The 72089-nt window shown below is 45.7% G+C and overlaps 1 protein-coding gene across 1 annotated transcript; it reads left to right on the forward strand.

Annotated features, from left to right (window-relative positions):
• The first annotated feature begins 380 nt into the window (after nt 1-380).
• LOC124587768 (serine/threonine-protein phosphatase 6 regulatory ankyrin repeat subunit A-like) lies at nt 381-43774 on the forward strand. The gene is made up of 3 exons (XM_047131450.1): nt 381-417; nt 34113-34647; nt 43200-43774. Exons 2-3 carry the CDS (start codon nt 34142-34144, stop codon nt 43678-43680), a joined length of 987 nt encoding a protein of 328 aa, XP_046987406.1. The 5' UTR covers nt 381-417; nt 34113-34141; the 3' UTR covers nt 43681-43774.
• The last annotated feature ends 28315 nt before the right edge of the window (nt 43775-72089 follow it).

A 72089-nucleotide genomic window follows, 5' to 3' on the forward strand; every position in this document is an offset into this window, starting at 1 on the left:
GTGTGCGCTATATGAAACTTGCTAGCAGGTTAAAACTGTGTGCCAGACCGAGACTCGAACTCGGGACCTTTGCCTTTCGCGGCAAGTGCTCTTCCGACTGAGCTACCCAAGCACGCCTGAGTCGCTAGAGCACTTGCCCGCGTAAGGCAAAGGTCCCGAGTTCGAGTCTCGGGCACACAGTTTTAATCTGCCAGGAAGTTTCAACGACGGCACTGTTTCGCAGAAGGAAGAGTCGAGTCGGCTGGTTTCTCGGAAGGGCGTTATACAACGCCAAGGCCGCACCTCGCCATTTCCACCAGCGTCCCGAGAGCGTGGGTCACGTGACGACAGAGCTGCGGCGCTCTCGCGCTGTGCTGGGCAGCCAGGCAGTCGCTGGCGAGGCGTGGCGGGGAGCGCTGTGCTGTGAGTACAGAGCAGGTAATTCACTGTCTGGAGCACGAAACTGTTTCACATATAACTATCATCTCTGGATGTTTTAAGACTCGATAGAGTAAAAACACTTCTCATGTCTGAATACTAGTAAACGGTTTCACGGTGTGTTTTCTTACATTGCATTGCAAATGTTACTATCGATTGTGTGTAACCGGTACATTCCAAGCCAAAGTTGAGTGATTCCTTTGTGGGATTCCTTTGAAATTACGAAGTGTGTAATCGCCGTGTCGCGGACTTGTTTAATGTTATTTGGAAAAGATGCAGATCCCGTTTTATGGATACGGGGTGTTCAAAAAGTCTCTCCGCAGTGCCGTATGATGGCCACGCGTGCCGTATGCCGCGGTGAATATACAGGGTGTTACAAAAAGGTACGGCCAAACTTTCAGAAAACATTCCTCACACACAAATAAAGAAAAGATGTTATGTGGACATGTGTCCGCAAACGCTTAATTTCCATGTTAGAGCTCATTTTAGTTTCGTCAGTTTGTACTGTACTTCCTCGATTCACCGCCATGATTTCATACGGGATACTCTACCTGTGCTGCTAGAACATGTGCCTTTACAAGTACGACACAACATGTGGTTCATGCACGATGGAGCTCCTGCACATTTCAGTCGAAGTGTTCGTACACTTCTCAACAACAGATTCGGTGACCGATGGACTGGTAAGAGGCGGACCAATTCCATGGCCTCCACGCTCCCCTGACCTCAACCATCTTGACTTTCATTTATGGGGGCATTTGAAAGCTGTAGAGACTCTTCGTACTCGTATTGTGGACGGCTGTAATACAATACGCCATTCTCCAGGGCTGCATCAGCGCATAAGGGATTCCGTGCGACGGAGGGTGGATGCATGTAACCTCGCTAACGGAGGACATTTTGAACATTTCCTGTAACAAAGTGTTTGAAGTCACGCTGGTACGTTCTGTTGCTGTGTGTTTCCATTCCATGATTAATGTGATTTGAAGAGAAGTAATAAAATGAGCTCTAACATGGAAAGTAAGCGATTCCGGACACATGTCCACATAACACATTTTCTTTCTTTGTGTGTGAGGAATGTTTCCTGAAAGTTTGGCCGTACCTTTTTGTAACACCCTGTATACTGAAATGAAACTGAGTGAAATACAAGTTATTGATTTATTGAATATTCATTTTTACTCAAAAATGTTCAAATTAAATGTTGAAAGTGTCCCCCCTGCTGTTGAATACACTATTCCATTCGTCTAATCATGTTTCCAAACACACGCTGTAACATCTCTTCTGTAACAGGAGCAGTGAAAGTGGATATTGCAGTTTTCAATTCGTCGATGGATTTTGGACAGTTTTTATAGACAGTTGCTTTCGCTGCACCCCAGAAGAAAAAGTTAGATGGTGTTAGGTCAGGCGCCGGCTGGGGTGGCCGAGCGGTTCTAGGCGCTTCAGTCCGGAACCGCGCGGCCGCTACGGTCGCAGGTTCGAATACTGCCTCGGGCATGGATGTGTGTGATGTCCTTAGGTTAGTTAGGTTTAAGTAGTTCTACGTTCTAGGGGACTGATGATCTTAGAAGTTAAGTCCCATAGTGCTCAGAGCTATTTGAACCATTTTTTTTGTTAGGTCAGGCGATCGTGGAGGCCAAAGTCCGTGTGAAATTATGCGATCACCGAAAACATCAGCAAGCAGTGACATTGAAACGCGAGCTGCATGCGCGGTTGCACCATCTTGTTGAAAATAACCGTTCACTATTTCACTTAACACAAGTTCTCCTATGAATGGGTACAAATGGCTCTAAGCACTATCGGACTTAACTTCTGAGGTATTTAGTCCCCTAGGCGTAGAAACTACTTAAACCTAATTAACCTCATGACATCCCACACATCCATGCCTGTGGCAGAATTCGCACCTGCGACCGTAGCAGGCGCGCGGTTCCGGACTGAAGCGCCTAGAACCGCTCGGCCACAACGACCGGCTATGAATGGTTACAGAATATCACTGCAGTATCGTTGTGCGTTTATTGTTTCGTTGAAAAATATGGGACCCACAATCTGACGTCTATAAATTGCAATCCAAACTCCTATTTTCACAGAATGATGTGATTCCTCATGAATACACAATGGATTGGCACTATTCCACAGACCAGAATTTTCCGAGTTCATGTACCACGCCTCATAACTGAAAAACGTTTCATTAAGAATACCCCTTCCATTTTGTTGAACGAAATTTTGGAACCATTGACAATAATGCAGTCTGTTGCCATGATCAGTATTTTTCAGTTCTCGCACGACTGTCACTTTGTATGGGAAAAGTTCTAACTTTTTCCTTACAGCTGTGTGGGCCGTTCCGACACTTACATCGATTTCCTAGGCGAGTTTTCTTAATGACTTGTGCGGACTCATCGACATTTTATCGGAAATATCGAGTAGTTTATCCTCAGACAAAACACTATGACGACCACTTCTCGGTGCATCTGTCACTGAACCCGTAGTTTGAAATTTGTTAGTCAGATCTGGCACAGTACCGCGATGTGCGAGTGTTGTCTCCGGGAAAACCGAATTAAGTGTTTGACGAACTGAAACTGTGTATTTACCGCCAGCTTTGAACACTTGTTCGACTAAAAACACACGTTCTTCAGTGGTTAGCATTTTTAACAGTAACAAAAACGAAACAAACGAACAAAGGAACTAAACTTGAACGTTCACGTCAACACGTAACGACACACACCAAAGGCACTACTGACGCTGGCTCAGATAAACAAAACAGTGGAATGTTGGGAGAGTCCACTTGAAGGGAAGTAACCCAGGCAGGCGAACAATCACACGGCACTGCGGAGAGACTTTTTGAACACCCCGTACATTCGATTAACTAATTATCGGTAAAGCCGACCAAATTTTTTTCCCACTACAGCTCCAGTTTTTACATTGCTGTAGGCCACTTTGAGTAACTATTTGAAAATACAGGATGTATCAAAAAGAATCATCAGATATATGAAAAAAATGTTTGACATATGTGCGTGAGCAACGTACAGTTATCAAGAGTAAACTCTCGAGTTTTACACGGTCCCCGCTAGGTAGCAGCAGTGTGTGACCACTTCAGTTCTGGTAAAAACGATGTCGGGACAATAGAAACCGGCCAGCCGCAGTGGACAAGCGGTTCTAGGCGCTTCAGTCTGGAACCGAGTGACTGCTATGGTCGCAGGTTGGAATCCTGCCTCGGTCATGGATGTGTGTGATGTCCTTAGGTTAGTTAGGTTTAAGTAGTTCTAAGTTCAAGCGACTGATGACCTAAGATGTTAAGTCCCATAGTGCTGAGAGCCATTTAAACCATTTTTGAACAATAGAAACTTTTGTATTCTACGTTTTGCGCAGTGTGGATCAGTGATAACTGTTAAGCGTGACTTTCGCACTAGGTATGGTGTGGATCCTACAACAGCACAGAGCATTAGACGATGGCGTGAACAATTCCGAGAAACAGGTTGTTTGTGTAAAGGCAAATAGCCGGGCCGTCCCCGAGTGTCTGACACAGACTTCGAACGCATCTACCATATTTCTCAAGGAGCCCGCAGAAATCCGTTTGCCGTGCAGCTCGACAGCACATGCCCCCCGATGTTCTTCTGGCAGTGTTGCGTCGACGTTTACACATGAAACCCTACAAAATTCAAGCTTTTGGTGAAGGTGACAAACATTAGAGTTATGTAATTTCGTTCTTGCCAAGAAAACAGGATGACTGCTTTCTTGCACAGTGTTTGGTGATGAGGAGACATTCCGTTTAAATGGGAAGCTGAACCACTTCAAAGGGCTGATACTGGCACACGGCAGCGCCAGCTGTTCGAAATATTCCATCAATAGATTTGCAACAGCTGGACTCAGGGCGCTTTGTTCGTAAAACTCATTATCATACTGGAGATTGGTCGCAGCTACTGGACTCAGCCAGTGAAAGCCCTCTGAAGTGGTATCGGTATGTGGATGACACTTTTGTGGTATGGAATCATGGGGAAGGGGAATTGTATGGTTTCTGGTTGCACCTAAATAGTACTAATCCAAAGATACAATTTACTATGCAGAAAGAGCGTAATGGAGGGCTTAATTTTTTGGATATAGCAGTAATTAAATGGGCAGATTGGAGTGTATGGTATACACTACATAGAAAAGATACACACACACCGACCGTTACCCCCATAGGGATTCGAACGATCGTCCTAGGCAGAAGACAGGTGTCATTAAAACAATAGTGCCCAGAGGTAATAGTGCACTACTGGCCATTAAAATTACTACAACAAGAAGAAATGCAAATAATAAACCGGTATTCATTGGACAAATATATTATACTAGAACTGACATGTGATTACATTGTCACGCAATTTGGGTGCATAGATCCTGAGAAATCAGTACCCAGAACAACCACCTCTGGCCGTAATAACGGCCTTGACACGCCTGGGCATTACCATTGACCAGACGTTTTCAGTTGGTGAGAGATCTGGAGAATGTGCTGGCCGGGGCACCAGCCGAACATTTTCTGTATCCAGAAAGGCCCGTACAGGACCTGCAACATGCGGTCGGGCATTATCCTGCTGAAATGTAGGGTTTCGCAGGGATCGAATGAAGGGTAGAGCCACGGGTCGTAACACATCTGAAATGCAACGTCCACTGTTCAAAGTGCCGTCAATGCGAACAAGAGGTGACCGAGACGTGTAACCAGTGGCACCCCATACAATCACGCCGGGTGATACGCCAGTATGGGGATGACGAATACACGCTTCCAATGTGCGTTGACCTCGATGTCGCCGAACACGGATGCGAACATCACGATGCTGTAAACAGAACCTGGATTCATCCGAAAAAATGACGTTTTGCCATTCGTGTGCCCAGGTTCGTCGTCGAGTACACCATAGCTGGCGCTCTTGTCTCTGATGGAGCGTCAAGGGTAACCGCAGCCACGGTCTCCGACCTGATAGTCCGTGCTGCTGCGACCGTCGTCGAACTGTTGGTGCAGATGGTTGTTGTCTTGCAAACATCCCCATCAGGGATCGAGACGTGGCTGCTCGATCCGTTACAGCCATGCGCACTAGATGCCTGTCATCTCTACTGCTAGTGATACGAGGCCGTTGGGATTCCATATTCTGCCAAGTCATTGGATCTCGACCAACGCGAGCAGCAATGTCGCGATACGATAAACCGCAATCGCGATAGGCTACAATCCGACCTTTATCAAAGTCGGAGACGTGATGGTACAAATTCCTCCTCCTTACACGAGGCATCACAACAACGTTTCACCAGGCAACGCCGGTCAGCTGCTGTTTGTGTATGAGAAATCGGTTGGAAACTTGTGTCAGCACGTTGTAGGTGTCGCCACCGGCTCCTACCTTTTGTGAATGCTCTGAGAAGGTAATGATTTGCATATCACAGCATCTTCTTCCTGTCGGTTAAATTTCGCGTCTGTAGCACGTCATCTTCGTGGTGTAGCGATTTTAATGGCCAGTAATGTATCTGCGAGCCAGTTTATTTGCAAGTTGAGTTAAATCATTTGCGAATGGCTTTTAAGAAAAATGGATACGCTGACAACGAGTTAGATCGCACACTGCATCCCAGAAGAAAAGAGTCTGACAACAATCAGCAATAACAACTGTCAAACGGAAAAGTTTTTTCTTCCACTTATCCGCAATATTACAGACCGTAATGGCAAAGTTCTGGTCAAGTTTCAGGCTGAAACCATCTTTAGACCCACCAAGAAGATTAGTGAGTGTTTAAGATCGGCGGAAGTCGCTCGACACCGCTTAGCAACTCCTTGGGTGTATGAAATTCCGTGCAGCTGTGGGAAGGTTTATATTGGAACGACGAAAAGAAGTGTCAATACCCATTTAACCGAACACAAAAGGAACTGTCGACTGTGACATACCGACAAATCAGCCGTAGCGGAACATGTTTTTAAAGACGGTGATCACGAAAATAAAATTTAGTGAGACGAGTGTGCTAGCACAGACATCGAATTATTATGCACGTATGTATAGAGACGCTATAAGGATTCAGAAACACCACAATAATTTTAACAGAAAAGTGGAACGCTTAAAGTTAGACATGATATGCGGTCGAATTTGCACCAACGATGTGTCAATCGATAATCTTCGATCGAGAATAATGACGTTAGAGAGAGATTTACAGCCGGCTCGACGTGACGAATGGTGGTGCCCTCTATGCGCTCTATGTAAACGGGACCTCCACGGCCTATCAGCTAATTCATCACCGTATCATCTCATCAATACTCTGGGAAGGAACACACGTCCTGGACTCAGAAAGCCGGCCGGAGTGGCCGAGCGGTTCTAGGCGCCACAGTCTGGAACCGCGAGACCGCTGCGGTCGCTGGTTCGAATCCTGCCTCGAGCATGGATGTGTGTGATGTACTAGGTTAGTTAGGTTTAAGTAGTTCTAAGTTCTAGGGGACTGATGACGACAGAAGTTAAGTCCCATAGTGCTCAGATCCATTTGAACCATTTTTTTTTTTAACTCAGAGCTCCAATCAATACACTTCATCGCCACTTTAGGCGGTAAACTTCATCTCATTATCATAAAACAAAATACTCATTTCCATCAGTATAAACATCACCCTCATCATTAACATCATCCACCTGGGGTCATACTCCCCAAGCCAGTACCACACACAAGCCATATTCGTACACATAGGACCATTTCGTGAGACAGAGCGTTGACAGAACGCTGGCTCTTCAAAACACACATGGGTTTCTGGCAGCCAGTCTTTGACTCCCCTCGGAAGATGCCTGCAGTTGGCAACGAAACGTCGGGAAGTAGTTCTAGCTCTACAGACCGACCGCGGCCTCTCAGCCCAGTAGTTTTAACTAATGAAGACGCCGACTGTGAAAGCCTACACGTTATGATTAGTTCGTATTTAGTTTTCCCATGTGTTTCAGCAGGTTCTAAACTGAATCATGGTAGTACCACGTTTAAGGTATTTCTCACTTATTCTTTGCTCCCAGTTACACATTTTTAATTACATTGAATGTTTGGATCGCTGATTGGGGGAGGCTGACTGGGAAGCCTCACTCCACTTTCCCTTCCCCCATCTCTCCCTTCTTCCAACACATACGTATTAAAATAAAAAGACCGCAATTAAGAAACCCATTACTCTGACATGTGGCACTGAGTAAATACAACTACTTCGGTAAATTTTACATTTATCAACAGTTCTTTCCTTTTCAACTTATTGCAAAATTTTAGATGTTACTTATATCGTATTACGTTGTTTTAGATCTGAAGATGGTCCGGAGAGCGATGGAAACATTTAATGTAATTACAAATGTATAAGTGGGAGCGAACAATAAATGAGAATTATCCTATATAAGTACAGTTGCTCGCTCTCTCTAGACGATTATATCGGCTATAGTGATAATATATAGTTGTCTTGAAACAAACGTGGAATCGTTTCCTATGTAGGTGAAGCTGCCCTGTGAACGTAACGCTTTTACTACGGGTGTGTTTCTAAATTTGCCACGTGCATACCAACTTCTTTAACGGAAAAAGTTTCCACATAAACTCCAAATGCTTTAATTTCGCTTTACTGCGTGTGCCGCGATGCCCGAATATCTTCCACACAAATGAGTCCTTGCATGTTCATTGTCATCTAAAAGAAATCGTGAGCTCTTCAGAGCACCGTTCGTCGTTGTAAAACTTGACGCCATTTAAATTTAACACTGTCCGTCTAGATGTGTTTCAAGCTGCGTCGTAAGGCGTGGGCGGGTAGCTCATCCGGTAAGAAGCGTGGGTGAAGGTTGAAACGTCGTTCAGGGCACAGACGTCCAATCCGTCAGATGCCTTCAGCTGTGGTCAGCTGCAGTAAGCAGTCTCGCTGCAACCTTGAAACGTGCGAGGAAATACCTTAGCAATGCGCGGAACTGGTTTGTCGGCATACGGTTGCCATTCGTCCGTCTCCATGTATCGGTCCCGCCACCGTTATGGAGCTTCTTGTCCCGCTATTCCGAGAAAAAAAAGGAAAAAGAAAAAAAAACGTTAAGAGTTTGGCTCCGGTACTGAAGGAACGCCATATGTTGGCGCGTCACGTAAATGCAGCCTGAGTTTTATTTATGTCAACATATTTATGTTTACAAGATCGGCTCATAGATGGAGCTGCATGTTGCGTATCTTCCCTCCACGACGCAAGCACCTTTTACATTTAGCGCCATCATTCTAGAAAATACGAGACTTCTCCGGTAGTACGGAGCCGGAAACATTTAAGCAGCGCCCCGCGGAGGAATGGGGCAGTTCCCATTTGCATAGCGATCTGATAGGACTTCTTGCTGAACGTAACACGCACGAGCGCAAGCTGGTAACGGCTGAAGTGTTTACTGCGGGTGTAGAGGGCGCGAAGTGTGTAGTGACGTCTGCTTCGATGATTAGTGTTATTATCGACTGTTTACCGTCTAATAAACGAAAATGCCTAAGGATGGATACATGAAAAAAGAAAGTGTCATTTTCGAATGATTGCACAAAAGAGTTGTCCTTTGTCAAGAAAGAACGACGGATCAGGAAGCGATGGGTGAAATTTGTAGCTGTTTCATCGAAGTAACTAATGGAGGTAAGGCAGATGTGAAGCATCACATTTTTACGCAGAATCAAATAGACACGCAGTAAAACAGACATTAAAGCCTGTTTCTACATTCGTCATGAAAGAAGTACTCGTTGCTACTGCAGAACTAACTACAGCTTATAAGAATCGTAAAACCTTCAGTTGTTTTGACTGTACCGTAAAACTGAATGCCAAAACGTATCCTGACTCCAAAGCCTCCTGAAAGCAGCCTACAGCCAGGACCAAAGCCACAGCGATTACTAAAAATATTCTCGCACCACACTCAATGTCCGAAGGCATAGACACCGGTGCATCGAACCACAAGGCCGAAGAGATGATTCCTGTAGTTGTCCGATGCTTTACTGAAACTGACGGGATGTAACGAAAGCTGTTGAAGTTTGATTGGCTGAATAACGAAACATCGCAGACAATTACAAAGGTTTGTCTAGGCACTTTCAGACAACTGCAAATCTCATTCGATAAATTAATCGCTATTTGCGGAGACAATATCAACACGAACACCAACATCGCAGGGCTTCATTGACGCGACCTGCGGGATGTGTTTCACCAAATTAACACTTTCGCTGCGGCATCGGTGCAGGCGCGCAATTCTCCAGTGCGGCCCGGCGACACTCTGGAACGGCAGGCACCGCTCGGAGCCGACGCTCCTAAGCACACCCGAGCTACAGGCTGACGTCGAGACCTTGTAAGATATGTAGGATCATGTTCTATACTGACTTATTGATGACCCCTTAGATGCATTACTTCAAATAAGCTTCGACTGTATTGTGGTCATGTTTTAAAGTCTGTTTCCCGGCGGGGTCAGGGATTTTCTCTGCCTCGTGATGACTGGGTGTGCTGTGTTGTCCTTAGGTTAGTTAGGTTTAAGTAGTTCTAAGTTCTAGGGGACTCATGACCTTAGATCTTAAGTCCCATAGTGCTCAGAGCCATTTGAACCATTTTTTTTTTAAGTCTGTTTGCAGTCTGACACCTGTACGGGTTACAGGCGTCATTCAAATGTTCGTGATTTGTTGATAATGTGACAAAAAATACAATTCAAACAAGCAACTAATCGACTGCATTCAGGAAAAATTTTGATTCCATGTATATCTTAATGCCATATTTATTACGATTGCTTTTTATATGCTGTCTAAATGACAATCTTCCCCTCCAAAGAATCATTGATTCATCTATTGATAAATCTCTTCCTGGGTAATACACTCCCCCTTCTTTTCCCGTCATCTGACCAGTTTCCCCCCACCTGCTCTCGGGTGTGGTATGTCATATTTGTGCCAACTGTTTAGTGCAGTGTTTAAGTGAGTGTTCAGTGTTGTGGGTCTTTCCACAGTGTCGCGAACAGAAATCATGCTGTCACTGGGTGTGCATTTTATATCTCTTGTGAACAGAACCCAGACTGTCGCCGTGTTTTTTAATTGTCTGTCTATTATTTTTCTGCTTCCTGTGTATTTTATTAGCATCATCAACCCTGTGTTTTATGTTTTAAGCTCCAGAATTTACTGGCATTTTACCTACAAGTCACCGATTTTATCGCCAACTGTTATTATTTTTTTATTATCTTCATCTTTTTAAAACAAATTCTGTAGGCTGAAGAGCGGCGTAATTAGCTGCTGCCAGCCCGCCCCCTTTAGGGGGAATCGAAACTCAATAAAGGAAAAAAAAGTAATACACTTGAGCCATTCTCGTGTTAAAATAATCCAATATAGGTCGTATCTTATACAAACGATCGTCTGGTTTCGGGTTTCCTGGAAGTGGATTTTTTTGCAAAATGAAGAGAGCGTAACATGATCAAATACCGGTCTCTGCTTATACTCATCGCTATTCCTCTATTCTCAGACAGAGATTCTTTCTTCCAGTACTCTTGTAATCGCGGATATTTAACGTTACCCATATGTAACGAAACACCCAGGAAAACTAGTAATTCGCCTATACTTAGAGGTTTCCATTTACAGTTCCCAGATCCCTCTTTTGTATTTTAGCTCAGCAATATGTTGACTGCGTTATCGTTCGTTTCGTCAACTAAAAGTTGCAACATTTCGTCTGTTACCAATAATCTGAAGAAATCCATAGGAGAATTACCAGCAGGATGAATTTTCAAAACTTCTTCCTTCGTAAATGGGTCATACTGCATATTATGTGGTTCTTTATGCCAGGACTCAACTGGATTATCTCTGTGTGACAGGTCGGGCTCTTTTTCGTCGTCGATTTCCTGACACAGTCGTTGTGATCCGTATCGTCAGATTCGGAACTGTCACGAAACAGATTCGAAAGCTGTGCTTCCACGCTATCATCACTCTGCAATTCTTCTGCAACCTTTAAATGACAATCTCTGTGGTATGCCTCTTCTTCACTACACAGAAAATCACTGTCGTCTAGTACACTAAGTAACTGTTCCTCTGCAAGTTTAACACTTTTCCTGCTCCTTTTCACACTGGAAGGTCCAGGTGTCGGTTCATTAGCCGCCATTACGGGCAATATACGTTCGGTAACTGACCACACAAAACAAAAGTTTAGCTTTGATGCTGCAACTAGACTGGGTAATCCGACAGTGGGCGCAGACGCTTGTAAGCGTCAGCCGCAGCGAAAGTGTTAAAGAGCTAGAAAACAATGTAGAATAAATAGGATGCTCTGCCCATATCCTCCACAATATTGTGTCAAGCGCTGCTGGAGTCTTAACTGTCGACATTGAAATAATCATCACGAAAATGTTTAATACGCTGGCCGGAGTGGCCGAGCGGTTCTAGGCGCTTCAGTCTGGAACCGCGCGACCGCTACGGTCGCAGGTTCGAATCCTGCCTCGGGCATGAATGTATGTGATGTCCTTAGGTTAGTTAGGTTTAAGTAGTTCTAAGTTCTAGGGGACTGATGACTTCAGAATTTAAGTCCCATAGTGCTCACAGCCATTTGAACCATTTTTGAATGTTTAATAATCGCCAGGAAAATGTTTGATTATTTTTCAATGTACACGTTAAGGACAGAGAATCTGAAAGAGTTCTGCTTGTACATCGTCAGTCATCAGACTTTTCTACCTCACTCAAAAACAAGATCGCTGTCGTTAATGTCCACAGCTGAGAGAATTCTTAAGCTTTGGATTCCATTCCAACAATCTTTTGACGATGAAGACAGGCCTCCTAAAATGATTTCAGACTTCCTTGGTAGTCCGATAAGTGAAATTTACTGCATCTTTCTGCAGACAAACTTGGATCTGTCTGAAAAAATATTAAGCATGGAGAAGAATAAAGTCTAGATAATTTGAATAAGAAATTATTAATCGGGACTTAAAGACGTCTGAATGAAAGGAAGACTGGCAATTTTCTTGGCATACAAACCAAGTTGACTTTGAACAAATTAAAGAATGAGAACCCTAAACCAACAAATAATTTGATTTCGAAATTTGAGGAAGAGAGAATGACTTTTTATGCCGTAGCGTTTTATTACTTAGAGAAATTGGTTGTGTAGTTACTGAGATGAAACAGCTACAAATCTCAGTCTTCCTGATCCGTACGTCCTTTCTTGACAAAAGACCACTCTATTGTGCAATCATCCGAAAACTGACGCTTTCTCTTACCATCCTTAGGCATTTTCGTAATCTATGGTACGTTTATTAGACCGTAAGCAGTCAATAATACTTTGTCATCGAAGTAAACGTCACTATGCACTTCACGCCTTATACATCCGCAATAAATACTTTAAACATTGCAAACTTGCACTCGTAAGTTGGTCTTAGGTTTAGAAATAACCATGTTATCAGATTGCTGTTCAAATGGGGACTGCCCGATTCTTCCGCGAGAAATTGGGGCTCATACGGAGAAATATAAACAGTCGTTTGTTGCTCACTCTATTTGCGAGTGGAACAGGGGAGGGAATGACTAGTAATGGTAGATGGTACCCTCTGCCACATACCGTACGGCGGCTTGCCGAGCATCTGTGTGGATGCAGAAAAGAAATGGATTCACAGTAGTAGTTTATGACGTGCTACTCAATGGCCCTGAATATCCAATGCCATCTGAGACCGCAAACCCGTGCTGTGAGGATAGGACGGGCCAGTGTTTCCTAACTGCTAATTGGAAGCCCCATTCACATCGTTGTATTCCTGTGACACATCGAAGAGTGGACTGCTCGAAGCGCCGCTGTGGCCGCGGCTCGTGCCTTTTCCAATTATAGTAAGAGTTCAAAAGCAGTACCGTCAACTTCAATGTACTTAATGATCCGCTTTCCAAATGATCATGCACAGGACAGAAGCATATCTGCGGGGATTTCGGCGCAGGCGTTTCTGATGCAGTCGACTGTGTCTTCACGGCCTGTTGGCACTTGCTGGTACACTTTATCTTTTAAATATCCCCACAGAAGGAAATCTGGCAACATCAAATCAGACAACCCAGTGGGTCAATTAACATAGCCACCTCTGCTGATCCAGCGACCAGTGTAGTCTGATACCTCCTCTGCTTCACTTGAGTAATACGCTGGGCAACCGTCATGCTGAAACTACATACGTTGTCGAACGTCCAGGGCAGCATCCTGCCGTAGTACCGGTAGTTCCTGTTCCGAAAACGTACGGCATCTTCGTCCATGTATACATGGAAGAAGCCTGGAGATACTGACAGGTTTCAGATAGATTATATAATGGTAAGACAGAGATTTAGGAACCAGGTTTTAAATTGTAAGACATTTCCAGGGGCAGATGTGGACTCTGACCACAATCTATTGGTTATGAACTGCAGATTAAAACTGAAGAAACTGCAAAAAGGTGGAAATCTAAGGAGATGGGACCTGGATAAACTGACTAAACCAGAGATTGTTCAGAGTTTCAGGGAGAGCATAAGGGAACAACTGACAAGACTTGGGGAAAGAAATACAGTAGAAAAAGAATGGGTAGCTTTGAGGGATGAAGTAGTGAAGCCAGCAGAGGATCAAGTAGGTAAAAAGACGAGGGCTAGTAGGAATCCTTAGGTAACAGAAGAAATATTGAATTTAATTGACGAAAGGAAAAAAATACAAAAATGCAGTAAATGAAGCAGGCAAAAAGGCATACAAACGTCTCAAAAATGAGATCGACAGGAAGTGCAAAATGCCTAAGCAGGCATGGCTAGAGGACAAATGTAAGGATGTAGAGGCTTATCTCACTAGGGGTAAGATAGGTACTGCCTACAGGAAAATTAAAGAGACCTTTGGAGAAAAGAGAACCACTTGTATGAATATCAAAGGCTCAGATGGAAACCCAGTTCTAAGCAAAGAAGGGAAAGCAGAAAGGTGTAAGGAGTATATAGAGGGTCTATACAAGGACGATGTACTTGAGGGCATTGTTATAGAAATGTAAGAGGATGTAGATGAAGATGAAATGGGAGATATCATACTGCGTGAAGAGTTTGATAGAGCACTGAAAGACCTGAGTCGAAACAAGGCCCTGGGAGTAGATAACATTCCATTAGAACTACTGACAGCCTTAGGAGAGCCAGTCCCGACAAAACTCTACCATCTGGTGAGCAAAATGTATGAGACAGGTGAAATACCCTCAAACTTCAAGAAGAATATAATAATTCCAATCCCAAAGAAAGCAGGTGTTGACAGATGTGAAAATTACCGAACTAACAGTTTAATAAGTCACAGCTGCAAAATACTAACGCGAATTCTTTACAGACGAATGGAAAAATGGTACAAGCCGACCTCGGCGTAGATCAGTTTGGATTCTGCAGAGATGTTGGAACACGTGAGGCAATACTGACCCTACGACTTATCTTAGAAGCTAAATTAAGGAAAGGCAAACCTACATTTCTAGCATTTGTATACTTATAGAAAGCTTTTGACAATGTTGACTGGAATACTCTTTCAAATTCTGAAGGTGGCAGGGGTAAAATACAGGGAGAGAAAGACTATTTACAATTTGTGCAGAAACCAGATGGCAGTTACACGTGTTGATGGGTATGAAAGGGAAGCAGTGGTTGGGAAGGGAGTGAGACAGGGTTGTAGCCTCTCCCTGATGTTATTCAATCTGTATATTGAGCAAGCAGTAAAGGAAACAAAAGAAAAATTCGGAGTAGGTATTAAAATCCATGGAGAAGAAATAAAAACGTGGAGGTTTGCCGATGACATTGTAATTCTGTCAGAGACAGCAAAGGACTTGGAAGAGGAGTTGAACGGAATGGACAGTGTCTTGAAAGGAGGATATAAGATGAACATCAACAAAAACAAAACGAGGGTAATGGAATCTAGCCGAATTAAGTCGGGTGATGCTGAGGGAATTAGATTGGGAAATGAGACACTTAATGTAGTAAAGGAGTTTTGCTATTTGAGGAGCAAAATAACTGATGATAGGCGAAGTAGAGAGGATATAAAATGTAGACTGGCAATGGCAATGTTCAAATGGCTCTGAGCACTATGGGACTTAACATCTGAGGTTATCAGTCCCCTAGAAGTTAGAACTACTTAAACCTAACTAACATGAGGACATAACACACATCCATGCCCGCGGCAGGATTCGAACCTGCGACCGTAGAGATCGCGCGGTTCCAGACTGAAACGCCTAGAACCGCTCGGCCAGGGAGTGGCAAGGAAAGCGTTTCTGAAGAAGAGAAATTTGTTAACATCGAGTATAGATTTTAAGTGTCAGGAAGTCGTTTCTGAAAGTATTTGTATGGAGTGTAACCATGTACGGAAGTGAAACATGGACGATAAATAGTTTGGACAAGAAGAGAATAGAAGCTTTCGAAATGTGGTGCTACAGAAGAATGCTGAAGATTAGATGGATAGATCACATAACTAATGAGGAAGTATTGAATAGGATTGGGGAGAAGAGAAGTTTAAAAATGGCTCTGAGCACTATGGGACTTAACTTCTGTGGTCATCAGACCCCTAGAACTTAGAACTACTTAAACCTAACTAACCTAAGGACATCACACACATCCATGCCCGAGGCAGGATTCGAACCTGCGACCGTAGCAGTCCCGCGGTTCCAGACTGCGTGCCTAGAACCACTAGACCACCGCGGCCGGCCGAAGAGAAGTTTGTGGCACAACTTGACCAGAAGAAGGGATCCGTTGGTAGGACATGTTCTGAGGCATCAAGGGATCACCAATTTAGTATTGGAGGGCAGAGTGATGGGTAAAAATCGTAGAGGGAGACCAAAAGATGAATACACTAAGCAGATTCAGAAGGATGTAGGCTGCAGTAGGTACTGGGAGACGAAGAAACTTGCACAGGATAGAGCAGCATGGAGAGCTGCATCAAACCAGTCTCAGAACTGAAGACCACAACAACAACAACAACAACAACAACAACAACATCGTCCATTCAACGTACCGTGGATACAAAACGGACCGATGAGTTAATTCCCCACGATGTCACACCGTAGGTTAACCGACCCAGGACGTCGACGGTCAACTTGCCGTGATAAGTGGGGGTTGTCTACACTCCAGTAATGCAACTTAACGCTGGTTAGTGAGTGTAAACCCATCGCAAAATAGTAGTTCGGAAAAGATGATGGGGGTTGTTTGCATTTGTTGACGTGCTCATTCTCGAAACACTATCTGATTATGGAAATCCGCGCCCTAAAGTTCTTGATGCAATGGCACGTGATATGAAAGATACTTATGACGTTGCAGTATTTCGACGGTACTACCTACGGAGGTACTGGAATAGCTGTGTAGGGTAAATTAGGGTGATATGGTGAACGTAAGATTTGGGCCTCGTAGAAGACAACGCACACTGATCTGTATTTGCACGCAGACAGCTGCCACCACCCTTCACAGAGGATTGGGGTACTTAAAACTCTAGTACATAGGGCGCGCACTATCTCTCACGCAGAGAGTCTACCCCAGGAATTGGAACATCCGAGAACTGTATTTCGAAAAAATGGGTACTCAGAGTGGCAGATTCAACGTGCTCTCCGCCCAACCACCACAGTACAACCTGTGGAGATGGATGAAATCACGAGGGAGGAGGTAGGCACTGCGTTTATTCCATACACATGCGCACTCTCGGGGAAAATCGCCCGCATTCTGAAGAAACACCGGGTCGGAACTGTGTTTTGTCCTCCGAATAAAACTCGTGCACTGGCGCGGAGCGCCAAGGATGACCTCGGTTTGAGGAAGGCCGGCGTGTACCAGATTCCGTGTCAATGTGGCAAGTCCTATATTGGTCAGTCGATGCGTACCGTCGAGGATCGATGCCGTGAACACCAGAGGCACACTCGACTGATGTATCCGAGCAAGTCGGCGGTCGCTGAACATTGTTTGTCGGAAAATCACGCCATGGAGTATGACCGCATGAGGATTCTGGTACAGACGTCGAGATACTGGGACAGCGTTGTTAGAGAGGCCATCGAAATTCGCACCAATGACGACCTCATAAACCGTGACTGTGGCTATAATCTTAGCAAGCCTTGGGAACCGGCGATTGGGTTAATCGAGAGTAAATCGAGCAAACGTATAGTTGTGACGACCACGGCGGACAGAGCCATCACACCGACGTCATCTCAGACGCCGTCGCAATCTGTTCCACCGCGCGACCGTGGCGCGGGGCGCGGACGGCGGAGGGAGCGCGCCGCGGGCGGAGGGTATTTAAATCGGCCGCCGCCGCGACCGAACCCAGTTCCCCCTGAGCAGCCATAGTGTACGGATCTCCGTGCCGGCACGTTCACAGGAGCTCAGTCCGTCAGTTCACCTGATGATGGCGACATGTATGATCGCCGAAATATTGTGCCCGTTGGACGCCGTAGACCGGCAGTACACCCGTGGATATTTTGATTATCAAATACGCCGGGAGAAACTCAAGAATCACAAGACAAGAAATTGTTTATTTAAACAAAATAAAAACACTCTCCTTTCACAAAATACATAAGTAACACATTAACTGTACCACATCCCCTTTAAGGCACTACAAAAGATAAAAATAAAAAATACTTATTTTTATGCCCTTTGGGTGAAATGGTGAACTCATTCCCCCGCTTTTTGCCACATACGTCACACATAGATTCATATTTTGACAGTCTTCATGCACCCAAAGTTGGCAGCTAATACATTTGATCCAATCCACATCCTTTTTAGTGCAACTGTACAGTTCACCGCACCCTACACAACACTCTTTTATCATCTGCATCGTCATCATCCAGCGACGAGTCGGATTCGGTGTCAGTGATAGACGTTTTTCGTTTCTTAGGCTGCTTCTTTTGGATAATTCCTTTGGTAGTCTCTTTGGTTACGGTTTTTCCTTTCGTTACGGTTTTCCCGTTGGCTATGGTTTCTCCTTTGGTCCTCTTTTTAGCATTTGCTCAACTCTTCACTGACTCATTTTGTCGTTTTCTTTTTCGCAGGTTGTCGATGTTTTCTGGAGAAGTCAAAACCTCAGCTAAAACTCTGGACTTCTTCCTTGCAGATGCAACTTTATCTAGGATAGGTATCGGCGAAATATGGTCCAAGAGTTTGCCAGGGGTTATTTGAGATTCTTCTGTTGTCACTGTCGAGGTCATATCTGTTGCTTATGATGAAGACTGCATGTTTTCCTCTGGATTTTCCTCCCTTTGCGGACAACCCACTTGTGGTGAAGCTTGTATGTGTTCTCTACCGTTCCACTCTCGAACGGCATGCGGAAAAAACGAGCAATTAAAATTTTTCTGTGCGAGCCCTGATTTCTCATATTTTACCGTATGATGGTTTCTCCCTATGTAGGTGGGCGCCAACAGAATGTTTTCGCAATCGGAGGAGAAAACTGGTGATTGAAATTTGATGAGAAGATCCCGTCGCAACCAAAAACGCCTTTGTTTTAATGGTTGCCACTCCAATTCACGTATCATGTCTGTGGCACTATCTCCCCTGTTTCGTGATACTGCAAAACGAGCTGCCCTTCTTCGAACTTTTTCGATGTCATCCGCCAGTCCCACCTTATGCGGATCCCCCCCCCCCCTCCGCACAGCAATACTCCAGAATAGGGCGGACGAGCGCGGTTTAAGCAGTCTTTGTTGCACCTTCTAAGTGTTCTGCCAATGAAGCGCAGTCTTTGGTTTGCTCTACCCACAATATTATCTATGTGATCGTTCCAATTCAGGCTATCCGTAATTGTAATCCCTAAGCATTTAGTTGAATTTACTGCCTTAAGATTTGTGTGACTTTTCGCGTAATCCAAATTTAGCTGATTTCTTTTAGTACTCATGTGAATAACTTAACAATTTTCTTTATTCAGGGTCAATTGCCACTTTTCGCACCGTACAGATGTCTTATCTAAATCATTTTACAATTCGTTTTGGTCATCAGATGACTTTACAAGACGGTAAATTACAGCATCATCTGCAAACAATCTAACAGGGCTACTCAGATTGTCTCCTATGTCGTTAATATAGATCAGGAACAATAGAGGGCCTATAACACTTCCTTGGGGAACGCCGGATATTATTTCTGTTTTACTCAATGACTTTCCGTCTATTATCACGAATCCAGTCGCACAACTGAGGCGATACTCCGTAGGCACGCAGTTTGGTTAGAAGACGCTTGTGAGGAACGGTGTCGAAAGCCTTCTGGAAATCTAAAAATATGGAATCAATTCGACATCCGCTGTCGACAGCACTAATTGCTTCATGAGTACAAAGAGCTAGTTGTGTTTCACAAGAACGATATTTTCTGAATCTGTGCTGACTATGTGTCAATAAATCGTTTTCTTCGATGTACTTCATAATGTTCGAATACAGTATATGTTCCAAAACCCTACTGCAAATCGACGTTAGTGATATGGGCCTGTAATTCAGCGGATTACTCCTACTTCCCTTTTTGGGTATTGGTGTGACTTGAGCAATTTCCCAGTCTTTAGGTACGGATCTTTCTGTGAGTGAGTGGCTGCATATAATTGCTAAATATGGAGCTATTTTATCGGCATACTCTGAGAGGAACCTAACTGGTATACAATCTGGACTGGAAGCCTTGCCTTTATTAAGTGATTTAAGCTGCTTCGTTACATCGAGGATATCTACTTCTATGTTTCTCAACTTGACAGTTGTTCTTGATTGGAATTCAGGAATATTTACTTCGTCTTCTTTGGTGATGGAGTTTCTGAAAACCGTGTTTACTAACTCTGCTTTAGTGGCACTGTCATCAGTGACTTGACCGTTGTTATCGCGCAGTGAAGGTATTGACTGCGTCTTGCCACTGGTCTGCTTTATGTAAGGCTAGAATATGTTTGGGTTTTCTGGCAGATTTCGAGACAGAATTTCGTTGTGGAAATTATTAAAAGCCTCTCGGATTGAAGTACGCGCTATTTTTCGAACTTCTGTAAAACTTTGCCAATCTTGGGGATTTTGCGTTCCTTTAAATTTGGCATGCTTTCTTCGTTGCAATAATGTATGGTGCAACATGCACCAAATGCAAATTCAAGGATTCTGTTTTTCATTGCACACTATTGATATTTCGTGCAGTGAGTTAAGTGCTCACTAAATATCACAATATTTACCAATATTAGTGAAACCATACCTTAGGACAGCATTAGATCTTAATATAAGTGAAAACTTTCCTCTTTCCAGTATCATCTCCAGAGCAGTGGTAGTGTGAGAGGAGGTCCAAAACCATAAAACGTATGTTAGTTGGTGGAGGGCACATTCTCTACAACTGGATCAACATTTCGTCGTACGCACGCTTGGTATACGACAGGTGAGCTGCGAAGGAGTTGCAGACGGACTGGAGCAGTTGGCCTGAGGTAACATTTCCAGGCGTCGAACCCCAAACTTCAGCAGCAGTAGGTCGGTTGGCTGTGCCTACCAAATCCCGCACTGCAACATGGACTAGTTGTTAAGAGCAGACTGATTTAGATTACAGTAGTAAAATATCGTTTTCCTAGATATATTGAATAATAAGGAAGGTAAATCTTTCCGTGACACAACACTATAGACCATTCTGGGCTTGTTTCATTGTGCTAGGTGCCCATTTTGGAAACCTTTGTGATCATGTGACACTGGAATATAGCTACAGTTTATAGAAATAGTATCTCTACTCCTTCTGTTGACGTGTCCTGCAAAAAAAAAAAAAAAAAATGTTTGGTATTGTCAGTAGCGTTTAGTAAGTATACATTCTGGGTGTTCACAAATTTTTAAATTCAGATGAATATGAAAGCTTCAATTCAACAGCATCTGCTGCATAACAGTTACGCTTATCAACATACGTATTCAACTTCAGCCGGCGATTCCGGCGATAATAATAATATGCATAGCTTGTCCGAAAAAAGAAAGGTAAGTTTTTGTGGAATTTTGTTGTTTTGTACATAATTAAATGCAATTTGTGAGAAGAACGAAATAATGTTTAAGCTTTCACTACTCTCCATTTCGTATTTTTGTGTAAGTGGGAGTTTCTGTCCATTTTTTATTTTGTCAGAGAAACGTAAAACATCCCCAATACATGTATTAGTTACTGAATTAACTTCCGGGTTGAAAATCAGGCATTCTTAAATTACACTGAACTTACACAATTCTTTGTTAAATGTTCGTTTGTAGTGATGGTTATTTGTTTTCGTCACTCTCTCAGACATCGGATCTGGTCTGGGTGGTGCTAATTCCTTTGCGGCTAATTTTTCCCGGTAATTTCCTTTCCCTCGAGTACTTAAAACAGATTCAAGAGAGTTCAGGTCGACACTGCACAGGAAAGCTGATTCCTGCACAGGAAGCAACCAACTCCAGACACAAACTCCGAATGCCGGCCGCGGTGGTCTAGCGGTTCTAGGCGCTCAGTCAGGAACCGCGCGACTGCTACGGTCGCAGGTTCGAATCCTGCCTCGGGCATGGATGTGTGTGATGTCCTTAGGTTAGTTAGGTTTAAGTAGTTCTAAGTTCTAGGGGGACTTATGACCACAGATGTTGAGTCTCATAGTGCTCAGAGCCATTTGATTTTTGAACACAAACTGCCATTTGCGGACATCAGTAAGTTCAGCACTATGGGACTCAACTTCTGAGGTCATCAGTCCCCTAGAACTTAGAACTACTTAAACTTTACTAACCTAAGGACATCACACACATCCATGCCCGAGGCAGGATTCGAACCTGCGAACGTAGCGGTCGCGCGGTTCCAGGCTGTAGCGCCTAGAACCGCTCGGCCACTCCGGCCGGCGTCTATCTACCAACAAGGTAACTTGACTAGAATACAAATGAGGTGCTGACAACCATAAAGGCCAAACGTACACCGTCTTCGAACCCACATTTAAGTGAGGAACCAGTGAGACAGCTTTATCGGAATGTTAATATGTACGTACAATGTGGGCTTACAGTGCAGATACAACAGACCCGCCGTAAGATCAACAGATGTCAGAAGTGCTGTGTCGTCCGAACAATACACAGCCAGGGCCAAAGCACCACAGAAGCAAAGATGCGACCTGCAGCCTGTGCCGTAGAGACTCTCCATTTGCGCGAATCCCACCACTGCCACGGGCGACGATGACGATGAAGATATCGACTTCGCCTCTGCCAATTGCCCCCCGACTACAATCCGCCAATGACCAGGCAAGGGACAGAAGCCCACTCAGAAGAGCAGGTCTCACCCACTTGGTTATAGATCATCGCCCAGGGCTGGCCTAGACAGGGAACATCGTTTAGTGAAGTCTTAGAATTGAGCAGACAATTATCGTAAATTATATTTGCTTTGTACTTTGAAGTTTACCTACAATTATTTGCACTTAGCCATTGAGGGACTTTTTGTATTTCATTACAAGCAGTGTTGCAGATTTAATCATTCAACAAGTCACAAAGGTAATTAAACGTTTTTAACTCATTTGTGTGACTTTGTTACTACACTACTGGCCATTAAAATTGCTACACCAAAAAGAAATGCAGATGATAAACGAGTATTCATTGGAGAAATATATTACACTAGAACTGACATGTGATTACACTTTCACGCAATTTGCGTGCATAGATCCTGAGAAATCACTACCCAGAACAACCACTTCTGGCCGTAATAACGGCCTTGATACGCCTGGGCATTGAGTCAAACAGAGAATGGATGGCGCGTACAGGTACAGCTGCCCGTGCAGCTTCAACACGATACCACAGTTTATCAAGAGTAGTGACTGGCGTATTGTGCCGAGCCAGTTGCTCGGCGAACTATTTCTGTATCCAGAAAGGCCCGTACAGGACATGTAAGATGCGGTCGTGCATTATCCTGCTGAAATGTAGGGTTTCGCAGGGATCGAATGGAAGGTAGAGCCACGGGTCGTAACACATCTGAAATGTAACGTCCACTGTTCAAAGTGTCGTAAATGTGAACAAGAGGTGACCGAGACGTGTAACCAGTGGCACCCTATACCATAACGCCGAGTGATACGCCATTATGGCGATGATGAATACACGCTTCCAATGTGCGTTGACCTCGATGTCGCCAAACACGGATGCGGCCATCTGATGCTGTAAACAGAACCTGGATTCATCCGAAAAAAACCGAGCGAGGTGGCACAGTGGTTAGCACACTGGACTCGCATTCGGGAGGACGACGGTTCAATCCCGTCTCCGGCCATCCAGATTTAGGTTTTCCGTGATTTCCCTAAATCGTTTCAGGCAAATGCCGGGATGGTTCCTTTGAAAGGGCACGGCCGATTCCTTCCCAATCCTTCCCTAACCCAAGATTGCGCTCCGTCTCTAATGACCTCGTTGTCGACGGGACGTTAAACACTAGCCACCACCACCACCACCATCCGAAAAAATGACGTTTTGCCATTCGTGCACCCAGGTTCGTCGTCCAGTATGCCATCGCAGGGGCTCCTGTCTGTGATGCAGCGTCAAGGGTAACCGCAGCCACGGTCTCCGAGCTGATACTCCATGCTGCTGCAAACGTCGTCGAACTGTTCGTGCAGATGTTTGCTGTCTTAAAAACGTCCCCATCTGTTGACTCAGGGATCGAGACGTGGCTGCACGATCCGTTACAGCCGTGTGGATAAGATGCCTGTCATCTCGACTACTAGTAATACGAGGCCGTTGGGATCCAGCACGGCGTTCCGTATTACCCTCCTGAACCCACCGATTCCATATTCTGCTAACAGTCATTGGATCTCGACAAACGCGAGCAGCAACGTCGCGATACGATAAACCGCAATCGCGATAGGCTACAATCCGATCTTTATCAAAGTCGGAAACGTGATGGTACGCATTTCTCCTCCTTACACGAGGCATCACAACAACGTTTCACCAGGCAACGCCGGTCAATTGCTGTTTGTGTATGAGAAATCGGTTGGAAACTTTCCTCATGTCAGCACGTTGTAGGTGTTGCCACCTGCGCCAACCTTGTGTGAATGCTCTGAAAAGCTAATCACTTGCATATCACAGCATCTTCTTCCTGTGGGTTAAATTTCGCGTCTGTAGCACGTCATCTTCGTGGTGTAGCAATTTTAATGGTCAGTATTGTAATTTATTGGAGATTTGCAGAACCTTCGTTCTCTTGTCCTGTTACCTGACCCTGGGGTATAGCTGCGTAACAGCGGCAGGGCGGAATTGTCCTACCAGTGTACTGCACCATGGGCCGTTCCGTGAGCCCACGAGCTCGGCCTGTCGTAACAGCGGTGGCAACTCGGCCTCCACAGCCATAGCGACGAGGCCTTCACTGAACTGGTGACGCGGGTCTACAAAAAGAAGCGTAAATAAATGCTAGATTGTCACAGTCGACGATGGTGTGTGACACACACAGTGGTTACGGTTACTACAAGCCACACCGCAAGTTGGGAAACGGGGCCAAATTTCTAGTAGTTTACTGTCGAGTTGAGATTTTCACACACAAATGTTTTATTCATACCTTACAGAAACTAGCAGTACGGCAATAAACAGCCTTTTAAACACGCCGCTACCGGCAATCAAGTAATTTATAGCAATACAACAGTTTTAAACAAATTTAAAGAACATTAGTAAACAAGCTACTAAAGTAAATACAGAACTTTAATAAAGTACGGTGAGGTAGTGAAGCTACCAACACGTCCATTAAAAAAAAAATCAAATGTCTCAGCAAACACACGATTAATGGCAATAAAGAAATGGAGGAATTTAAAAAAGTTTTTAAACAAAAGTGTCCTGGAATAGCATTAGAACATAACAGATATGACGGACCCGTGTAAGGCGGCCACAAATCACCCACTCAGGGATGCTCAGGCTAGGCAGAAAACTGACCAATTTAAATACGCCCGTATACACAATTGCCACTCTCAGGCTGGTCACTGCACCGACTTTTAGCCAGCGAAAACTTGTAATAAGATGGCTTAACTAGTTGACAGAATTAGAGCTAACCTCGTGCAAGGAAACATTACACCACACAGTCTTGAATGAGCGACCACATGATCAAACAACAAGAAGCATGAATTTACTCATAACACACGACAGAATAGCGAAACAATTAAACTGCCAAAACTACACCTCCCATCTGGCAGTAACGAGAGGAGGAGGAAAGATCACTGTCTTCAATTACAGTGGTGCCGGGGACAGGATACCCGATCGCCGGAGGCCACAAGGCAGAAGAGATGCTGGTTACACAAAATTATTACTTAATGATTAAACCTTCCACGAACTTAACTTGCAATTATGCTCGAACAGGCAGTACACGACCTGCGATGGCAAGGATCCACACATCCGACCGCGCACACGTCGCCAGCGTACCCGACACGCCACGGTCACGCGACAACACGCTCTGTCACCGGAGTTCACGTCTCCTCTGCAAGGTCGACGGGTAGTGACCGCTCTTTCATGTTATGTGTCTCCTTTTTAAACTCCAGTCTTGAAACGGGGGATTTAATGAAGCTTGTTAACGTCCCACCTACATCTACATCTACATCTATACTCCGCGAGCCACCTTACGGTGTGTGGCGGAGGGTACTTATTGTACCACTATCTGATCCCCCCTTCCCTGTTCCATTCACGAATTGTGCGTGGGAAGAACGACTGCTTGTAAGTCTCCGTATTTGCTCTAATTTCTCGGATCTTTTCGTTGTGATCATTACGCGAGATATATGTGGGCGGTAGTAATATGTTGCCCATCTCTTCCCGGAATGTGCTCTCTCGTAATTTCGATAATAAACCTCTCCGTATTGCGTAACGCCTTTCTTGAAGTGTCCGCCACTGGAGCTTGTTCAGCATCTCCGTAACGCTCTCGTGCTGACTAAATGTCCCCATGACGAATCGCGCTGCTTTTCGCTGGATCATGTCTATCTCTTCTATTAATCCAACCTGGTAAGGGTCCCATACTGATGAGCAATACTCAAGAATCGGACGAACAAGCGTTTTGTAAGCTACTTCTTTCGTCGATGAGTCACATTTTCTTAGAATTCTTCCTATGAATCTCAACCTGGCGCCTGCTTTTCCCACTATTTGTTTTATGTGATCATTCCACTTCAGATCGCTCCGGATAGTAACTCCTAAGTATTTTACGGTCGTTACCGCTTCCAATGATTTACCACCTATGGCATAATCGTACTGGAATGGATTTCTGCCCCTATGTATGCGCATTATATTACATTTATTGCGCATTATATTACATCACCGAGGTGAAATGAACAGCAACCACTCGTGGGGCGATTCTGTATACAACCAACCCGCGGGGAGCTCTTCCGTCAACTCGACCCGTTCGTTACACAGAACCGACGTACATCACGTGGCGACTCGGTACAACCGACCACGCCTGCTTCGCGCTGGGGAGCCACACTCCCTCCCGTCTCCACCACACTCTCTCTGAGCCAGGTCCCCACAATCGCACGAGTGGTAGACTGTGAAGAGCGAACAAATTGAATAGCTGGGCGGCGGCCATTAGAGTGGTAAACTGACGCGCGGAGTTGGAATGTTTATACATCGCTTTTGGTTATAAAATGCCATCCCTTGAGTTAGGTCAAAAACATAATGCCTCATTTAAATACGTTACTACAATATACTTTTTAATTTATGAACGAACAGCAAATAGTCACTGTTTATGAATTTATCTTACGTACTACATGGAATCTGCCGTAGCTAAAAGTTATCTTCTGGACACGTGGCATTTTTCGTAGTTCATTTACGATAGATGTACGCAAAATGCATCAAAATACTCGAAGATTTGCCCACTATATTAATACATATTTTCTGACTCTACCTTGCTTTAGATTTTATGACGAGAAGTGCGTTATATATGGCATAGTGCTTTGGCAACTCAAGACCAAATTATCAAGTTTCAACCTAATCTAGACCATGAAAACACTATCGATCAGCCAACTTTCTTCAAAATCATCAGAACATATAAAATGGTTTTCTGTCGGTCGGAAATGTTGCCTACTGACAGCGTCTAACCATTTTTGTAACAGCTGTGGTTTTGAGAAAGGAAACCTGCAAATAGATGCACAGACATTATGCTAATACCGTGTTACAAAAACATTTATTAAGCAAGTGCACTGACATACAAAACAACTTAAAATATTCACTTACCTGTGAAATGTAATATTCGTTCCTTTCTCGAATTTATTTGTACAATTAATCGCTGCGCCGGCCGATGTGGCCGAGCGGTTCTAGGCGCTACAGTCTGGAGCCGGGCGACCGCTACGGTCGCAGGTTCGAATCCTGCCTCGGGCACGGATGTGTGTGATGCCCTTAGGTCAGTTAGTTCTAAGTTCTAGGGGACTGATGACCACAGCAGTTAAGTCCCATAGTGAAAAAAAAAAAAAGTTAATCACTGCACGACTCTTCACATTGTACTTCTTTTGATTGGAACGTACAGGCAGTAGAATTACGAGTAACAAATACTGTATGTACGTCCCAACAAATATACAACGTTGAATCAGGGTCTTCATAAACAACAGTACTACAAAACACATCAGACTACAACCATTATAATGGCGTCCAGCGGAAGGTTCAAATTGTCCCGCGACTGCAGCGCCACCAGTGAGTCTAGTTATTTTTTACAAGGTCTTTCCTCTGAGCGCACCTCCCCCCCCCCCCCCCCCCACTTCCGCGCCTCCACACGAAGTTACCACCGGTCAAAAATCTCACTTCCTCCATAGTAGTTTCCCAAAAACAAAAACGCAGATATCGATACCGGAGTGAAAAGCCAAGCAAGCAGCCACTCAATGACAGACAACATATCAAACAACCATGTCAAAGAAGAAAAGGAAAACCAATGCAATTTAAACACAAGGTGTAGCACGAGTCGATACACGGCTGAGTGTGCTTTGCGGTTCTCAGCGCTACAATTGATTACTGTATGATACAATCCAAAACTTACTCAGAAAGCCACAAAATAGGTTTTTCTGTCAGTATAAATAACACATACTGATGTCCGATCTAACTTTACTATGTAGTGAGTGAATTGGCATATCTAAGGAATGTGCTAGCACCTATTGGCATTGACGTAAACTTGTAGTAGAATGGTAAAGGCTAGCTGTGCATGCCATGAACTGTGCACATTGTTTATCGACTCTGTATGTATTTGAAGCAAAAGCTCCTTAAAATTGGCCCAACCGATGGTGTGCTCGTGACCCTGATGCCAGATTTTACAAAGACAGCACAATAGATTCAGTGCGACGTATTTCATATTACCGCTGCTAGATTACATTTAACAGCATTCGAAGAAAACTAACCAATAAATCCGCTAGGTGTCAAAAGTTAGGGTGTTAACGCGTACTTTTACTCTTGCACAACAGCTGATATTGTGTTGTTCAAGATCTGTAGCTGTACACCTGTGGCATCTGCCTGAAACAGAAGCATATCACAGTGTTGTAACTTACTTGGTAACGGGTTACATTTGCCAGCTGTTTGTTGCTTGTCACAGGTCTACGTGCGCCTGAGGGTATTGCATAAGGGCAAAGCCCTGTTCACTGACGACTTGTTTCAGAACTATATACTTATATGGATATGGTGTCTGTTCTTTCGGACAGACACCATTGCTGACCTGCAGCCGCCTAGAACGAAATTAGAATCATATTGTTTCGGACATGTGCGAAAGAACAGACACCGTACCCGTATAAATATATAGTTGTGGCAATACCGGCCATGACCTTTTTCTTCTGTGCGGATGCTCACATATTCCTCGAAATCTTACGGGACTTGGTTAGAATGCCTTCCACGAGTCATGAGTGTGTTGGGGTGGGACGCTACGTTCATAGTGTGTGGACATACAAGGTGAGAATGTGTGTCCCACAGGGAGCGTGCAAGGGATAAGTCCCTGCAGTCGCACTATCCTCTGTGCCCTCGGTGGCTCAGATGGATAACACACCGTCTGACTTGTGCTGCGACCAGCGAGTGCTGGCTACTGACCCAGCGCATGCTGGCATTGCTCTTGCGGCGATTGCCGGAGTCTATCACCCCGGTTGATACACTGCGCCCCGACGGCGTGTACTTTCCATCAACCAGGACGAACGCCGTTAGATGGCTAAAAGGCATGGCCCTTTACTACATATTTTGCCAAGGTCCCAAAGGCCCACTCGACTTTTGGTCCCTATTGATGACGACACGTGCAGCTTTCAGCCGCCACCCGAAGTACAGAACCCGTTTCGCAAATTATTTAGCTTCATTATTTACGGATCCTCCTGCTCACTGGGGCGTTCCGGGTATGAGACGCTGAAAATGAAGAAGAATCCTCGAGCATATTGATCCTCTACGGACGGATTATGTGGGAACCCCTCCCAACAGATGAGAAGACGACTCCGACGCTCAACTACGGCGGTTGTAGGATCCTTTTTGTAATGAAACCAAAATAAATCCATAAATACAAAAAAATTAAAAATGTTATAAAAAAATTAAAAAAATTAAAGAAATAAATAAATAAAACAACATAGACCAACCCACTACATCCTCTTCCTGATCCTTCGATCCTCGTTGCTTGGGCCTGGCGGTGGTGATGGCCAGGCTTCGGGTGTCGACCCCTGCCCTACCCGTCATCTTGCTCCTGCAGCGGTTCCATATATATATATATATATATATATATATATATATATAGGGTGAGTCACCTAACATTACCGCTGGATATACTTCGTAAACCACATCAAATACTGACGAACCGATTCCACAGACCGAACGTGAGGAGAGGGGCTAGTGTAATTGTTTAATACAAACCATACAAAAATGCACGGAAGTATGTTTTTTAACACAAACCTACGTTTTTTTTAAACGGAACCCCGTTAGTTTTGTTAGCACATCTGAACATATAAACAAATACGTAATCAGTGCCGTTTGTTGCATTGTAAAATGTTAATTACATCCGGAGATATTGTAACCTAAAGTTGACGCTTGAGTTCCACTCCTCCGCTGTTCGATCGTGTGTATCGGAGAGCACTGAATTACGTAGGGATCCAAAGGGAACGGTGATGGCCCTTAGGTACAGAAGAGACTGGAACAGCACATTACGTCCACATGCTAATACCTTTTTATTGGTCTTTCTCACTGACGCACATGTTCATTACCATGAGGGGTGAGATACACGTACACACGTGGTTTCCGTTTTCAATTACGGAGTGGAATAGAGTGTGTCCTGACATGTCAGGCCAATAGATGTTCAATGTGGTGGCCATCATTTGCTGCACACAATTGGAGTCTCTGGCGCAATGAATGTCGTACACGCCGCAGTACATCTGGTGTAATGTCGCCCCAGGCTGCCACAATACGTTGTTTCATATCCTCTGGGGTTGTAGGCACATCACGGTACACATTCTCCTTTAACGTACCCCACAGAAAGAAGTCCAGAGGTGTAAGATCAGGAGAACGGGCTGGCCAATTTATGCGTCCTCCACGTCCTATGAAACGCCGGTCGAACGTGCTGTCAAGGGTCAGCCTAGCGTTAATTGTGGAATGTGCAGGTGCACCATCATGCTGATACCACATACGTCGACGTGTTTCCAGTGGGACATTTTCGAGCAACGTTGGCAGATCATTCTCTAGAAATGCGATGTATGTTGCAGCTGTTTGGGCCCCTGCAATGAAGTGAGGACCAATGAGGTGGTCGCCAATGATTCCGCACCATACATTTACAGTCCACGGTCGCTGTCGGTCTACCTGTCTGCATGTTCCGTAGATTCACTGCCCCGTGGTTTGTGAAACCCGCTTCATCGGTAAACAGGTAGAACTGCAACGCATTCTCTGTTAATGCCCATTGACAGAATTGCACTCGATGATTAAAGTCATCACCATGTAATTGCTCATGTAGCGACACATGAAACGGGTGAAAGCGGTGACGATGCAGTATGCGCATGACACTACTTTGACTCAGTCCACCGGCTCTCGCAATGTCCCTTGCACTCATGTTCATGGCAACAGCAGCTAACACACCAACTGCACCCGCTTCTCCTGTGACGGGCCTGTTACGGACCCGTTTGCACTCTACGACCATACCTGTTGCATACAGTTGGCGGTAGATGTTTTGCAATGTGCGGCACGTTGGATGCTCTCTGTCCGGGTACCGTTCTGCATACACCCTGCAGGCTTCAGCTGCATTTCGTCGACACTCGCCATAGATGAGTGTCATCTCCCCCTTTACAGAGTTCGAATACACCACGGTCACAGTTCCTACAACACTACACTATCACAGACGTCTGGTAACACGGTGTACTACAGTTGGTCTGCGTGCGGAGACGAATGCAGAATAACAATAGCAGCAAGCGCTACACGCGGACACTGCGACAGCTAGACCAAACCACAACAGTGCACTACAGCCACACCCGTAAACACGGTCGTCACCGTAAACATGTCCCTGCAGATGCTGCTCGCCGACCATGGCCCGTGTTTGTTACAACACGCAACTGAACGTCGGAGGTTTCAAGCGTCAACTTTAGGTTACAGTATCTCCGGATATAATCAACATTTTACAATGCAACAAACGGCACTGATTTTTTTTTTTTTAATGGACTTGTAGTCCGGGGTGATATGTTACAATACAGCATCACCGGTCTAGTGCGGTCTAACTGTGTTGGTGAGGCAGTAAATTTCCACAGGGCAGTGACTGCGTCACTGCAATTCACTTTGGAGGTGTGGCGGTGGGACTTGTAGTCCCGTACCACCCTCTCACGGTGACAGTACTGCATGAGTCAGGCAGAAAAATTTTGCCTAACATGGGCAGGTGAAGTTGTGGCGGTGGGACTTGTAGTCCCGTACCGGCGTTTTGCTTGATGGCACTGATTACGTATTTGTTTATATATTCAGATGTGCTAACAAAACTAACGTGGTTCCATTTAAAAAAACGTAGGTTTGTGTTAAAAAACATACTTCCTTGCATTTTTGTATGGTTTGTATTAAACAATTACAGGGTGTTTCAAAAATGACCGGTATATTTGAAACGGCAATAAAAAACTAAACGAGCAGCGATAGAAATACACCGTTTGTTGCAATATGCTTGGGACAACAGTACATTTTCAGGCAGACAAACTTTCGAAATTACAGTAGTTACAAATGTCAACAACAGATGGCGCTGCGGTCTGGGAAACTCTATAGTACGATATTTTCCACATATCCACCATGCGTAGCAATAATATGGCGTAGTCTCTGAATGAAATTACCCGAAACCTTTGACAACGTGTCTGGCGGAATGGCTTCACATGCAGATGAGATGTACTGCTTCAGCTGTTCAATTGTTTCTGGATTCTGGCGGTACACCTGGTCTTTCAAGCGTCCCCACAGAAAGAAGTCACAGGGGTTCATGTCTGGCGAATAGGGAGGCCAATCCACGCCGCCTCCTGTATGTTTCGGATAGCCCAAAGCAATCACACGATCATCGAAATATTCATTCAGGAAATTAAAGACGTCGGCCGTGCGATGTGGCCGGGCACCATCTTGCATAAACCACGAGGTGTTCGCAGTGTCGTCTAAGGCAGTTTGTACCGCCACAAATTCACGAATAATGTCCAGATAGCGTGATGCAGTAATCGTTTCGGATCTGAAAAATGGGCCAATGATTCCTTTGGAAGAAATGGCGGCCCAGACCAGTACTTTTTGAGGATGCAGGGACGATGGGACTGCAACATGGGGCTTTTCGGTTCCCCATATGCGCCAGTTCTGTTTATTGACGAAGCCGTCCAGGTAAAAATAAGCTTCGTCAGTAAACCAAATGCTGCCCACATGCATATCGCCGTCATCAATCCTGTGCACTATATCGTTAGCGAATGTCTCTCGTGCAGCAATGGTAGCTGCGCTGAGGGGTTGCCGCGTTTGAATTTTGTACGGATAGAGGTGTAAACTCTGGCGCACGAGACGATACGTGGACGTTGGCGTCATTTGGACCGCAGCTGCAACACGGCGAACGGAAACCCGAGGCCGCTGTCGGATCACCTGCTGCACTAGCTGCGCGTTGCCCTCTGTGGTTGCCGTACGCAGTCGCCCTACCTTTCCAGCACGTTCATCCGTCACGTTCCGAGTCCATTGAAATTTTTCAAACAGATCCTTTATTGTATCGCTTTTCGGTCCTTTGGTTACATTAAACCTCCATTGAAAACTTCGTCTTGTTGCAACAACACTGTGTTCTAGGCGGTGGAATTCCAACACCAGAAAAATCCTCTGTTCTAAGGAATAAACCATGTTGTCTGCAGCACACTTGCACGTTGTGAACAGCACACGCTTACAGCAGAAAGACGACGTACAGAATGGCGCACCCACAGACTGCATTGTCTTCTATATCTTTCACATCACCTGCAGCGCCATCTGTTGTTGAAAATTGTAACTACTGTAATTTCGAAAGTTTGTCCGCCTGAAAATGTACAGTTGTCCCAAGCATATTGCAACAAACGGTGTATTTCTATCGCTGCTCGGTTAGTTTTTATTGCCGTTTCAAATATACCGGTCATTTTTGAAACAACCTGTACAGTAGCCCCTCTCCTCACATTCGGTCTGTGGAATCGATTCGTCAGTATTTGATGTGGTTTACGAAACATATCCAGCGGTAACGTTAGGTGACTCACCCTGTATATATATATAAAAACAGTGTCAATGTCTGGTAAGTGGAGAGTCTCTGGTTCGAATCTCTCTTACAGTAAACCTTTTCTTTCTTTTTTTTTGTCAAGTAGAAATTATAATGAACAAATATTGAATTAAAATTTTCTAAAAAAAAAAAAAGAAATGGAGAGCGGTTACCATGTAAGCAGGAGATCCCAAGTTCGAGTCCCGGTCAGGGCACACATTTTCACCTGTCCCCGGTGATATATATCAGCTGACGGTATTAATATGATTCTAGTTTTGTTTCAGAAGTGTCCACAGTGGCAGCTGCCAAAGAGATGCAGGAGGCTGCGGCCGCAGGCAGGGGGGACAGTGAGGAGGTGGCGCTGGTGGCGGGCGACACGCGTCTCCAGGCAGGCGGGAGCCCCGTGTTGGCCTCCACGTTCCAGCACGACACGCTGGAGGCCAGCGGCGGAGAGGTCACGGTCCCCGACGTGGAGGGTCCGGCACTCCAGGAGCTGCCGGCCTACGTGTATTCCCTCCGGCCCCCCCGGCTGTCCAGTATGGCCGCCCTACTGGCAGCTGCGGACACCGACTGTGTCCCGGGGCTGAAGGGAGACTGTGAGCGGGAGCTGGCCGCTCAGCTGACAGTGGAGAACGCGGCAGCCACAGCGGTGCTGGCAGTCGGGCACTCGTGTCTCAGCCTTGCGGAGGCCGCTGTCGCCTTCATAAAGGCCAACTTGCAGGTGTTAGCCACACAGGGCTGGGCCGATGCAGTCCTCAACCACCCTGATGAAGCGGTCGAAGTGAGTCGGCTGCTCGGTGAGCCGTCGGCAGACTACAGGTAAGCACGGCGTAACATGAAACTTCCTGGCAGATTAAAACTGTGTGCCTGACCGAGACTCGAACTCGGGCAAGTGCTCTACTGACTGAGCTACCCCAGCACGACTCACGCCCCGTCCTCACAGCTTTACTTCTGCCAGTACCTCGTCTCCTACCTTCCGAACTTTACAGAGGCTCTCCTGCGAACCTTGCAGAACTAGAACTCCTGAAAGAAAGGATCACATTCCAGGAACATCCCCCAGGCTATGGCTAACCCATATCTCTGCAGTATTCTTTCTTTCAGGAGTGCTAGTTCTGCAAGGTTCGCAGGAGAGCCTCTGTAAAGTTTGGAAGTTAGGAGATGCGGAACTGTCAGAAGTAAAGATGTGACGATGGGGTGTGAGTCATGCTTGGGTAACTCAGTTGGAAGAGCACTTGCCCATGAAAGGCAAAGGTCCCGAGTTCGACTCTCGGTCCGGCACACAGTTGTAATCTGCCAGGAATTTTCATATCAGCGTACACTCCGCTGCAGAGTGAAAATCTCGTGTGTGTGTGTGTGTGTGTCTGTGTGTGTGTGTTTTATTGTACATACAAACCTGGACTGACAGCCTAAATGTGCCACTGAACTCAAAGCCACTTCACTTGCACGAAACTGAAGAGAATGCTGTGTTTCTGAAAACAGATCTTATTCATAAGCAAATAAATAAGCAAACCAATAGGTTCACGCTCAGTAGACATGATCAGTGCGAACTGTTCAAGAAAAAAAACGTAACTGTAGAAAAAAAGTAGTGTCGACCTGTATAACACTGCAACCTGAAACACACGAAAATTTCTCCACTGACAGACGGCTTTGGTAAAATAAAGAAACTGACAGAACCTACATTGCGCAAAGGAAACGAAACACTCACATATTATGAATCTCACCTGCAAAATGAAGTACTGGCAGAAACGGCAACACAGCAAGACTCAGCAACAACTGAAAAAATCCTGCTTAAAACTAACTGTAGTTGGTCCAGGGAAATTGGGTTGATAATCTTGACAGAGTGAGCCAATGAAACACATGACTTAACAATGAAATGAATACCCCTAGCTCCATACAGGCGTTGATATGTCAACGGGTACAGTTGAAAATGTGTTCCCTGGAGGGACTCGAACCCGGGATCCCCTGCTTACATGGCAGACGCTCTATCCATCTGAACCACCGAAGACACAGAGGATAGTGCGGCTTAATGCATACCTCTAAGAGTATTGCTTATCACTAGTCTTCTATAAGAGATTGTCATTTTGCTTTAATGTAAAATTACGTTAATTGCTACCAGCAAGACGCAGTATATACCGCCTGCTGTATTCCAATTTTTCCTTATTGCTTAAGCTTCCGTAGTGTTAACCGTAAGTTTCTCTTTTTAGTGACGTTGTCTTTGCTCCTTACCCATGTATTTGTAACAGTGGTGCTTTGTAAATAGAACTCTCTTCTGCACGCTGAATTTACATACAGTATTACTCTGTCAGCAAATGTGTTAGAGGTTTTATGCGTAATGTATATCTGCAAATTTATCGCTTGTTAGTAGCCTGGTAGTGGAAATTTTCATTCTTACTTTAATGTAAAATGCTGTTACTGGACGCAATCCAAGCGTACTTCTTACGCAAATGTATTTAGCACCCTCCGCATCCCAAATTTGTTTGTATACGTTTATAGGACCGACTTATTCTGAAGAAGATATTTTAGAAATATCGTAACCTGGACCAAGGGCTAAATAAACCTTTGGTTTGAAACTCGCTGGCTGATTTTTTTCCCACCTCTTCTATTCTTAATGATGTACATCAGATTCTTGTTGTTACTGATGACATAAGATCATTGTTTGCCTAATACTTCGCACCCTTTTGGTGCATTCTTCACACTCTGCCCTCCCAAACTTAAATTGTTTTACTTTCAAAATGCTACAGATGCGTAAAATTTCAATAATAATAAAAATAAAATATTTAACTGTTCCAGTATAAGCACAATTTCACATCATACATTAATACAGTGCTCTTTTGTTGTATGCTTAACATAAATTCCTCTTAGAATTCAGCAGTCACGCCGCCTGTATGCACATTAATAGGAAGCTCAGAAAACAGCTTGCACTCCACAGTATCATAAATTGCAAACATTCTTCATCACACAAACACACCACCACCACCACCTCCACCACCACCATTATGTCGTAGGGATGGTAGAAGATCGAAAAAGTAAATGTAATTGGCCACACTAGATTTAGTCGTGCTCAGTGAAGTGAAAGACGAATAACGGAATATATGAACAGGATGAGAGAGTTGTATCATGAAAGGTTATGTATGAAGAGGAAGATAGGGCAAACAGTGAGTTATTGTGAACAGTCCAGTAATTTGTCATCACAATCTCCAAACCGATGTCAACAATAATGCAGCATCACGTGCGGAAAGTTTAGAGACAGGACGAGTATATGACAACAATGAACAGCTAACTTCGTATATAAAAAGCGATGAATATATAATAATCACGCGGTATTGGAATGCTGCAGTAAGGGAAAGTTTGAACAAAGAGTAACGAAGCAATATGGGGTCGCTGGAATGAGAGAGGAGCAAGCGTGCTAGAGTTCCGCGTTATATTTCCGCTAGTAACAAGAAATGCACTGCTCAGGAATAAAATCAGAAGCCTTTTCCACCTCGCCATCTCAGGGTGTGGATCACCCCTGTCGCACTGGCGTAGTTTGGCGTAGCAACCAGTCTCATTCCAGATTCTCCACCCACTGTAGATGATGTTTCTGGCTGTTTCAGCAACAAATTTAGACTGCCGAATTCCCCTCCTGAATTTCTGGGACGGTGGGTGTTCAGTCTCTTTACTGTAGCGTGTGATTCGTACCCACCGTCCTTAGTTATTTGTCGCATGTATTCCAATCTCTATCTCGTTGTTGTTCTCGTTAACATCTCCCTGTCGTACCATTGCAATCTCTCTCTCCCTATTGTCTTTATCCATCATTCCATTGAAATCTCCGTCTTTCCCTGTTGTTTTTACCCTCCACAGCTCCCTGAAGTACCATACAATTCCAATCTGTCTTCCCCTGTTCATTATCCTTTACAGCTTTCTGTACTACAGTGCAAGTTATTCGCTGATGTCTTCGCACAAGTCCTATCATCCTAATCCTTTTTCATGTCACTGTTTTCCACATATTGCTGTTCTCAGCTATTCTGCAGAGAACTTACAGTTCCTCTCTTACGAATTCACCTAATTTTCAAAGTCCTTCTATAGCAACCCATTTTGAATGCACTCATTATCTTCTTTCCATGTTTTCCCCACAATTCGTGATTCATTTTCATACAATACTGTGTTCCAAACGTACATTCTCAGATATTTCTTCCCCAAATTAAGACTTAGAGGCCTTGTTTTTCGATGAATGCCCTATTTTCCTGTGCTACATTACTGTTTGGAACAACTTCGCTTCGTCTCTTATGTGTGTTTGCTTCCAGTGTAGTAGAATCCCCTCAATTCGTCTACTTTGTGGCCCCTAATTTTAATGTTAAATTTGCCACCAATGTTATTTCTCCTGCTGCCAATACTTCACTTTTCCTTTCGTTTATAAATCCTAATCCTGTGCTCATTAAAGTGTTCATTCCACTTAACACCTCTTATAATTCTTTCGCTCTTTTGTGGTACACAGCAATGGCATCAGCGAATCGTATCAGCGGAAACCTTTCCCTTAGGATTTTAGTTCCATTCCTGGAACTTTCTTCTGTTCCACCATCGTTCATTGATGTTCACTTTAAACAACTGGGAAGAACCACTGCATCCCTGTCCTGCACTTTTTTAATCACGGTACTTCTTTCTTCCGTTCTTATTTTTCCCTGTTGATTATAGTGCATACAATATTGTACACTGCCTGACTTTCCATATATCTTATAATTAGTTTTTTTTTGAGAATGTCATATGTGTTGCACCATTTTACATTCTCAAAGGCTTTTTAAATGTCGACAAATAAAATGAAGGTTCCTTGCTTTTTAACTCTTGCCTCCATGTCGTATCCACCTCTCTGGGTGTTTTACCTTTCCTAAATCCAAACTAGTTATCCTCTACTAGATTTTTAGCTTTCTTGTCCATTCTTCTGCATATTGTTGTCAGTAATTCCTATACATGAACTGTTTAGCTCATTGTGCCAAACATGTCGCTTCTGGAGCGTCTGGATGATATCTTTCTGAAAGTTATGTTTCCAATTCGTCTTCCATTTCTCCGTCTATCATGTCATCCAATAGTTTATCCCCCTCATAGACGTGTACAATGTACTATTTCCATCCATCCTTTCTCTTCTCTGCGTATACTAATGGAATTCCTTTCTATTATTAGTTTGTTGAAACCCTCACTTTTAATTTCACAAAAGGTTGTTTCGAGTTTGCTTTGTGCTGAAACTGCCCTTCCTACTTATTTTTCGATTTCATCTAATTTTTTCTTCATCTAGTTTGCTTTATTTGTCGTGACCCACCTATAGATTTCATTCCTTAGCGGGTTATACCACAGTTTTCTTGTCTTTTCGTGAATATTGTTATATTTTCTTATTTTGTCAATCAATTTCAGTGGACTTCACATTCGCCAGCATTTTTTCAGTTCCTTCTCTTGTACCTGCCATCTCCTGTGATTTCTCCTTTTAGAGAAGTCCACTCTTGTTCGATTGAATTTCTAGTTTCGGTATTCGTTGTCGCATTATCTTAAGTTTCATTGAACTTCCGATTCGCGTTTTACTCCTCACTACTGTAGAGTACCATTCATTTGCAAACTGAATCCTCTTGACGGTTTCGTTAAGCTTCAGTTCACTCATTATCACATTAAAAATGTCATCAGAGTCTACATCTCCTCCCACATATTCCTCACAATTCAGTATCTGATTTCAGAATCTGTCTGGCCATGATGTAATCCAACAGGTATTCTCCTCCGTCTCCAGGCCTTTGCCAAGTATACCTCCAACTCTACAAACAGCCCAAAACACTGAGGCACTGAACAGCTCATATGGATGTCCCAGTGTAGAGAATGTAGACTTCCGGTACCTGCACCATCCTGAAAATCTGTTGGAATGGAGCAGTGGGGGGGGGGGGGGGGGGGGGGTCTCGCACACCGACTGGTGTGGCGAGAATGAGCTGCTAATTTTAATTAGTAGTTAGTAATTAGCGGAGTAGGTCCCAGAAAATGCACTTCAGTGATGAGAGTATGTGGTAAGTTATCATAATTAAATTTCACTGATCGTTACCATTGCTGTTACTGTCCAATATCATTATGACACACAAAAAGAAAATGGCGTATGGCATCGTTGACCGTGAGGCCCCCTCCAGGGAATTTCGGACGCCAAGTGTAAGTCTTATTTCATTCGACGCCAGATTGGGCGGCTTGCACACCGGTGATGAGGATGAAATGAGCGGAGAAAATCTCCAACCCGGCCAAGAATCCAACCTGGGCCCACTTAAATGGGAGGTAAGCACAGTACCACCCATCTAAGCAGGCGAGCTGACACACAAAAATCTCTGTATCTATGAATATAATATGAATGAGTCACAGACGTGGTAGTAGCACTGTGTAGGGGGGTATGAACTGTAATAACGTAGGCTCAGTCATGGGTCTAGTGGGTGGTAGACTTAGATTTATTGGTAGAATACTAGGGAAATGAAATCAGTCTACAAAGGCGATTCCTTGGAATCACTTGTGTAGCCCATCCTACAATATGGCTCAAGTATGCAGGACCCTTACTAATACGGCTAACGGGAGATGTTGAATGTATACAGAGCACAGTAGCATGAAAGGTCACAGGTCTGTTTCATCTATGGGGAAGTGTGAAACTAAATTGGCAGACTCCTGAGGATAGTTTGTGTCTTTCCTGAGCAAGCCTACTTACAGAGTTTATAGATCTGGCTTTAAACTATAATACTGAGAATATACTCCAGTCTTCTATGTACCACTGCAGTAGGGATCTTGAAGAAAAGATTAATCACCACACACACACACACACACACACACACACACACACACACACACACACACACACACACACACACACTTAAAAATGACTTCTCAAACTCCAAACGTGAACGAAATGGGAAAAACCATAAGTGGTACACTGGGATGTACCCTCTGCCACGCGCTCCACACTGATTTGCAAGGTATACATGTAGATGTAGGTGAAGCATACCAAAGCTTCTGATTCCACATGTTAGGGACTGATTCACTCACAGTTCTATGCTGTTTCAACTGGACTTTCACACAGGTCTGGTCTACAATGAAATACCATCATAGTTAGCAGGCAGAGATCTAGGGGGAAAGGGTGGGCAAGCCAGAGAATCTGCCCCAGGCGGCAATTTCATAGGGCGCCAAATTCATAATTTTGAAGAAAAGAAAGCCTTGTTTCACAAACCACCTGGCAGCCAGCTCATGTCGGTCTATCGATTATTTGTATGATTTTAAAACATATCGCTGTTGGTTTTCGAACACATTCTAAGTTGATTTCTGAACGAATAATGATTTTTGAATGAAACTGTCCCACATACAAAAGGGGACGGTGCTACACGAGCTGAGCCGAATAAACCCGAACGGTTAAATGCCAGTCGCGGTTTATGTGGGTGACTGCCTTACGAATGATCAGCTTTGTTGTAATTACTTGCGAAATTCATAAATTCAGACTACCAGAGTGGAGATGAACGACTAATGGGAATTACAGGTGAGAAAGGTTACGTATTAATCCTCAGTGTTTCCAAGAAAATGAAATTTTGGAATAAAATTTTTACCAGGTCGCTACACTACTAAGGGCCGCTTGAACAGTCCTCGGTTAGCGTCCGCTTAAGTTCTGTTCTCGAAATAGCGCGGAAAACACGTTGTACGAACGCGTAATAACACCTAACTGGAGAATAAACGTAGGATAACTGAACTGGTGATTCTGGCAGGATTGGTGAAGTTCACCGGAGAATATGTTTTGATGGTGGTAGCAATAGTTATCGAATTACTGACAAGATTGTTTGTGAGAACGAGAAAGGGGAAGAAATGGGGACATCACACACATTATATGGAAGAATATAACGATTCAAAATTAATGTAAAAATTCCGTACAACTAGTTTTCGATCTCATGCTTGAGAAACAGGAGCGTTTGGACGAAATGTGAAACTGTTTCCTAACTTAAAACTTCTTGCCTGTAGTACTCCTATTAGGCATTTAGTACTTTGAAACAATGTCTTGAAAGGAGGATATAAGACGAACATCAACAAAACCAAAACTATTATAATGGAATATAGTTGAATCAAATCAGGTCATGTTGAGGAACTAGATTAGGAGATGACACTAAAAGTAGTAGATGAGTTTTGCTATTTGGGGAGCAAAATGATGGTCGAAGTACAGAGGATGTAAAATGTAGGCTGGCAATGGCAAGGAAAGCTTTTTTGAAAAAGAGAAATTTGTTAACATTGAGTATAGATTTAAGTGCCAGGAAGTGTTTTCTGAAAGTATTTGTATGGAGTGTAGCCATGATGGAAGTGAAACATGGACGATAAATAGTTTGGAACAGAAGAGAATAGAAGCTTTCGAAATGCAGTGTTACAGAAGAGTGCTGAAGATTAGATGGGTAGATCACATAACTAATGAGGAAGTATTAAACAGAATTGGGAGAAGAGGAATTTGTGGCACAGCTCGACCAGAAGAAGGGATCTGTTAGAAGGACACCTTCTGAGGTATCAAGGAATCACCCATTTAGTATCGGAGGGCAGTGTGGAGGGTAAAAATGGTAGGAGACAGAGAGATGAATACACTAAGTAGATTTGGATGTGCGTGTGTGCGTTTGTTTGTTTTCGTGTGTGCGTTTGTTTGTTTTTGTGCGTGCATTTGTTTGTTTTCGTGTGTGCGTTTGTTTGTTTTCGTGTGTGCGTTTGTTTGTTTTCGTGTGTGTGTGTGTGTGTGTGTGTGTGTGTGTGTGTGTCTGTTTGTTTGTGTGTGTTTGTTTTCGTGTGTGTGTGTGTGTGTGTGTGTGTTTGTTTGTTTGTTGGTGTTTTTCCTAATGTTTCGACAAATTCGTGTTTTGTGTGAAGGAGAAACTTTTTCTATGGCTATGGGGAGGCTATGTTACGAAATTTGGCAATAACTGGATTGAAATCTTTTGGCTCCTTCTAAGGAAAATGTTTAAATACATGGAGAGGTGATTTGTTTGGCGTGTTACCGACAATAGTTTTAGGAGGATTGCTGCACACACAGATAACTAGTATCTGTAGTATGAAGCATCTGTTTCAGTAGAGGTCAACGACTGGTTAGCAATAGCGCTTTAAGGTCGAATAAACTGACTTCCAGATAACAAGGAGAAGCACAGTTTCTTGAGAGACTGAATAAGGGAATTTTTAATGGAAAAGGGATGAAGACTTTGATCGTAGGGTAGAACAGAATCTCTGTACCTTAATATAAACGGTGTTGGACACTCTTTTCTACTATCTAAGGTAATTATATCTGCATTCAGGGCTGTTCGAGTTTTTTGTGTGTGATGGGTTTCTTCATTAGGTGAGTATGTTTCTGAAGTGAACTCTGGGAATATTTCTGTTTGTTGCAGATGCCTTCCCGGAAAGGAGTGTGGCAGGAGGCTGATCGAGGCAGCTAAGGAGGGGGCAGTGGGGGAGCTGAGGGCGCTTCTGGCGGTGGGTGCGAATGTGGAGGCGAGGGACGAGGACATGTGGACTGCCCTGCACTGGGCGGCAGCGAGGGGACACGAGAATGTGGTGAGGTGTCTGGTGGAGGGTGGGGCGGACGTCGAAACCAGAGACAGCAGGGGGAACACACCCACGCACTGGGCTGCATACCGCGGCCACGCGGCTGTGGTGCGGCTACTGGCCGCATCCTCTGGTGACCCCGACGCCAAGGACGTTTACCGGCGGACGCCGTTGCACTATGCAGCGAGGCAGGGCCACGCAGAGGTGGCGGCTGTGCTGCTCGATGTGGGGGCCGACAGAGGTGCCTGGGATGATCACGGACACATACCTCTGGACCTAGCCATGCAGAACAGAGAGCAGCAGCTTGCAGATATGCTATCATGAAGCATGCAATCCAAAAAATTCTTTTGCTATAACATTTAAACACATCTCTACATTTATTGTGTATAATTTTTCAATAAAGAATGTAAAAAATTAATTCTCCAGTCACTCATTTACATCCACATCTAAGTAGTACATGAAAGTACTCTATTAGCACCGTGTGGGAACTGAGGTTCTGGAAAACGAATTGAAAATACAAGACACTACCTCTGTTCATAAGAAAAAAACTCAAATGCATTTCTAGGCTAAGCTTTGCAGACGTCAACAAGTACTGAAAAATAAATACTTCACTGCAAATGAAGATAACTACTGCATGGTATCTGGTAACTGAAAAGTACAGGCTGTTTCAAAAAGGGCTTTACAACTTTAAAAACTCATATAAATTTATTGAAAGAAGATGCAGAGCAGAGTTTAGTGTTACTTTGTAGGAGAACACATCAAGTTTTCTTAACCTTAAACTAACATCCCTTTGGAAGTCAATTTCTTCCCAAACTAGCTGTAGCATTGCAGGTGTAACTTGATCAGTGGCGGCCTAAATTTTTGCTCTAAGTCCAGGTAGAGAAGCCAGCACAGGTAGTACAAACACGATAACCTTCATGAATCCCCATAAAAATGTCGAGTGGTATGAGGTCTGGGGGACGTGGTGGGCCATGCATTTGCGGAATCGCGACCAATCCATTGACTTGGAAAGCGGTCACTGAGAAAATCCCGGACATCAGCCAGGTAGTGGGGTGTTGCACCATCTTGTAGGCTTACTAGGAGGATCTTTTGCGTACATGAAAGGGAAATAATGGTCGAGGAAATAACGCTCGCCGACTTCGATTATTCAAACCAAAACACACAGCTAGCACTCTCTGGTCCAACGAAGGCTGCCATCTTTAACGCAACTGCCTCTACTGCTCCGTACAGTGCGATTCGGCACTAGCGAGCTAGGAGAGACAAAACTTGATGTATTTTCCTACCAATTGACACTACAATCACCTCTGTAGGTACTATGAAGTAATATGAATTTTCAAAGTTGTAGAGACATTTCTGAAACAGCATGTATATCAGGCTGGCTTATATCCTGCTACAATATGTGATCAAAAGTATCCGGACACCTGGCTGAAAATGACTTACAAGTTCGTGGCGCCCTACATTGGTAATACTGGACTTCAGTATGGTGTTGTCCCACCTTTAGCCTTGACGACAGCTTCCATTCTCGCAGGCATACTTCAATCAGCTGCTGGAAGGTTTCTTGGGGAATGGCAGCCCATTCTTCACGGAGTGCTGCACAGAGGAGAGGTATCGATGTCGGTCGGTGAGGCCTGGCACGAAGTCGGCGTTCCAAAACTTCCCGAAGGTGTTCTGTAGGTTTCAGGTCAGGACTCTGTGCAGGCCAGACCATGGATTATGCCAGGCCGTGCATTATGAACGGGTGCTTCATCATGTTGAAAGATGCAAACTCCATCCCCGAATTGATCTTCAACAGTGGGAAGCAAGAAGGTGCTTAAAACGTCAATGGGCCTGTACTGTGAATAGTGCCACGCAAAACAACAAGGGGTGCAAGCCCCCTCCATGAAAAATACCATAACACCAACGACTCCGAATTTTACTGTTGGCACTACACACCCACACCCTGCCACTGGATCGCCACATTGTGTACCGGGATTCGTCACGCCACACAACGTTTTTACACTGTTCAGTCGTCCAGTTTTTACGCTCCTTACACCAAGTGAGGCGTTTGGCATTTACCGGCGTGATGGGTGGTTTATGACCAGCCACTCGACCATAAAATCCAAGATTTCTCACCTCATGCCTAACTGTCATAGTACTTGCAGTGGATCCTGATGCTGTTTGTAATTCCTGTGTGATGGTCTGGGTAGATGTCTGCCTATTACACCTTACGACCCTCTTCAACTGTCGGCGGTCCCTGTCAGTCAACAGACGAGGTTGACCTGTACACCTTTGTGCTGTACGTGTCCCTTCAAGTTTCCACTTCACTATCACATAGGAAATAGTGGATCTAGGGATGTTCATGATTGTGGGAATGTCACATACAGACGTATGACACAAGTGACACCCAGTCACCTGACGACGTTCGAAGACCGTGAGTTCCTCCCCCTTCTGCTCTCTTACGATTTCTAATGACTACTGAGGTCCCTGATATGGAGTACCTGGCAGTAGGTGGCAGCACAATGTACTTAATATGAAAAACATCTGTTTTTGGTGGTGTCCGGATACTTTTGATCATTTTGTGTACGTGAAACCACTGATAATCGCACCACACCCAGATTAATGAGGAATGATCTCTAGGGATAGAATTTTCCACACTGATTTCAGACTGCATTTACTTGTACATCCGCAGCAAACGTGGAGCAGTACTTCTTGTCTTTTATTATAATCTGACATTAGTAGTAATATTCACAATGCATTATGCGCTTATCATCTGGAATCGGGTTATCAGTTGACATTCCAATTGAGTGGTTCCCAGAGAGCTGTAATGGTGCTAATATGAAATGTGCTGGCAGGTAACGTGTATCTTATCTCTGATACTGCAGGATGCGACAGCAAATTGTCACTTTACACTTCAGCTTCTATTGATCTTCAGTGATTTCTCTCATCCTGGCCTCTTTTCAGCAGAGCACCTGCAGGGACTGCCACAGTAGCCACCATTCAGGAGCTCTGCTGGACAGCACCACAGCCAATAGTGCTCCCTGTGTCCCAGCCTGCACAATGCAGAACTACAGCATGAGGAACTGTACTACTGATATTGGAATGCTGTGCAGTCGTGTAGGCAGTTAGGTTGGTTGGTTGATTTGAGGGAGGAGACCAAACAGCTTTGTCATCAGTCCCATCGGATTACGGAAGGATGGGGAAGGAAGTCAGCCATGCCCTTTCGAAGGAACCATCCTGGGATTTGCTTGAAACGATTTAGGCAAATCACGGAAAACCTAAATCAGGATGGCTGGACGCGGATTTGAACCGTCGTCCTCCCAAATGTGAGTCCAATATGCTAAGCATTGCGCCACCTCACTCGTTTAGGTCACAAAATGGAACATTTCACACTAGATATATATCATTTCCAATGCAGAATATGAGCAGAGAGACTACAATATAAATCTGTCCGAAATCCAGAAAATTTGACTGTAGAATTTACAGATCATTCTACATCCTTTCCTTTTTGGCGATGCCAAACATCCACCTCCATTACAGAAACACAGCTGAAACAATAGCCAGACACGGAAATAAATAATAAAATTGGAAATGAACGAAGGCACATGCAAAAAAGTTCAGCCCTTGTCGCACTGTCTTAATGAAGTTACAGCTGCCACAGTAATAATAATTGTAGATGTGCTTGAAGGAGAACATGTTGCCAACTTTGAACACCAGACAGCAATACAGATTTCACAATGTCACAAACAGAACTTGATAGGTACCAGACAGAATAGTACTAATAAGGTGGGAAGTCGCCAAACTACAGGTAATAAAATTACATTAACTTGAGCACATAAATCAAGTAAATAATTGCAATGAATAATGTATACCCTACAAGTGAAATACAGTAAAGTATTTAATTCTTTGATCTTTTTACTGGTGGCAATTATACACTTTCGCATGTTTTAAAAGAAAGGTAGTATAAATCTTTTACAGCTATTCCATGTTAATACAACCACCAAAACAATAATTGTGCCGTTTCATACTTCAGTACCTCGATACAGCTGTACGACTAATGTCTGTCATTTAGTCATTTATCAGAGATAAATTCAACCTGGAGTATATTTCATTTAAAAGTTATTTTAAACTTCTTTTGCCGCTGGTTGCTCAGATGTTGTATGTGCAATTTACTTGAATTGCCAATGCCATACACAACTCTTATTTTGGCACGCTTTGATTCACTCAATAAAAGTTCAGAAACCAACCCAAACAGTTCGCAGTACATCGATGCAATGCAATTGTTGCAAAATGTAATGCGCTGTACTGTATGTTAGTTTGTTGCCATGACAAACGTTAAATTAGTTACTGCTCGTCTTGTGTTAAAATATAAAGTGCTTCATATTTCCTCAGATGCAAAAGGGAACTACTTTGTTCGATGTACAGTATGTTCATGTAAGCCATCCTCCTGGGTTCGGACCAACCTACGTCCAACACGCCTCATAACGTCCACCACCCCAGATTGGTCCCTGACCCAATGGTGTGCTTTCCTGTTCCCCCATTTAACGAGCACCGCAATACTGCGTTGATAAAAGTCAACCTCCTAGTTGCACTGTTCACATACCTTCTATTTTGGACAAGTCGGAAGTTTAGTTTTGTATGTCCCCTGACTTTACAGGTCAGCAACCCCAAATCATTTTCAATCTCTTGTTTATTTTCTTTCGCCACTCATAATCTTCAGTTATTATAAATATAACTCAGTCGTAGCTGGTTTTGAGCTTCGTCAGTTCGTTGTTGTATGTTACTTTAGTCATGTTGTAACTGAATTTCGGGTATACTTTGGAACTTACTATCATACTCTTACCCCGATGATGCAAGTATTTTTAAACTATATGCCGGCAGCATAGTGTAGCCATCTGTTAGGGGCCTGCACGTGCTCAGTATTTATTGATAATAGTAGTTTGTCAAACCTTCAATATACTGAAGTGGCCTCACATCATCAATAATACTTAGAAAAATCCTCAGTTGACTACCTGGTTTTACAGGCTAAGATGTCAAACACGAGACAGGAAGTGTGTGTGTTGCAGTTATATTAGCTACAGCTCGCAAGCAATGGATGACAGATTAAAAAGACGAAATGGGTGTAAGAATAGTTGAAAAAAGGACTGACTGGCCCCGTGTTAAGTTACAGATAATCAGAACCATGCACCCGGAAGTTTTTTCTCCGTTGAGTACTGCACCGTACCGACACAACAAATTACTAATGTTGAGACGAGATAAATCAGAGAAGCAACATACATTAACGAGAAAGTCAGTCTCAGATGACGAGAAATTACGAGTAACAAAGTGATTTCTGGCGACATGTAGGTCATTCGAATGCTCAGAGAGTGGAGCTGTAGTACCAGCAAACATAATTACTAAAATTTTAGGGAAACTTGTCAAGCAATTATATCTGCCTAGCAAGGATACGTCAAGGCAACAGACATAAAACTTTTTTTTACGTTTATTAATAATTTGGCGAAACTGGTATTCTTTTCGCGGATGTCTTATGAGTCATTTCAGATATATGACGTATTTTTGTAAGAGAAAGAGCTTTTTCGAACTGCTATGTAATTCATCAACTTGTACTATACTAAGGTAAGCAGTGACATAGAGAATCAATCATCCATTGACCATCCTAAAGTGTTTTATACAGTGATTACAATCGCATCAGTCTATTAAAATTGTTCTATGTTAAAAGATCACTACAAAAATTGAATTTTAGGTGTGGTATGAACAAAGGCGAATTGAAATCAAACAAAGAAAACTAATGCCAAGTGGTCAATACGTGAAGCTCTGTCAACATCTGAATAGAGAATGTTGTCAAACCGTCAATACTTAACCTTGAAGGAGATATCAAGGTGGTAAGGTAATGACTATGGTTCTCTCTTCTAATCATCAATTAATACACGACCAATGTACAGGTCGAAGACTAGGCAGGAACTGAGGTCCCAGAAGTATAGAAAAGCAAGATTCTCTCGAAGACATAATACACGACCAAAGTGGCCGTGCGGTTAAAGGCGCTGCAGTCTGGAACCGCAAGACCGCTACGGTCGCAGGTTCGAACCCTGCCTCGGGCATGGATGTTTGTGATGTCCTTAGGTTAGTTAGGTTTAACTAGTTCTAAGTTCTAGGGGACTGATGACCTCAGCAGTTGAGTCCCATAGTGCTCAGAGCCATTTGAACATAATACACAAATGATGTTCTGGCCTATTAATCCATGGATTGAAGCCACATAGCTCCCTCCCCCCCCCCTGCAGTATGTAGTACATACCTGAAGGTGAGGGGGGGAGGGGTTGGCGAGAGTTTAAGTGGGTTACAGTGAGTTCCTCCGCATCTAACGGCATGGGCTGTGTGGGAGGAGAGCGTGGAGCAAATCCTGGAATGCTGATGCTGAAGCGACATCGGCAGTCGTAGTCGTCAGTTGGTGCAGGAGCACTGGTGTGGAAGGGTGTCGTCGGCTAGGAACCTAATGATTACCTTTCCACTTGGCCTAACGTAGGCACGTAGGTTGCCTCATGTACCACTTCGAGAGATTTTGAAACGCTTCACTACACGTTGTGACACAGCACCTAACGAGTCACACAAATAGTCTCACGCAAGCAGCACTAATGCGGTATCACCACTAGCGATGGCAGATAAACCACAAATGTCATTAGGATGAACGTGGGTAGAGAGCTCGTAAGTGGTGCCTGCTAATGGAGAGGTATGCTGAGCCGGTGGGGTGGGGAAACCGTAGCACGGTGAGGGCGATGTGCTCTGCGAGTAGAGGGGTGAGTGTCAGACGGTGAAGTCTGAGTGGGTGTGGCAGGAACCTGCGGGCTGCAACGGTTTGAAGAGCGGCGCGGTATGCTGTTGCACGAAGATGGAACTGTTATATTAGAGCCCTGGGAGCTAGGGCCTCTGCTATGAGAGCCGGCAGGCGGAAAACCCCGGAATGTGTGTGGGCTTGTTGACGGGGCCGGTGTAGGCGTGAGTTTACTCGAATCATGAGCAGAGGAAGACGGCCGAGGGTGGCCAGAGAGCGTGGTCTCTTCAGCGGTGGGTGAGGTAGGGGAAATCTCGATGTGAGCAGGTTTAAGCCTGTTGAGGGAGCCCTTAATTACGATGTCCATTGTGTTACTGGTTCGTTTGACAACTCTGTATGGGCCTGTGTAAGGGGGCTGTAACAGGGCATTTACAGTGTCGTCGCGAAGGAACATAAATTCGCAAGTGTCGAGCGCCTTGGAAACATATGTGTGCGGCGGAGTGTGGCTGGAAGGGGGCAACGGTTCAAGCTTGTTACAGTGTAATCTCACCCGTTCTACCAAGGACAGCAGTTTGGACGGTTTGGCGACTGGAGTAGGAGCAACAAGTTCACCTGGCAGTGTAAGGGACTGGCTGTAGTCGAACTCGGCCACTGAGTCTTTAAGGTCTTCCTTGAAAGTGGCAGGGCTTCTATCCAAAGGAGGCCATGGCAACGTAGGGCCATGTTAAGTGTCCTATGCCAACGTTCCACGAGGCCGTTGCTTTGGGGGGTGGTATGCTGTTGAATGAATTTTCTTGAAGCCGCACAGCCTACATAGTTCAGAAAACAAGGCAGACTCAAATTGACAGCCTTGGTCGGTCGTGAAGTAAACAGGGCAGCCAAAGCGTGAAATCGAAGTGTCTATTAAGGATTGTGCCACTGATTTTGATGTAATATTGGGCAGTGGGGCAGCATCCATCCAACGAGAGTTTTTGTCTATAATAGATAGCAAGTATCTGTAACCCTCGGAGGGGGTGAGGGGACCCACCAAGTCGATGTGAATGTGCTGGAAGCGACTGGGAGGAGCGGTGAAGCTGCATAGTAGGGGCGATGTGAGATGCAAAACTTTATTTTGTTGGCACAGAATGCAGGCACGGGCCCAGGCTTGGCAGTCACGACTCATGTCACGCCAGACGATGTGCTCTGAAATAAGTCTGGTAGAGGCTCTCACGCCTGGACGAGCTAGGTTGTGTAATTTGTCGAACACTTGTCTCTGTAGAGGTTTTGGTATGAAGGGACGCAGTTGATTCGTCACACCAAACCTCGCATATGACACCGGGAAAGGTGGATCGCACAGGTTTGAGTGACGAGCTGTGATCGGAAATAAGGTTCATACTGTCCGTGTCGGCAGGCTGCAGCTGAGGCAAGTTAGAGAGGTCCATCAGAGTTGTGATAGCGCCGACACGGGACAAAAAGATCTGCGACCACATTATCTGCACCCTTGATGTATCGTATGTCAGAGGTAAATTGCAATATAAAGTCCAAATGACGGAAGCGTCTTGGTGGAGGGTCAGTCGGGGGGTTCTTTACAGCAGCAACCAAAGGTTTATGGTCGGTTAAAATGTAGAAGTCCCTACCCTCAACCTCGACGCGAAAGTGTTTCACAGCCTTGTAAACTGCCAAGAGCTCACTATCGTAGGCTGAGTACTTTTTTTGAGCGCGGTTGACCTTCTTAGTTAAGAACTGCAAAGGAGAGGTAGTATCTCCGACGGTTTGGCTGAGGACAGCACCTACTGCAGTATCAATGGCATCCGTGGTAATAAAAAATGTAGCGTCTGGATGTGGGTGGGCAACAGTCACTGCGTTTGCTAGTAGGTGCTTCAGTTTGTCAAAAGCTTGTTGCATGGCAGGGGTCCAGGGGACCGGGCGGATACCGGTCGTATTTTTGCCAGCAAGGGCGTCTGTTAGGGGAGCCTGAACCTTGGCTGCGGCAGGCAACTGCTTCCTATAATAGTTAACTGATTCTATGAACCTGCACAGCTCCTTAAATGAGTGAGGGCGTGGCAATTCCATAACGGGTTTGATTTTATCCTCAGGAGGAGTGAGGCCTATAGCTGACATGATGTAGCCTAAGAATCTTATCGCAGTCTGGTGCAACTGGAGCTTCTTATTATTCAGTTCAACACCAGCAGCGGTAAGAGTGTCATTAACAATCTGCAAATGTTCCTTGTTCATTTGAAAAGTAGGACTGAAAATAAGAATGTTGTCCAAGTAAATGAAACAAAAATCCAGATGAAACAACACCTTGTTTATGAATCTCTGCCACGTTTGTGCGGCGTTGCAGAGGCCAAAGGGCATGAACCAATACTGGAAAAGGCTGAAAGGTGTTGTAACAGCTGTCTTCTCAATATCCTCTGGTGCCATCGGAATTTGATGATAGGCCCTCCTACAGTCCACTACCAAGAAATATTTGGCGCCTGCAAGATGTAACGGAACCTATTAAAGGCTTTACCTTACCGAAGTATGCGATACCCTCCAAAATTCAACCAGTTTAACGAGTATTTATGATTATAGAAAAGTTATTGTGTATGTTAACAATGATTGCATAACATGTCTCCATAAACAGTCAACCCATTAAATTATACTGAATAACTGACCCACACAAAAGTTAATATCACTTGATCACTGATACAGCAAATGTTGTCATGTAAAAACACCAAGTTCATCTTAAATAATTAACATGAAGTACGAAAAATAGTGGCCAACTTACGTATTTTGGATCTCCTTAAATAAAAATCATCCAGTGAAATCTATTTGTTCATTAGGACTGTTTTCACTCAGTATTAACATAAACATTCCTATTTTAGATGAAAACCAATGTAATTCTTACTAATTCATGTTATTTACTTATTTATACAAATTAGAGAAGTCAATTGACAAACTTATAAAAAACGGCCTTTTTGTACCAAAGAATTATTCTGTCAAGTCAACAAATCTGTCTGTCATTTTAATAACATGGTAAATTATGTCACTCGATGTAAATGAATAACTTTTCTGCACAAATTATGATAACAGATGTACATGTGACTTATAAACTATATCTCTTTTTAGTAGTTCTTTGACAAGGTTATAAATACAAGCAGCAAGAAGGGTCGGGAGGCAGTCGGAATGTCACTTTGGTAAAGTGTGTTTCTGTGTTATTGTTTGAGGTGGATAAACAATGCTAAGAACATGTAAAAGAAGTACTACTTTGTGTTGTGTCATGGTCTTTGGTGGACAGTGGAATCAAGATGGCCACCAGAGCAATAAATACTTGAAGTTTAAATATTTGTTGGTTTTGGTCATTATTTGTCATCAAAAGCACATCAAAAACACGGGACTTCATCTTTTTACCCCCAGACAACCAGATTTAGAGCCAGCATCAGCATCGAAACACAGCAGCGATCCAGCAAGCAGCAGCGATTACCACAATGCATTTTAATGGCGCCAACCTAACATCAAGTGCTAACAAGCTCTGTAAATGGGAGTGAAATAGTGCAATTATAGCAATATCTATGACTAGGCGACCATTACAAAGAGCATGGTTAAAATCTGCGACGTTAGGAACTGGGTACTTGTCTATGATAGTACGAGAGTTCAATTTAGTATACTCACCAACCATAGGCCAGGTGCCGTCGCTTTTTGTGGCGAAGTGGATAGGCAAGGCCCAGCATCTGGCAGATGGTTAGATGATGTCAGCTGTTAAGAGATAGTCTATTTTTTTGGGAGACACTTTCATTAGTTCTGGCTTGAGATGGCGTGGTCGGCAAGAGATAGGCGGTCCGTCTTGCAAGCGAAGTTTGTGGGCGGTGTCGTCTGTAGCCACGGAAACGCGCGACGCTGTCCACGAGGCGACTGTCTGTGGTGTAGTGTGTGCGGCGGCCGCTAGGCTGGGTTGTGGCGCGGACGGCGAAAGCTTGCATAAGTGCCAACTGTTGGGTGGCTGAGAGTGACAAACAAGTGAACTACGCGAAACAAGGTTGGTACACTGTTTATTAGTAACCGAAGGTGCCGCTGTCGAGCTTGTTGGCGGTAGCTGGCGCGAATGAACAGCTGATGGCAGTAAATCAGAAACATTAACCTGCGCCTGGGAAGTTAGCTGCCCAAGCGAGGAGGGGGGTGAATGTGCGCTCGAATTAACACAGTTAGACCTGGCGGGAGCGCGGACACTGTACAGTTTATGTGGCACACGATCACAAATGCATTCGGGCGCGAGAACACTGTAGTGGCACCGACTAACCTCGTGTGCTGCCGAGTTGTCGTCTGCTGCGAGCTGCTGCCGTGCCGAAGATAACTCATTACTTGAGTCGTCGAGGCGACAGTGTAGCTCAAGTTGTTCCAAGCGCAGGCGTGTAGACTCGACACGCTCCGTGAGCCACTTATTGGACCATGACAAGTGCTCAGAGGAGGGGTTATTACAGGTGGACCTGTTTAGCAGTACTATTGACAATCGACGATGTACACGGAATGTGTTCCTGCGTAGGGTGGTAGAATACTGTATTCTTGACGAGGCCAGGCCACAGTTTGTGGTGTCATAGAAAGTCGATGCCCAAAATGGGATCGTCGATGTCAGCCACCAGGAAGGACCACTTCAGGTTGCACTCAGGCGAGAGGGACACTGCATACGAAGTAGAACCTAAGCATGACAAACTAGATGAGTTTACAGTACGTAGGACAGTTTTGTGTAGTGAGATATTTTCGGTAGCAAGCCGTGATGTAAGTAGGGAAACATCTGCTCCCGTGTTTGTGCCAGAGTTCAAGTCGCGGACGTAGACTCGTCCATTCGAAGCATTAGTGTCGGACACAGAATGGAGCGTGGGACGGCGCCTGTTGTTTACGTCGCAGGAGGTGGCGCCGCTGCCTACCTTTGGTTGAAGTTTGGTTAGGAGCACGGCGGTTTACAATTGCGTGCTTGTTCCCCGAATTTTGCATGGAAGAAACAGATTTACGGGCAGACGTCTGCTCCTGCGAGTGGTCAGACGGCGGCGGCCCAGAATCTTCCACAGAGTCAGATGTGCTGTTGTTGTGCGGACGTGAAGGTGCCGGTAGTGCAGCGAGCTTTACAGGTTTAGTGGGGCGTCCACGTTGGGTCCCTGGTTGCGGTTGGAAACTGGCGTAGCTGCCGGACTGCTGGGCACGGTGTTCACGTAGTAGGTCGAAGTAAGCTCGGTCGGCGGCGGGCAAGCGTTCGCTATCTGGTCTATCTTCGTAGGCAGAGATGGTCATTTGGACAGACAGAGGCAGCTTTTCCGTCCAAATCTCGGTGAGCGTTGCGTCTGGCATGTCGCATTCACCGACGAGAAGTCGAAGGCATCGCCACAGCTGGGACGGAGATCCGTCGCCGAGGCGTTCTTCATTGACGAGCTGTCGAACGTTTTCTCTTCTTGTTTTGGAGACACGTTCCAGTATTGCTTGTTTAGCCGTAGTGTACTTCTCGTTCAGAGGAAAAGACTTAACCAGGTCATAAATTAAGTCGACATCGTCATGGGGGTGGTTCAAGACGCATGTGAAACGGGCGTTGTCATCAAGTGCACAGACACTGAAAGTTTGCTCGATGAGGTTGAACCAGAATTCCGGGTGGGCAGGTTTGAATGCCGGAAGTTCCGGTAGATTCGACGAACTGGCTGTCGAACAATGTGGGCAGCCGCTCACGGACGCAGGCGTAGGCAAGTCTTAGTTAACTCTGAATCGTGAGGGCGGTCGAGAGGAAGCAGACGTGCCAGCTGTGTTCATAGTAGCTGGAGGGGAAGCGAAATCCGTTTGCAGGAAGCCCGGCGTGGAGCGAAGCAAGACCGGTTGTTGAGGCGGAAGGTCAGAGTGATCACGGCGGTTGCTCGACAGGTTATTATGCAATTGGTCCTCCACATCTGCAGCGAAATTGTCCATCACAGAGTCACTGTTGAGCTTGATGGAACATGACGTGCTCAAATTACTGCACTCCTAGTAACAGGCTGGCGAATGTCATTCACGTAGTGTGCAACCGGCGCGGAGTGATACACACGTGGAGCTTGCACATTCAAAAAGGCGTCCTGTTGTGACACATTATGAAAACTATGCTCCCCACTATTTACCGTACTTGCATTAAAGTTCGGTATCAGTGTGTAGTGGTTTCTTGTACTGCTGTGCGTCGAAAACTGAAGCACTTCTGGGTTAACAGAGCCGGAGCCGGAGACCGCTGGACCTGACAAGGTCCCTGGGTTCTCGAAGCTATAGGACTCCAGAAATTCACGTCGGCACCGACTATAGCTGGCGTGCTTGAATTTAGTTGCTGTTGCTGGTGAAAACCGGGCGGCGATGGCGTGTTGTAGAAGGCCATTGTGTAGCGGACAAAGGTCCACGCGGAAAGCGGAAGCCGGCGCGGTAGTCACTTTGTACTCGGTTCGACGGATTATTCGAACTACGGGGTCACCACTGAAGGAGATATCAAGGTGGTAAGGTAATGACCACAGTTCTCTCTTCTAATCATTAATACTTTTATCACACGACAAACGTACAGGTCGAAGGCTAGGCCGGAACTGAGGTCCCGGCAGTATACAAAACAAAGATCAACTCAAAGACATAATACACATATGATGTTCTGGCCTATCGATCAGTGGATCGACGCCACACCTTAATCTAAGATAAGTCATAGGATGAGTACTGCCTCACCTGTGTTCCTACATTTCTCCAGAATCCAAAATGACCTTCTCCGAGGTTGGCTTCTACCAGTTTTTCAATTCTTCTGTAAAAAATTTATGTTAGTATTTTGCAACCATGACGTATTAAACCCCACCTTTACACCACCAAAATGCTGTACTTAATTGTCCACAGGAGTGTCATCTGCATTGATGTTGTCATTTTGACCTTCAGTCAAAAGACTGGTTTGATACAGCACTCCAAGCTAGCCTGTGTAAGCCTCTTTATGTTCGTAGAGCAGATATTGCAACCTACATCCTTCGGAGTCTTACTGATTTCATCTCTTGGTCTTCCTGTAGAAAATTTTTAACCCCGACACTTCCCTCCATTAGCAGATTGACAGTCCCTGGATGTCCCATAATATGTCCCATCAACAGATCCTTTCTTTTAGTCAAGTTGTGCCACAGATTTCTCTTTTGACACAATTCAGTTCAGCACCTCCCCAGTTCTATTCAGTACCTCCTCATTCGTTACGTGATCTACTCAACTAATGCTCAGTATTCTTCTGTAGCATCACATTTCTAAAGCTTCTATTCTCTTCTGGTCTGAAATATTTATCGTTTGCATTTCTCTGCTGTAAAAGACTACACTCCAGACAAACACAGGCAAAAAAGACTTTCTAACTTTTAAAACATATGAAGTTAGCAAATTTCTCTTTTTCAAAAACGCTGTGCTACTGCCCTCTTTATTTTATATCTGCTGTGCTTTGGCCTTCATCAGTTATTTTACAGCCCAAACAAAAAGACGCATTCACCACTTTCAGTGTCTCATTTCCTAATTTAATTCCTCAGCATTACCTGATTTTATTCGACTGCATTCCTTCTTCCATTTTTGTTGACAGTCAACATCATTATCCATTCAGTTTAACTGCTCTTGCAAGTCCTTTGCCATCTCTGACAGGATCACAGTGTCACAGGCAAACCTTGTTCCATAGACGGGTAGTAGGGACCAATACACTGGGTGATTAATGTGCAGAATCACTTGTTAACATTTATTATACTACTGGCCATTAAAATTGCTACACCAAGAAGAAATGCAGATGATAAACGGGTATTCATTGGACTTACATATTATACTAGAACAGACGTGTGATTACATTTTCACGCAATTTGGGTGCATAGATCCTAAGAAATCAGTACCCAGAACAACCATCTCTGGCCGTAATAACGGCCTTGATACACCTGGGCATTGAGTCAAACAGAGCTAGGATGGTGTGTACAGGCACAGCTGCCCGTGCAGCTTCAACACGATACCCCAGTTCACTAAGAGTAGTGACTGCCACATTGTGATGAGCCAGTTGCTCGGCCACCATTGACCAGATGTTTTCAATTTGTGAGAGATCTGGAGAATGTGCTGGACAGGACAGCAGTCGAACATTTTTTGTATCGAGAAAGACCCGTACAGGACCTGCAAAATGCGGTCGTGCATTATCCTGCTGAAATGGAGGGTTTCGCAGGGATAGAATGAAGGGTAGAGCCACAGATCGTAACACATCTGAAATATAACGTCGACTGTTCAAAGTGCCGTCAATGCAAACAAGAGGTGACCGAGACGTGTAACCAATGGCACTCCATACCATCACACCACGTGATACGCCAGTATGGCGATGACGAATACACGCTTCCAATGTGCATTCACCGCGATGTCGCCAAACACGGATGCGACCATCGTGATGCTGTAAACAGTACCTGGATTCATCCAAAAAATGACGTTTTGCCATTCGTGCAACCAGGTTCGTCGTCGGGTACCCCATCGCAGGCACTCCTGTCTGTGATGCAGTGTCAAGGGGAACCGCAGCCACGGTCTCCGAGCTGATAGTCCATGCTGCTCCAAACGTCGTCGAACTGTTCGTGCAGATGGTTGTTGTCTTGCGAACATAACCGTCTGTTGACTCAGGGATCGAGACGTGGCTGCACGATCCGTTACAGCTATGCGGATAAGGTGCCTGTCAAAGTCGGAAACGTGATGGTACGCATTTCTCCTCCTTACACGAGGCATCACAACAACGTTTCACCAGGCAACGCCGGTCAACTGCTGTTTGTGTATGAGAAATTGGTTGGAAACTTTCCTCATGTCAGCACGTTGTAGGTGTCGCCACTGGCGCCAACGTTGTGTGAATGCTCTGAAAAGCTAGTCATTTGCATATCACATCATCTTCTGTTTTGCGTCTGTAGCACGTCATCTTCGTGGTGTAGCAATTTTAATGGCCAGTAGAGTACCTAATATTACAAATACTAAGACCCAAAATAGACATATATAAATTACACAGTCTGGCTCAACAGCTTCCATTAATGCAGTTAGCAGCTGCCTTCAGTGTTTGACAACAAATGCTCGTCCACAGCTTACAGGCTGTCAGTTAAGGCTGACACTTCTTCAGCACCTGAAGAGCAACTGCAGCCAACTGCAGGTGGTGGCTCACGTCGGTACCGATGATGTGTGTCGCATTGGATCGGAGGAGATTGTCTCTGGTTTCGAACGGCTAACAGAAGTGATGAAATCTGCCAGTCTTGCTTGTGAGGTGAAAGTGGAGTTCACTATTTGCAGCATAGTCGATAGGATCGATTGCGGGTATTTGATACAGAGCCGAGTGGAGGGTCTGAGTCAGAGGCCCAGATGGTTCTGTGTCTGTTGGCTGCAGATTCCTCGACTTGCGCCTTAGGGTGGTTGAGTTTTGGGTTCTACATCTACATATATACACCGCTAGCCACCAAGCGGTGTGTGGCGGAGGGCACAATTCGAGCCAAAATCATATTTCCCCGCCCCCTCCCCCCCCTCCCTTCCCGCACTGTTCCACTCGCGGATCGCGCGAGTGAAAAACGACTGTCTGAACGGCTCAATACGAGCTCTTATTTCCATTATCTTTGAATGGCAAACATAGCGCCATTTGAAGGTTGGTCGTAATAATACAGGGTGTTACAAAAAGGTACGGCCAAACTTTCAGGAAACATTCCTCACACACAAAGAAAGAAAATATGTTATGTGGACATGTGTCCGGAAATGCTTACTTTCCATGTTAGAGCTCATTTTATTACTTCTCTTCAAATCACATTAATCATGGAATGGAAACACACAGCAACAGAACGTACCAGCGTGACTTCAAACACTTTGTTACAGGAAATGTTCAAAATGTCCTCCGTTAGCGAGGATACGTGCATCCACCTTCCGTCGGATGGAATCCCTGATGCGCTGATGCAGCCCTGGAGAATGGCGTATTGTATCACAGCCGTCCACAATACGAGCACGAAGAGTCTCTACATTTGGTTCCGGAGTTGCGTAGACAAGAGCTTTCAAATGCCCCCATAAATGAAAGTCAAGAGGGTTGAGGTCAGGAGAGCGTGGAGGCCACGGAATTGGTCCGCTTCTACCAATCCATCAGTCACCGAATCTGTTGTCGAGAAGCGTACGTACACTTCGACTGAAATGTACAGGAGCTCCATCGTGCACGAACCACATGTTGTGTCGTACTTGTAAAGGCACATGTTCTAGCAGCACAGGTAGAGTATCCCGTATGAAATCGTGATAACGTGCTCCATTGAGCGTAGGTGGAAGAACATGGGGCCCAATCGAGACATCACCAAGAATGCCTGCCCAAACGTTCACAGAAAATCTGTGTTGATGACGTGATTGCACAATTGCGTGCGGATTCTCGTCAGCCCACACATGTCGATTGTGAAAATTTACAACTTGATCACGTTGGAATGAAGCCTCATCCGTAAAGAGAACATTTGCACTGAAATGAGGATTGACACATTGTCGGATGAACCATTCGCAGAAGTGTACCCGTGGAGGCCAATCAGCTGCTGATAGTGCCTGCACACGCTGTACACGGTACGGAAACAACTGGTTCTCCTGTAGCACTCTCCATACAGTGACGTGGTCAACGTTACCTTGTACAGCAGCAACTTCTCTGACGCTGACATTAGGGTTATCGTCAACTGCACCAACAATTGCCTCGTCCATTGCAGGTGTCCTCGTCGTTCTAGGTCTTTCCCAATCGCGAGTCATAGGTTGGAATGTTCCGTGCTCCCTAAGACGCCGATCAATTGCTTCGAACGTCTTCCTGTCGGGACACCTCCGTTCTGGAAATCTGTCTCGATACAAACGTACCGCGCCACGGCTATTACCCCGTGCTAATCCATACATCAAATGGGCATCTGCCAATTCCGAATTTGTAAACATTGCACTGACTGCAAAACCACGTTCGTGATGAACACTAACCTGTTGATGCTACGTACTGATGTGCTTGATGCTAGTAGTGTAGAGCAATGAGTCGCATGTCAACACAAGCACCGAAGTCAACATTACCTTCCTTCAATTGGGCCAACTGGCGGTGAATCGAGGATGTACAGTACATACTGACGAAACTAAAATGAGCTCTAACATGTCCACATAACATCTTTTCTTTATTTGTGTGTGAGGAATGTTTCCTGAAAGTTCGGCGGTACCTTTTTGTATCACTTTGTATATGCTCTACATCCGCAGTGAAGATGGGATTTCGGAATTTAGTGAGCAGCACTTTCTGTTAGCGCGCCGTCTATCTCCAAGTGTGTCCCACTTCAAACTTTCTATGAGATTTGTAACGCTCTCGCGATGGCTAAATGTATCAGTCACGGATCTTGCCGCTCTTCTTTGGACCTTCTCAATCTCTTGAGTCAGACCCAACTGGTAAAGGTGCCATGCAGACGAACAATACTCCAAGACTGGACGAACTAACGTATTATAAGCTATTTCCTTTGTTGAAGGACTGCATCGCTTCAGGATTCTACCAATAAACCGGAATCTAGAGTTCGCCTTACCCATTAATTGTGTAATCTGATCATTCCATTTATTTGAGATCATTTCGAATAGTCACACCCAGATACTTGTCAGACATTACCGCTTCCAAAGACGGCGAATTTATTTTGTACTCGTACATTAATGGGGATTTTCGCCTTGTCATACGCAGTAGGTTAAACTTGCTGCCGGCCAGGGTGGCCGAGCGGTTCTAGGCGCTACAGTCTGGAGCCACGCGACCGCTACGGTCGCAGGTTCGAATCCTGCCTCGGGCATGGATGTGTGTGATGTGCTTAGGTTAGTTAGGTTTAAGTAGTTCTAAGTTCTAAGGGACTGATGACCCCAGAAGTTAAGTCCCATAGTGCTCAGAGCCATTTTGAACCATTTTTGTTACACTTACTAGTATTGAGAGATAACTGCCAGTCATTAACACCACGCATTTATTTTCTGCAAATCCTCATTGATTTATTCACAACTTTCGTGTGATACTACTTCCTGTAGACTACAGCATGATCGGCAAACAGTCTAATGCCGCTGTCAATACCATCAACCAGATCGTTTATGTAAATCGTAAAAAGCAGAGAACCTATTACACTGCCCTGGGACACACCTGAAGTTACGCTTGTTTCTGTTGAAGTCACGCCGTTCAGGACGACATACTGCTCCTTGTCTGTTAGAAAACTTTCTATCCTATGTGTCATCGGATGGACCGTAAGCGCGCACTTTTTGTAGCAAGCGACAGTGCAAAACTGAGTCGAATACCTTTCGAAAGTCGAGAAATATGGCATCAACATGGGAGCCGGTATCTAGAGCCTGTTGTATATCATGCACAAAGAGGGCCAGCTGTGTCTCGCATGACCACTGTTTCCTAAAACCGCGCTGGTTTCTGCAGATGAGCTTCTCAGAGTCTAGAAAGGTCATGATGTCTGAACACAAAATATGTTCCATCATTCTACAACAAATCGACGACAGTGAAATTAGCTGGTAATTACGTGCATCCGATTTTCTACTTTTTTTATAGATTGCCATGACCTGGGCTTTCTTCCAATCCCGTGGGACTTTCCACTGTTCCAATGATCTCTGATAGATGACGGATAAGAATGGTGCTATATTTCTAGCATCGTCAACATAAAATCTTACGGGGATACCGTCTGGGTCAGATGCCTTCCTGGCGTCTAAGGATATTAACTGTTTTACAACCCCAGATACACTAAACACTATGTCAGCCATCCTTTCGTTTGTTCGATAATTGAAAGGGGGAATGGTGCTGAAGCCCACACCGTAAACGAGTTTTTGAAAGCTAGGTTTAGAATTTCGGCCTTCTGTTTATCATAATCAGTTACATAACCCGTACTGTCAGCAAGAGAAGGTATTGAATTGAATTGAAGGTTCCGCTGCTTAGGTCAGGAGTCACTATATGCAGGAGGCAGCTACACGGGTGGCTGTGTGGCGTGGACTACGCGCCTTTTTTAGGTTAGAGAGTGTCGGGAGAGCACAAAAAGGGCTTCAGTCACAAAGACTTCAGGCCGAACACGGGAAGAATGTGGATATACAGGAACCATTGGTGTAACAGTTGTAAATTGTCGTAGCTGTGTTGGGAAAGTACCAGAGCTCCAAGCGCTAGTAAAAAGGATTGATGCTCAAATCGTTACAGGCACTGAAAGCTGGCTGAAGCCGGATATAAGCTCAGCCGAAATTTTTGCGGCGAACCTTAACGGTGTTCCGAAAGGATAGGGAAAACACAGTTGGCAGTGGAGTGTTTGTTGCTGTTAGAAGTAGTTTATTTTGTCGCGAAATTTGAGTAGTTAGTTCCTGTGTGTTAGTATGGACAGAGGTCATTCTTGGCAACCGGGATAAAATAATAATTCAATCCTTTTACCGACCTCCTAATTCAGATGATACAGTTGCTGAAAGGTTCAAAGAAAACTTGTTTTTGATTTCAAACACTTGCCCGACTCGTACAATTATAGTTGGTGGTGACTTTCACCCTCGATATGTTGGCGAAAATACAAGTTTAATTCCGGAGGTACGCATAAAACATCATCCGAAATTGTGCTAAACGCATTCTATGAAAATTATTTCAAGGTGTTAGTTCATGGGTCCACGCGAGTAGTAAACTGTTGTGAAGACACAGTGGACCTCTTAACAACAAATAATCCTGAGCTACTAATGAGCTTAAAATCGGATACAGGGATTAGTGAACACAGGGTTGTAATAGCAAGATTGAATATTGTAATACCCAAATCGTTCAAAAATGAACGAAAAATATACCTATTCCAGATAGACACTCTCCACTCATTCCAAACTAATAATGTATGTGTAGACCAGATGTGGCCTGAATTCGAAGAAGTAGTATTGGTAGCAGTTGAGAGCTTTATACCAAATAAATTAGCAAATGACGGAGCTTATCCTCATTGGTACACAGAACGGGTCAGAAAATTGTTGCAAAAACAACAAAAAAAAAAAACATGCCAAATTTAAACGGGCCGCAAAATCTCCAAGATTGGCGATCTTTTACAGAAGTTAGAAATTTAGCGCGGACTTCAATGCTAGATGGTTATTGTAGTTTCCAGAACGAAGCTTTGTCTCGACACCTGGCAAAAAATCCAAAGAGATTCTGGTCGTATGTGAAGTATGCTAGCGGCAAGACACAACCAATGCCTTCTCTGCGCGATAACAATGGAAATACTATCGAGGACAGTCCTGCTAAAGCAGAGTTACTAAACACAGCCTTCCGAAATTCCTTCACCAAAGAAGACGAAGTAATATTTCAGAATTCGAACCAAGAACAGCTGCCAACCTGAGTAACGCAGAAGTAGACATCCTCAGTGGAGTGAAGCAACTTAAAACACTTAATAAAAGCAAGTCTTCCAGTCCAGACTTTATACCAGTTAGGTTCCTTTCAGAGCCGGCCGCGGTGGTGTTTTAGGCACTTCAGTCCGGAACCGCGCGACTGCTACGGTCGCAGGTTCGAATCCTGCCTCGGGCTTGGATGTATGTGATGTCCTTAGGTTAGTTAGGATTAAGTATTTCTAAGTTACAGGGGACTGATGGACTCAGATGTTAAGTCCCATAGTGCTCAGAGCCATTTGTTCCTTTCAGAGTGGGCTGATACAATAGCTCCATATTTGACAATCATTTACTTCCGTTCGCTCGACGAAAGATCGGTACCCAAAGATTGGAAAGTTGCACAGGTCACACCAATATTCAAGAAAGGTAACTGCAGTAATCCACTAAATTACAGACGCATATCATGAACGTCGATATGCAGCAGGATTTGGAACATATAGGCCTATACCTGAAATGTCAATTAGAACATGCCTAACAAGGGAACCTCCCCATCGCACCGCCCTCAGATTTAGTTATAAGTTGGTACAGTGGATAGGCCTTGAAAAACGGAACACAGATCAATCGAGAAAACAGGAAGAAGTTGTGTGAAACTATCAAAAAAATAAGCAAAATATACAAAGTGAGTAGTCCATGTGCAAGATAAGCAACAATAAGGACAGAGTTGACTTAGGAGCGCCGTGGTCCCGTGGTTAGCGTGAGCGGCTGTAGAACGAGAGGTCCTTGGTTCAAGTCGTCCCTCGAGTGAAAGGTTTAATTTTTTATTTTCAGATAATTATTATCTGTCCGTCCGTTATGTTTTCATCACTTTTTTGAGAGTGATTATCACATCCACAAGAAAACCTAAATCGGGCAAGGTAGAAGGATCTTTTTACCCATTCGTAAAGTGTACAAGTTAGGTGGGTCAACAACATATTCCTGTCATGTGACGCACATGCCGTCACCAGTGTCGTATAGATTATATTAGACGTGTTTTCCTGTGGCGGAATCGGTTGACCTATGACCTTGCGATCAAATGTTTTCGGTTCCCATTGGAGAGGCACGTCCTTTCGTCCACTAATCGCACGGTTTTGCGGTGCGGTCGCAAAACACAGACACTAAACTTATTACAGTGAATAGAGACGTCAATGAACGAACGTACAGATCATAACTTTGCGAAGATAAAAGAAGTAAACTTTTCACTCGAGGGAGACTTGAACCAAGGACCTCTCGTTCCGCAGCCGCTCACGCTAACTACGAGACCACAGCACTCCTTGAGTGTCCCAGATGTTGCTTGTCTTGCACATGAACTACTCAGTTTCTATATTTTGCTTATTTTTTTCATAGTTTCACACAACTTCTTCCTGTTTCCTCGATTGATCTGTGTTCCGCTTTTCAAGGCCTATCCACTATGCCAACTTATAACTAAATCTGAGGGGGGTGTGATGGGGAGGTTCCCTTGTAAGTAACGTACAATGACGAATTGACTAAGCTCATAAGAAGCTACGAATGACTTTTCTTTATTTATTTATAACATCTGAGGATGATGAGTGTCGAAAGAAAATACACAAGAGACTGAAAATGATTTGAGGCTGCTGTTCTGTAAAGTCGAGAGGGCTTCCAAAACTGAGCTTCCGACCTGTCCGAAACAGAAGGTTTATGAACAATGAATGTAGGAGGTTGACTTTTAGTAACGAGATACGGCGGTGTTCGCTAAAAGGGGGAACAGGACAACACACCATTGGGTCAGGGACCAGGCTGGGGTGGTCGACGTAGGTTGGTCCAAAGTCAGGAGGATGGATTACATAAATGTATTGCACATTGAACGAGGAAGTTCGTTGCTGCATCTGAGGAAATATGAAGCACTTTATACACAGGGTGGTCCACTGATAGTAACTGGGCCAAATATCTCACGAAATAAGCATCAAACGAAAAAACTACAAAGAACGAAACTCGTGTAGCTTGAGGGGGGAAACCAGATGGCGCTATGGTTGCCCCGCTAGATGGCGCTGCCATAGGTCAAACGGATATCAACTGCGTTTTTTTTTTAAATAGGAACCCCCATTTTTTATTACATATTCGTGTAGTACGTAAATAAATATGAATGTTTTAGTTGGACCACTATTTCCACTTTGTGATATATGGCGTTATAATAGTCATAAGTACGGGGTATCACGTAACATTCCGCCAGTGCAGACGGTATTTGCTTCGTGATACATTAACCTTGTTAAAATGGACCGTTTACATTCGAGGGTTGGATTCCCTCTCTTCTTCATCGAAGAGTTTCACTGCCTGGGCTACTCTCAGGGTGCGCCTTCGACGTGGAAGATCCCTGCCGTGTCGTCTGCTTGCCGCCGCCGCCGCCGCTTGGTCGCCGCCTTCCGGTCCTCGCCGCCGCCGCCGCCGCCGCCGCCGCCGCCGCCGTCGTCGCCTGCCGGGGCTCGCCGCCCCCGCCTGGTCGCCGCCTGCCGGTGCTCGCCGCCGCCGCCGCCGCCTGCTGATCGCCGCCGACGCCGCCGTCGCCGCCGCCGCCTGCCGGGGCTCGCCGCCGCCGCCGCCGCCATCCGGTGCCGCCTGGTCGCCGCCATCGCCGCCGTCCTGACCCTGGTCTACGGCCGTCTTCGTCTCCATCCGTCTTCGTCTTTGTCTGTCCCCAGTTTCTGTCCTCTCCTCTTCGTTCTGTTCGTTCTTGTTTCTCTCTCCCGTCATGTCCGCCCCCACCACCACTGTCACTACTACCACCACCGCCATTGTCTATACCTCCCCTTCCGCCGCCTCCACCACTATAACTTGGTGTGACCAGTCCCACCCCCCTCCTTCCATTCCACCTCTCCTCACTCTCCCTTCACCCTCTATCTTTGTCGCCCCCTCTCCCGCTTCTTCCTCCCGCTCCTCTCGTTCTGATCCCTTCCCCCCACTCCCCCAGCCTGTCACTGCAGCTCCGGCTCGGGTGGTGGCCCGTCGGGCCACTGCCCACGCCCAGCTCTCCCCGTCACCTTCGCCATCACCGCCGCCACTGCCACCGTCATCGTCCTCGTCGCCGTCGCCTTCGCCTTCACCGTCACCGTCACCATCTCCGGCGCCGACTCCGGCCCCGGGACCTGCCCCTCCCCGCCACATTCCCGTTGTTCCCATCCCCCACACCACCTCCACCGCCGTCAAGCGCCCCGGTGGCACTCCTGCTTCCTCTGCTTCCAAAAAGGCTGCTCCTCATCCTCCTTCCCCCACCCATTATGCCATGGAAGTCTCCCCGCCTGTCCCTGCCCCCTCCTCCTCCTCCTCTCCCCCTTCCTCCTACCGCTACCTCCTCTCCCGTCCTGATCCCTCTCTCCTTGAAGCCCGGAACCTCACCCTCTTCCTTCGCCAGCATTGTCCTGGTGCCCCCATCTCCCTCCTCAATCATCGCCGAGATTCGGTCCTCATCTCCTCCCCCAGCCCAACCCTCCACACCCACCTCCTTTCCCGCATCCCTGTCACCCGCTTTGGCCCTCATGCCTCTCTCACCCCTGCTCCTTCACCACCTCCCTCCCGCCAACCCAAACCTCTGCGTCGCCCGCCAACTCTCACCACCATGATCACTCGGCTTAGTCCAGTGATCACGGACGAGGAGGTGTTGGCGGAGCTCCAGGCGCATCCCCATTTGGAGGTGCGTGCGGTTCGCCGCATACATAACGCTGCCGGCCCCACCCGCCTTATGCGGGTTTTTTCTGAGCACGCCCCCTCCATTGACCGTCTCCTGAAGGAGGGTGCCCTCCTCTTTAACCAGCGGTACAAGGTCGATACCTCCCGTTCCCCTCCTCAATCCCTGCGCTGCCAGAGGTGTCTCCGCTATAACGCGCACCCCACAGCTGAGTGCCGCGAGGCCCCCACCTGCCCGCATTGTCGGCAAGCGCACTTCCTCAGGCAGTGCCCCAACCTCCAATCCCCTCCTTCCTGCAATACCTGCAATCTCCCCCATCCCACCTACTCCCAAAAGTGTAAAGCCCGACCCCCTCCGACCACTCCTGAACTCACCGTCCCTGTCCGTCCCCGGGATGCCCCCACCCCTCCTGGCAATTCCCTTCGTCCCCCCCCCCCACCGCTGAGGACATCATCAGGTTCCTTACCATCGTCCTCCAGAATGTTCATCCCTTTCAGCGCCCACACACCCTCCAACAGATCTCCCTCGCCGCCCGTTCCATATTCCAACTCAAGATGTACGCCACCTACTCCAACAACCAGGCCCATTTCACCTTCTCCCGCCTCAACACCCTCGTCTAAATCCCTATCATGGCGCGACAGCAACGTCTCCTTTTCAACAACATCCGCTCCCTACCCGCCAACAGGAACCTCTTCCTGCACACCCTTGCCACCCACCGCGTGGATGCCTTCCTCCTTAATGAAACCTTCCTCCAACCCCACCACACCATTCACACTTCGCCCTACCTCCTCCACCGCTCCGATAATCCCCTCCCGATTGCGCGTGGCGGAGTTGCCATTGGTCACCACCGCCAGATCCCCGTTCGGCTCCAACCTCTCCTTCCTGACCCCACCGAACACCTGATCCTTAGTCTCTTCTTCCCCGGCCTTACCGTTACCTGCGCCACCATCTATGTCCGCCCCAACGCTCCTATTCCCTTCGACTTCCTCTCCCACGTCGATCGTACCTTTTCTCCTACGTGATCGCCGCCGACCTCAACATCCATAGTCGTTCCGCTGCCCAGTTACGGCGATGGCATCGGTTCCTCTCCACCCTTCAAGGTGACCTCGTCCCCATCCCCCAGCATACCCGTCCTGAATCCAACTCCACTCCTGATGTTATCCTCTCCTCCCCCAACCTCCTTGGCCGCATAACGGTGGATGTCCTGGAGCCTATTGGTAGCGACCATCTCCCTGTCCTCCTCACCGTTTCAGACGGTCGTCGCCCTCGCCCCGACCCTCGTACTGACCCTCCCCCTAAGTATGTCCACGACTATTCCCGAGCCGACTGGAATGCCTACCGGGATACCCTTTCCACCCAGGTCGATAGCCACCCTCTCACCTACCACCACCCTGACGATGTCACCCATGCTGCCTCCTTTCTCCAGCAGACCTTGTCTGAGGCCGTGGAGGCCCTCGTTCCTACTGTCGCCATCCACCCCCACCGTCCTACCTTACCCCCACAGGCCGTTCTCCTCCTCCGTGAATCCCGTCGTCTCTACCGTGCCTTTCTCCGCACGCGTGACCCGGACACACTACGACGCCACCGGCAACTCCAGCGACACGTTCGTAATTTGCTCGCGGCTAAGAAACGCCGGGACTGGCGACAGACACGCACCCGTTTAAATGCCACCCTACCAATCAACTCGTCCAAGTTCTGGTCGGCCTTCCGTCGCCTTACCGGAACTAAACCCTCCCCCTACTATCCTCTTCTCCACGATGATCACCCCTTCCCTGACACCCTTAGTAAGGCCAATCACTTTGCCTCCTACGTCTCCGATGTCTTCTCCATCCCCGACGATCCCTAGTTCGATTACTCCCTCTTCCCGGATGTCCGCGATCGAACTGACCCCTCTGTCCCTCCCCTCGCTCCTGGTTTCCAGTACTTGGACAACATTCCACACACGGAACTCAATGCCCCTATCACTACACAGGATCTCATTGATACACTCCGCACAAAACGCAACACCGCTCCTGGTCACGATCGTACCACCTACTGTCACCTTCGTGAAGCTCCTGTCTCTTTCCTCTCCACCCTGGCCAGGCTCTACAATGTAGTCCTGTCCACCGGTTACTACCCCGACCTGTGGAAAACCTCCCGTATCCTCATGTTCCTTAAACCTGGCAAACCGCCGTCCGCCGTCTCCTCCTACCATCCCATCAGCCTTACCTCGGTCTTCAGCAAGGTCCTGGAATCTATCCTCACCCGCCGCATCCACCAGCATCTCCGCCAGCACTGCCTCCTTCCCGTCACCCAGTGTGGCTTTCGGCCATCCTTCTCTTCCAACGATCTTCTCCTTCACCTCACTCATCTCCTTTCCGAACAGCTTAATTCCCGTCGCTCCGCAATCTTCCTCTCCCTTGACCTCGAACGCGCTTATGACCGCGTCTGGCATTCCGGTCTCCTCTTCAAGCTCCAAACCTTTGCCCTTCCCATTAACTACGTCCGTCTGATCGGTTCCTTTCTCTCCCGCCGTCCTTCCTATGTCACCATCCATAACACAGATTCCTACACCTTTTTCCCCTCCGCCGGTGTGCCCCAAGGCTCCGTCCTCTCCCCCCTTCTGTACCTTTTGTACACGGCGGACATGCCGCCGCCGTCGCCCCCCGTCCACCTCCTCCAGTTTGCCGATGACACCGCCTTCCTCGCCCTTGCCCCCACCCTGCAACACTCCCAACGCCTTCTCCAATCCCATCTTGACCGATTCACCGCTTGGTGTAACCAGTGGTTGCTCAAGGTCAATCCTTCGAAAACCCAGGCGATCATTGTAGGCAAAACCACCCCTTCCTTCCGCCTCCTTGATTTCTATCTCACCGTCTATGGCCGTCCCATCGCCCTCACTCCCACCCTTAAGTACCTTGGCGTCACCCTCGACCGTCGCCTCTCCTGGACTCCCCATCTCCATACAATCCAAGCCAAGGCATGTTCCCGACTCCGTCTCCTCAAGCTCCTTTCCGGCCGTACGTGGGGTCTGGACCCTTACACAATCCTCCACACCTATAAATCCCTCATCCGCCCTATCCTTTGTTATGCCCATCCAGCCTGGATCTCCGCCCCCCCTACCTTTTATAAATCCCTCCAAATCCTTGAACGCCATGCTCTCCGCCTCGCCTATCGCATCCGTCTCCCCTCCCCAACGCGGGTCCTGTATGATCTCATCCCCTTCCCCCACCTCCTCCTTTTCCTTGAAAGGATACGGATCCTGTACACCTCCCGTAAACTCGATCCTCCTCACCCGCTCGTCTCCCCAATCCTCTCCCATCCCCACCCGCTGCCGCGCCTGTATTCCCACGTCCCGCCCGGTCTCCATCTCTCCACCCTCCTTACTCTCTCCCAAGGTGGCTTCCGCCAGCTCCCCCTCCCTGATGATGTCCTCCTCCCCTCCATCTACCCCTCCTATCAACTTTGAGCCTGCCCCACCACCCACTTCCGGTGTCCTTTCCTTTAGGCACCCTCCCTCCCTCCCTTCTCTTCCCTTCCCTCCCCTTCTCTTTCCTTTTCCCCCGTCCCCTCCCTCCGCCACTCTTCCCCCCAGGCTTCCCCTCTCCCTTCCTCCCTCCCCCCTTTCTCCCCTGCCCGTGGCATCTCTGCTCTCTCCTCTCCCTCTCCCACTCCCCTTCCTCCTCCTCCTCTCTTGGCAGGTCCCCGGACTCGCACACGCATAGTGAACATTCGCGCGCCAGAGATCATCGCCGTCAGTGTCTAGTGTGTGTGCTTCGTTTTGTGTTTCGTGCAGTTACAACTCCACTGTCCACATGTGCCATCGCAGCTCTCCGTGTTTTGTGCACCGTGTCAACAAGTGTTAGTGTTTTTCGTCCAACGTGAACGGCTTCTTGTTTTTTGTTTTTTTGTAACTACTTTCTTTGCCCGCCATTTTTTGTATTTTCTGTGTCTCTTATCTCATATTATTGTACCCCATACGGCTGAAGAGCGGCGTATTAAGCTGCTGCCAGCCCGCCTTGTATGAGGTGCTGTAAATTACAATAAAGGAAAAAAAAAAAAAGGACCGTTTACCAATTG

This window comes from Schistocerca americana, unplaced genomic scaffold, assembly GCF_021461395.2.
Source record: "Schistocerca americana isolate TAMUIC-IGC-003095 unplaced genomic scaffold, iqSchAmer2.1 HiC_scaffold_62, whole genome shotgun sequence".
In the NCBI taxonomy this organism is placed as follows: domain Eukaryota; kingdom Metazoa; phylum Arthropoda; class Insecta; order Orthoptera; family Acrididae; genus Schistocerca; species Schistocerca americana.

Bases quoted from the DNA above. Each gene is read 5' to 3' on its own strand.
- LOC124587768 (XM_047131450.1), top strand. From the start codon at position 34,142: ATGCAGGAGGCTGCGGCCGCAGGCAGGGGGGACAGTGAGGAGGTGGCG. The intron at 34,648-43,199 runs GTAAGCACGGCG...TGTTTGTTGCAG, and splicing joins GAGCCGTCGGCAGACTACAG to ATGCCTTCCCGGAAAGGAGT.